Source organism: Silene latifolia, chromosome Y (assembly GCF_048544455.1).
Source record: "Silene latifolia isolate original U9 population chromosome Y, ASM4854445v1, whole genome shotgun sequence".
NCBI classification, from domain to species: domain Eukaryota; kingdom Viridiplantae; phylum Streptophyta; class Magnoliopsida; order Caryophyllales; family Caryophyllaceae; genus Silene; species Silene latifolia.
This window is the reverse complement of record NC_133538.1, coordinates 308,222,184-308,294,272: the sequence shown is the minus strand read 5'-3', so window position 1 is coordinate 308,294,272 and position 72,089 is coordinate 308,222,184. Positions and strand designations below refer to the sequence as shown.

The 72,089-nt window shown below is 37.1% G+C and overlaps 3 protein-coding genes across 3 annotated transcripts; all 3 read right to left on the bottom strand.

Moving 5' to 3' along the window:
• Positions 1-33,216: 33,216 nt before the first annotated feature.
• LOC141631130 (uncharacterized) lies at positions 33,217-33,840 on the bottom strand. Its single transcript, XM_074443843.1, has one exon. It carries the CDS (start codon positions 33,838-33,840, stop codon positions 33,217-33,219), a length of 624 nt encoding a protein of 207 aa, XP_074299944.1.
• A 3,458-nt stretch (positions 33,841-37,298) lies between these two features.
• LOC141631129 (uncharacterized) lies at positions 37,299-38,925 on the bottom strand. The gene is made up of 3 exons (XM_074443842.1): positions 38,759-38,925; positions 38,307-38,682; positions 37,299-38,207 (listed from the first exon to the last, which is right to left on the bottom strand). Exons 1-3 carry the CDS (start codon positions 38,923-38,925, stop codon positions 37,299-37,301), a joined length of 1,452 nt encoding a protein of 483 aa, XP_074299943.1.
• Positions 38,926-44,425: 5,500 nt separating this feature from the next.
• LOC141631128 (uncharacterized) lies at positions 44,426-46,523 on the bottom strand. Its single transcript, XM_074443841.1, has 4 exons — positions 46,342-46,523; positions 46,084-46,213; positions 45,259-45,753; positions 44,426-45,160 (listed from the first exon to the last, which is right to left on the bottom strand). The coding sequence occupies exons 1-4, from the start codon at positions 46,521-46,523 to the stop codon at positions 44,426-44,428; spliced, it is 1,542 nt and encodes a 513-aa protein (XP_074299942.1).
• Positions 46,524-72,089: the final 25,566 nt, after the last annotated feature.

The window sequence follows — 72,089 nt, the reverse complement described above, 5'->3', positions numbered from 1 at the left end:
TTGCTATAAATCAAAATATCATCGAGATATAAAACCACGAACTTGTTAAGGAAAGGCCTTAACACTTCATTCATAAGCCTCATTAACGAGCTAGGAGCGTTACATAGACCAAACGTCATCACGAGCCATTCATATAACCCCTGTTTCGCGACAATGGTTTAAGATGATATTTAGCTTTTCCTTTAGTCACGACATAAACATTGCTCCTCCCATCATGTTCTACCTTTTGATCATATTGCCACGGCCTTCCCAGTAAAATATGAGAAGCATTCATCGTGATTACATCACATAGCACCTCATATTCATACGGTCCCAATTGTAACGATACTAAGGCATGTTTCTTAACTAAAATCCCATTAATCCCGTCAAGCCAATACAATTTATATGGTTTAAGGTGGTTTTTAGTTGGCAACTTCAGATTATCAACTAAGTCTTTAGATACGACATTTGTACAGGATCCGTTATCGACAATAAGAGTGAAAATATGAATGTTTACCTTACAACGAAAATGAAATAATCATTCCCTTTGCTCATCTTTAACGTGAGCAACCTCGGTGTGGAGGCTTCGAAGCACCAACACCTCCTTCTCCTCGTCGTTGTGGACATTCATTGGCAATGTGCCCATATCCTTGGCACTTAAAACATCGTCGCAATCTTGCATCCTTTGTTTCAACCATTGTACCCTTGCCCTTATCCTTTGGATCCTCCTTTCGTATATCCTTGCTACTGGTCGTGGTAGTTGCTGGTTTCTAGTAAGTGCTCGATTCCTCGAATAATCATGAGCATAGGATTTCTTGTCCTTATCTCACTTTTCGAATTTAAGAGCCAGCCTGCAAACATCGTTAAATCCATCATAATTATGGATTTCCACCCGTTGTGCTAGGCTCAAATTGAGGACACGAATAAAATGCGCTGTAATACTACGGTTTTATAAGTCTTTGGGTACTCTATCGAGTAGGGCTTACTCTGTCGAGTAAGTAGTTCTGACGCAAATCAGTATTCTGCCTGTAGGATACTCGATCGAGTAAGTTGGGTACTCGATCGAGTACGGGGCACTCGATCGAGTAAGTCACTTACTCGATCGAGTAAGTGTGTTTTACGGGTTTGTTTTGACGGGTTTTGCTAATAACGCAAGATTAATATAAAAGGCTTCCGTAATTTTCTTTAATCACTTTTCACCTTTCTAAACCTTACAAAAGAAAAAAGAAGTTACGTAGTTCTCTCTCGTCGCGTTGTTGGCAAATCCTAAGGGCTAGAATCATCGGATCGTTGTGTTCTTTACGCCGTTGAGACCGTCGTATTGTGAGTAAGGTCCTAGTACAATTTTTATGTTGTTTCATTGATTTTAGTTGAAACCCTAATTGGGTAATTTGGGGGTTTTGGGAGTATTGTGTTTATTAGATGTTGATTTTATGATTGTATGTTTGATAGGAGGTGATTGTATTGAAGAACGATTTTGATTAGCTGCTAGACCGTCTGTGGTGGTTGCATTCTAGGTAGGGTTTCCCTACTCAGTATTAGATACATGATGTGTGTGGTGATGGTGTTGTAGTTAGTGATTGTTGATTGATTCAGACGGTTGTGATTTCATATTGTTGATTGATTCAGATGGTCGTTGATGTTGTATTGTGGTTGTTGTTTATCAGTCTGTGTTCTTCGTGGTGCGTCCCTGGCTGAGTGGAGTCACTTGCGGGAGTGACTTCACGCCATTGATTCGCATTCTGTGGAACCCGCCACAGAAGGGATGTGCACATTAATGAACATGGGTTTATCGCTCCATGGAGATGAGCGGGGCTTAGGTGGGAACGGCTGCGGTCCCCCACTGGCGGCGAGGAGTATCTGTTGCGATGGCTACTCTGGCAGGGCTACACACTTTAGTGTGTAGTCAGTTATGAGGTGATTGGAGATGGAGACTGGTATTGTGTGTGACCTGTTTGTATGATTGTTTCAGTGTGGCTTTGATTGTGTAATTAGTACTGACCCCGTTTATTGTTTTAAAAACTGTGGTGATCCATTCGGAGATGGTGAGCAGTTATTAAGCAGGTTTGATATGAAGCGTATTGGATAGCTGAGATGAGTCATCACGTGGCAGTTAGAAGTCTTCCGCTGTGTCAGACGATGTTTTATTGCTTTGATAGTTTTAGCAGTAGACCGTCTGAGAACCTTGTATTTCAGTTTAACAATTTTGGTTTTGATCGTGTAATCACTATAAACTATATTGTTATTTAAATTATGTTTCTTCATTGTCATTCGGTTATCATTGCCTCGGGTAACCGAGATGGTGACGTTCTCATACCTTAAGTGGTCCTAGTAAGGCACGTGGAGTATGAGGGTGTCACAAAGTGGTATCAGAGCGACGATCCTGAAACCTGTAACTAATAAACCTAATGAATATAGGGAGTCAAATTAAAATGAACCCGGAGTAGAAGTTGTAGGAGCTAATGCAAAGGCTTGGGAAACGTCCTAAAGTCGCGAACTCGCTCTACAATTTTTGAACCGGTCACCATGGGATATGAGTCGGGATCGCTATGTATTTATCTTGTGAATTGTGTACCTATATAGTAATGTGTGGCATGAATCAGTGGATGTATGTATGTGGAGAATGGAGAATGTGTAGAGAAAGATGATAATGAGGTGATGTTATACATTATTGATTGAAAGCATGATAGTTGTGTAGAAGTTGTTTTACGATATGGCAATATAGAAATACGGAAAGAAAATTTGTTTGTTTGAATTACACATAGAGTTATGTATATATATATGTTGTTGGTAGTGTTGTACGAGTTTATATAGCTAAAAGTTTGAGTAAGAGCATGAATAATTGGTGGAAAAAGATGAATAATTGTTTCATGATAATATGATTTCTGATAAAGCGTGTTCTATGATGGAAGAGATTTTATAATGTTGTTATGCTTGTAACATGTGAATAGGAGACTTGATGTTTTATATTTCTGATTTTGTCTACGTAAAGTTATAGAATAAAAACATGTAGGTAATACATGCTTGATAAGTTGAATGATGTATGTGCATAATGGATGTTGTTGTTTGGCTTTTGAAGATAGTAATATGTGGTTAGGGATGCTGGTTTTATGAGTATTGAGTTGTTTTGTTTACCTTGTTGTCGTTTAAGTTGTTTGGAAGTAAAAATCAAGTAGTTGTGTTTTTTTCGATTATAGAGAGGTTGTCTTTAAACTGTTATAACTTGAGATGGTTAAATGATTTTAATGTGATTTCAATTGGAGGTGATAGCTTGTTCTTTTACGATTCTAACGATAGGTCACACTCCCAAAACGATCAAGAAACGAGTGAGTTATGACTCTTTTACGAAAACTGGACAGTGCTGAGAAATGCGTAGGGTACTCGATCGAGTGGCCCTCACTCGATCGAGTGCACCTCTTGGTACTCGATCGAGTAACCCTCACTCGATCGAGTAGCCCTGGTAATTTATTTTACGTGTCTCTGACCTTCACCTACTCAATCGAGTAAGTCTTTTACTCGATCGAGTGGCCTGTACTCGATCTAGTGACCCCTGTGTTAGGTCATATGCTCATCTTTTGATTTCGTTGCATATTATGTTTAATTCAAAGGTATTATTTTGCTTCTTTATGCATTGTTTTACATGTATGTTGGTCCTGATGCGTAAGTTACCCAATCTTATGGTGTAGTGAGCGGTAACTATGGTGAGTATGAGTTCGGTGGAGAGAACATGAGTTATATGTGGTTGTGATAGATAGTGGAAAAAAAAAGAATAAAAAAAACAGAAAAAGGAAGATCGGAATGGCTTATTAAGGCATATAGCATATTTTGTGAGACGAGATAAGTGATATGATTGTGTGTTGAGTAATGTAAAAGTAAGCGAAGGTGGGCAAGGGTTGATGTAAGTTTATGGAACGTGAGAATGAAAAGGTTGAAATGAGAGATGCAAATTGTACGTGGTAACTTTGGATGTTTCAGGATTATGAAGGGAGGTAGTTATGACTCGGTTGGTTAAAAATATATATAATGGAAAGGTCGTTATAGGTAAATGGAAAGATATGGTGTATAAAGAGCTTAGATTGAGTTATGCAGCGAAGTGGGTTTGCAGATAACGAGTGAGTTTGGGAATTTGTATTATCAAGAGTTGAAACTAATGTGTGATTTCCTTGGACAAGTAACGGTATGAAATGGTGATGGGTGATCAGTGTGAGTGACAACATGAGATGGTCTGGACTAATTGGTGATAACTGTGAGTGGTAGCATGATAAGAGAGGATCCAAGGTCAAAAGGAGTAAGAAGATATCGATAAGAAATAATGGGGTTTGAGTTTGGAGAAATGAGAAGGTAACCGGAGTACTAACGAGTTAGGAAGAAGTAATAAAGAGTTGAATGGTTAATTGATTTTGTCGGGTATAAAAGAAAAGAATGAGGGGGAGTAAAACTAGGAAAATGTCCACCGAGGTTATGTGATATAAAAGTAAGGAATCTTCGAGATGTGTATTGGAGCTTGTGTCCTCCACAGTTAGTGTGATAAAATATACAAATCTCTTATAGGTTCACAAGGGTATACTTATTATTTTATCAGTTGATTAACGATTACTTAATAACGGTTGGCTTGCTAGAAGTTTGACGTTATTATCATACTGATGGCGGTGATCAACTGGTCCCTAAAAGTCACACCTTAAGGATGTGTTTGAGAGATGTGATTGTATGAAAATATGATCACATTGATGCCTTATGACTAAAAGGTTAGTTCATGTATTTGACTAAACAGTTAGTCAATGTGATGATGAGACGATTATTTAATACAATTAAATAATACCAGCTGAGACAATTTAACTGTTAAATTCGTAAATTGAATATAAACTGTTATATTTAATTAATGTATATAATGTTAGCTTAAACGAATTAAGATGTTAATTCGTAATTAAACGTAACCAGTTATATTTAATTAGCGAATTATAAATATGTAATATTTATAGTTAATGTATATATTATGCGGAATTGTCATAATAAAATGTTGACAGACCGGTATTAATAAATCGACTACAATCTGTTGTGGGCAGACTTATTAATACACGTCGACATAAATATGACAATTGAAATAAAATACACATTATATACATTTAGAGAATAACCAAAAATAAGAAGATTTTTGTCTCCTTATTTTTGGGTTGGTGAAACCGAAATGAAAAGGAAAAAAAGGAAGAAAAAATCTTCCCCTTATTCCTCCATTTTGACGGGTTTAAAGAGGAAAAAGAGAGATTATTTTCTCTCATTCCAATATGACATAAAACTCTCTCATCAAAACACAAAAACCCTAAAATTAATCATCAATTTTTGGGGATCTCATTCTAGCAATTTGAGGGGCATTTCTCATAGCATCTTGGGTGCAACAATTAGGAGAATATCAATTCGATATTGTTCTTAGGCCTAATTTGCTAGGACCAAAGGTTGATTCTTAATCTCTACTATTTTGTTTATGCAATTTCATTTATGACTCGTTTTCATAATCATAATTTCGTTATAATCCGTATAATTTAAGAGGAAGTATATCGATATTTCCCACAAGTGGTATCAGAGCATAGACCACGAAATTATTTTTGTATGATTTTCATAAATGGATTGAAACATAAATTTTTGAGAAAGAAAAAAAAAAGGCAATCGGTTGAAATTTTTTTTTTTTGCCGAATCATATTTTTTATGCCGAGTTGTTCTTTTCGGTTTTGATGTTCTTGTTTCCATTTTGATTTATTCATATTGTGGTTTTAATTAGTTAAGATGATAATATGATAAATTTGTAGATGTTTTGATTTAATTAGAATTAAATTGAAATGTAAATGGAAATTCTTTTTTATTAATGATGATTATTTGTTTTTGCTATATAGATTTTGGCACACATGATTAATAAATTGTTTTTTAAGGTCATGTATCATTAATCTAAATGTTGATGATTATGCCAATCTTGTTCTAGTAGCAACATTAAACAAATTTGTTCATTATCAAAGGTTGTTTGTTTTTCTTTTTGGGCATGAATGCCGAGAGAAAGAAAAGAAAAAAAACTGTTTTTTTTTTTATAATTAGGGCTAAATGCCGAGACAAATAAATAAATAAAAAAATTTATGTTTTTTGGTTTTGTGGATTTGCTGAGAGAAAAAGGAAAAAAAATTCCGTTTTTCGTTTTTTTATTTTGGAAATGCCGAATTAAAAAAAAAAAAAAAAAAATTTTGGTTTTTCGGTTTTTGGCCGAGAGCTGTTAATAAAATTTTTTTTATTTTTGGCCAATAATCTTTATACATTATTTATAATGTATGATAGTTAGTTGTGAAAAAGTTCACAAATTATAGATACACAATTATTTTAAAGAGGTTTAAAATAATGTTGGATTAATTCATATTACAAGATTAATATGTATTAAGATTAGAATTATTGTGAGTAATTGAGGAATTGTCACATAATTTGATCATTTAAATAGTTGGTTTGGATAAATTACTCTACATAATTAAGGAATTATGCCTTGAATGATTAATTTATAGTTGATGCATTTTTATTTAAGTTGAATGTTTTGTTGAATGGTTTATTTACGTATTTTCGCAATCGGTTGTAATTTGTAATACCTAGTGTGGCCTTAGTTAATTATGTTTTCGTAATGATGGAAACGGAATTTTAATGTAATTTTGAGATCTCGAATCTCCTTTAATTTTCTTTAGTATTGTTTTTGAAATTAGAATGTAAATAGGTTTATTATGTAATTTTTAATTGTAATTTTAAAGAAGACTAAAGATGGAGATTGGATTTCTCACTCCCGCTCCATGGACCAAGATGGAACATCAAGACAAGCTTCTCGGGTCCAAGGATGGATTCCAAAGTTGTATTTATGTTCATTTTGGTAGATAGGCCACACTAGGACTTTATTTTGTTTTACGTTTTTTCATTCTTATTGCTTTCCATTCGCATGATAGTTAGTGCATCATATTCCGCCTAAACCAAACCACCTACTACTTATATGAATGAAAATTGACTCATATAGATTGTATGTTAGTTTTCATGGACATAAAGATGTCACAAATTTTTAAGCCATCACCTTAGTTTATTCATTCTCACATGCTAGATATTAGTTCACTTAAAATGAATTAAAATAAAGTTGATAGGATTTTCCTCTAAAACTGGAATTGAGACTAGTCTTTATAGGCCAAACAGCTATGAATCCCTTCTTCGTCGGTAGGCATATAGGACCTTACTCTCCATATGACCCCTTCTACGTTGGGTAAGTAGTTTGTGTTGACTTAGTTTACCTCAACATTATAATCCGAAGAGTTTCTCGTGATTATGATGGACTAAAGATAGAATTTACAGAAATTTATCGACCAAGAATTCTAAAAGTAGAATTAGCCAAAAGGTTGGCTTGTCAATTTACAGATAATTGAGTCTTGGGATCATTTATATAATTCTTGAGGGAGGTCAATTGTATAAATGCTTAAGTCTTCGCGTTATAACAGTATTGCTTTAGACTTCAATCATAACGATGAGTATGCTTATTATATTTTATTCTTCTTTTCGCAGTGTAGAATTCGTTTATATTGATAATACTGTTATAACAAATGGCTGGAAATAACGAAATCCCTATGCCAAGTGCCACACTTTGACGCGAGTCCTAGCTAAAAGCTTTCATGGACCACATGAATCAGTTCACACGACTGAAGAATGATGGGTCCAACTTTCCGGACTAGGAGACATCATTGCGGAATGCTGCCATTGCTGACGGTAAGGTCAAGTACTTAACTGAGCCAATACCGCCAAACCATGGCCCCAATGCAAGAGCTAACGAGTCAATTGCTTATAGTGACTTCGTTATGGAAGCGGGTGCGATAAAGAACGTACTCATTTTTGCAATGGAAACCAATTTGCAAAGACGCTTCATTGCCCAAGGTGCAAACAAGATTTTCACCACACTCACTAATGAGTTCTCAAAAGCAACGAGAATCGTTACTTATGAGCATACATGTCGCTTCTTTGATGCGAAACTCCAGAAGGGCCAACCGTTTAGCCCACACATTCTTAACATGATTGAGATTGTCGAGAAATTGGAGGCACTTGATTGCAAAATCAGTGAGAGCATAGTCATTGACTGTATGCTGCATTCACTTCATGATGGTTTTGCCCTCTTTAGGACAAATTACAACATGAATGACATGAAGAAAAGTCCTCATGAGCTACACTCACTTCTCGTACAGACCGAGAAGGATATGAAATTAAGTGGGAGCATGAAGCAAGATGTTCTCATGATTTCCAACAAGAATAAGGGTAAGGGCAAGGCTTACGGCGACCTAACTGTAGGAAAGCCGAAGTTTAAAAAGTCAGGAAACGGTAAGAGTGGGCCTGGCAAGACTAGTGGCTCACTAGGCAAGGCAAAGAGCGAGGACAGTAACGTTGAGTGCCACCATTGTCACAAGACTGGACATTGGAGGAGGAACTGTCCCGTGTACCGTGAGGACATAAAAGCAGGCCGCGTCACTCCTGTTGGTATGTCATCTTATATTCATATGATTGAGATTAACCATGGAAGTTTCGGAACTTGGGTACTTGATACTGGTTGTGGTTCTCATCTGTGTAATCATTTGCAGGGCCTAAAAAACATCACACCCCTCGCAAAGGGTGATGTGGACCTGCGAGTCGGGAATGGAGCACGAGTTGCTGCAGTCTCAAAAGGAACATACGTAATCCAGCTCCCTAGTGGGTTTGAGTTATATTTATATAACTGTTACTATGTACCTAGTTTATCTAAGAACATTATTTCTGTTTCCGTACTTGATAAAGGCGGTTTTTCATCTTCAATAAAGGATAATAGCTGTATTTTCTCTTTTAATGAAATGGTTTATGGGAAAGCAGTTTCCATGAATGGAATTTACATCTTAGATCAAACCACAGATATATTACATGTGAATAATAAGAAATTAAAGGTTGGTGACAAAGATCAAACTTATCAATGACATTGTCGAATGGGACACATAAATGAAAAACGTGTAAAGAAACTCATCGACAATGGGACTATTCCCGCATTCGATTTTTCTACATTTGGCACGTGTGAATCATGTCTTATCGGCAAAATGACTCGAATTTCCTTCAAAGGTGTTGGAATGCACGCTAGTGACCTATTAGGACTCATACATACTGATGTATGTGGACCTATGTCAATTACCGCTAGAGATGGCTATAGATATTTTATCACTTTCTCGGACGATTTGAATAGATACGGATATGTCTACTTAATGAAGCATAAAAGTGAGTCCTTTGAAAAATTCAAGAAATACCAGAATAAGGTTAAGAACCAACTGGGAATAAAGGTTAAAGCACTCCGTTCATATCGGGGTGGCGAATATCGTTCAAATGAGTTTGATCAACACCTTAAATACTGTGGAATTGTTTTACAGTTAACTCCACCTGGAAGACCTCAATTAAATGGTGTGTCCGAACGGAGAAATCAAACACTACTTGTTATGGTTAGATCCATGATGAGTCACACGGTAGTACCTGATTCATTATGGGGCTTTGCTCTTTTGTCAGCTGCTCTTATACTTAACCAAAGTCCGTCTAAAGTTGTCGACTAGACTCCATATGAAATGTGGAAGGGAACAGTACCCAACTTGTCCTTTATTCAGGTTAGGGGCTACGAGGCTTATGTCAAGTGGAGACACGAGGATAAGCTCGGCCCGCGATCGGTCAAGACATAATTTATTGGTTATCCAAAAGGAATGTTTGGTCATTACTTCTATTCGCCTACCGAACATCGAGTTTTTGTTGCGGCTAGTGCGACGTTCTTAGAGAAATAATTTCTCGAGAACAAGTCAAGTGATAGAACCTTCGAGCTGTCGGAGATTCCAGAACCAACAACCGAGGAACATATGGAGGAAGTTGTTCCTTCAACTGATGATACGGTTATTATTCCTCAGGAACCTAGGAGGTCGGATAGAGTCTCTAATCCTCCAGACAGATACATTGGTAGGGTCGAGGAGAATGACGTATTGCTCCTAGAGAATAATGAACCCGCTACCTATAAAGGTGCCATGGCCTGTTCCGACTCAAAGCTATGGCTTGAAGCCATGCAATCCAAGATGGAATCCATGTATGAGAATGACGTATGGGATCTTGTTGATTTACCTACCAAGGTACGACCACTACAGTGCAAATGGCTTTACAAAATAAAGTATTCTGTAGACGGGCAACCAGATACCTATAAAGCACGACTAGTGGCAAAAGGTTTTACTCAAGTGCACGGATTGCATTATGATGAAATTTTTGCACCCGTAGTTATGCTGCGTTCCATTCGGATATTCTTAGCGATTGCCACTTTTCATGACTATGAAATTTGGCAAATGGGTGTGAAAACCGCCTTCTTAAACGGTTATTTGGAAGAGGAGTTGTACATGGTGCAACCCGAAGGTTTCATAGATCCTGAAAATCCTAAGAAAGTATGCAAGCTTAAGCGTTCCATTTATGGACTTAAGCAAGCTTCTTGGAGTTGGAATCATCGTTTCGACAAGGTGATAAAAGAGTATGGTTTCACTCGATCGGTCGAGGAACCATGCTTATATATCAAGTCGAGTGGGAGCAAGATTGTTTTCTTGATATTGTATGTCGATGACATACTCTTGATTGGGAATGACATTCCTCTCTTATCTTTGGTAAAAGGATGGTTGAAGAACCATTTCCAGATGAAAGATCTGGGTGAGGCACAACGCATATTGGGAATCCGTATCTACCGAGATAGATCATGAGGGATGTTATCACTCAGTCAGGAGTCTTATTTGGATAAAATTCTTGAGATGTTCAGCATGACCAACTCCAAGAAGGGGAACCTTCCAATGACGTCTGGGATGCATTTGAGCAAGTCTCTGTCACCCACGACACCTGAAGAGGTTGAACGCATGAGTCGTGTTCCTTATGCATCTGCAATAGGATCAATCATATATGCCATGATATGCACACGTCCAGACGTGGCATATGCATTGAGTATGACGAGTCGGTACCAAGGCAATCCAGGTGAAACACACTGGATAGCTGTTAAAAACATCCTCAAGTACCTACGGAGGACTAAGGATTGGGTATTGACTTATGGAGGAGATACTAAGCTATGTGCAATCGGTTACGCAGATGCTAGTTTCCAAACAGATCGAGATAATTCGAAATCTCAGTCGGGATTCGTCTTTACTCTTAATGGTGTTGCAGTCAGCTGGAAGAGTTCCAAACAGAATGTTGTAGCAGATTCTACTATTGAATCCGAGTACTATGCCGCTTCAAAAGCAGCAAAGGAAGCTATATGGATGCGTCAATTCTTACAAGGACTATCCATAGTTCCTAGTTCGAATGACCCGATCACTATCTATTGTGACAATAGAGGTGCCATCTTCCAGACTAAGGAGCCTAAGTCTAGCAAAAAGTCTAGACATGTACATCGGAAGGCTCACCTGATCCGTGATTACGTGGAGCAAGAGAATAGTAGTGATTGACAAGATAGCTTCGGATGACAACATCGCGGATCCTCTCACTAAACCATTGTCATATGATAAGCATGAAGGGCACGTTATTTTCATGGGAATTAAGCGTGTTCCTGAGTTGTAGTAGTTGATTATGAATTCGATACATATTTCCTCTTCATATGCTATTTATAACTTCATCGTTTTATTATAATATTTTTTTTCATGTGGATTGTACGACAACAGTGAACGCCACAAAGTGAACTGAATTACATTATATTTATTTTGGTCCGTAATCGCCTACATGAGCTGATAACTCTGGCTATTATATTGTACAGTCGATTGATGGTGGGTTCAGTAAGCCATAAGTCAAACAGTTGGCTGATCGATCACAGATGCGAGTTATAACGATACCTCGTAGGACAATTTTTGTGACAACGTAATGAAGTCCTAAGTGTTTAAAAACATTTGGTGCCAGGTCGTGGATTGGACGTCCATTGTGTTCCTAGAGTCGATTCTTTTGACTATCGACTGTCTCTTGAGATTAAGGCAGTTTCTGGGTGACTTTGGTTTCTTTCTCTTGGTCGACCGTAACAGGAGGCTAAGTAGATTTTTTCTGGGTCATTTCATACTGTGCTTATATCTGCAGGATTCGAGTTAAAGAAAATATCCAACCTTTATCAGGTTTAGTTATTTCTTAGGGCCACTCGAGGAGTTGTAACTGAAATACATGGCCATGCTCGAATGATGATTCGTTTATCAGTTAAGTTACTCTCTAGTCGGGAAAACCACTCTTGATATTGATCACTTGTAAAATACGGCCTTTGTGAATACGGATTTTGCAAATTGTTTTACATTGAGTGGGAGAAATTTTAGGATATGAGAAACGGTTATCGCACATACACTTGTGAGGACAAGTGGGAGTTTTTTGGAGCTTGTGTCCTCCACGGTTAGTGTGATAACATATACAAATCTCTTATAGGTTCACAAGGGTATACTTAGTATTTTATCAGTTGATTAACGATTACTTAATAATGGTTGGCTTGCTAGAAGTTTGACGTTATTATCATACTGATAGCGGTGATCAACTGGTCCCTAAAAGTCACACCTAAAGGATGTGTTTGATAGATGTGATTGTATGAAAATATGATCACATTGATGCCTTATGACTAAAAGTTTAGTTCATGTATTTGACTAAACAGTTAGTCAATGTGATGATGAGACGATTATTTAATACAATTAAAGAATACCATCTCAGACGAATTAACTGTTAAATTCGTAAATTGAATATAAACTTTTATATTTAATTAATGTATATAATGTTAGCTTAAACGAATTAAGATGTTAATTCGTAATTAAACGTAACCAGTTATATTTAATTAGCGAATTATAAATATGTAATATTTATAGTTAATGTATATATCATGCGGAATTGTCATAATAAAATGTTGACAGATCGGTATTAATAAATCGACTACAATCTGTTGTGGGCAGACTTATTAATACATGTCGACATAAATATGACAATTGAAATAAAATACACATTATATACATTTAGAGAATAACCAAAAATAAGAAGATTTTTCTCTCCTTATTTTTGGGTTGGTGAAACCGAAATGAAAAGGAAAAAGAGGAAGAAAAAATCTTCCCCTTATTCCTCCATTTTGACGGTTTTAAAGAGGAAAAAGAGAGATTATTTTCTCTCATTCCAATTTGACCTAAAACTCTCTCATCAAAACACAAAAACCCTAAAATTAATCATCAATTTTTGGGGATCTCATTCTAGCAATTTGAGGGGCATTTCTCATAGCATCTTGGGTGCAACAATTAGGAGAATATCAATTCGATATTGTTCTTAGGCCTAATTTGCTAGGACCAAAGTTTGATTCTTAATCTCTACTATTTTTTTTATGCAATTTCATTTATGACTCGTTTTCATAATCATAATTTCGTTACAATTCGTATAATTTAAGAGGAAGTATACCGATATTTCCCACAATGTGTGATACTATCACGAGGATGCTTGTTAATGATTATATAGGAGTTTCAGAACCACATGATAATCATGCGTTTCGAGGAATTAAGGAAAGTAAGGGTTGGGTAAATTATTTGCATGATACGAGGTTTTGGTGGAGAGTTAGATGACGATACAATTACGAATAGTATTGGGAATGATGTTGAGGTAATTTTTTTGAGGGGTTTGATGTCGTGATTTAGGATGTTAGCCAAAGATAGGAAAGAAATCATAATGTTTATAGATGGGTGTAGGAGGTTTGATGTCCGAACGGTGGTAGTGTTGAGCTATTGTTGCTAGTGATTAAGAGTGATGATAGATAAGAAAGAAGACAGCTCTAAAGAGGTTGATTTTGTAGAGGCCGGATTAATATATACGTTGGGGAGGGAGTATAAGATGTGGTTATATGAGGCGGGTGCTTGTAGTTGAATATTAAGGGTATGGTTATACTTGGCATGAGGTGATGGTTATGCGAAAGGGGGAATATGTTATGAGGGGCATATGAGTTAAACTCGGGCGATAGATAACCTTTATCAAGTGGTAACTTACGTGATGAGGATTGACTAGTTGGATGTCATTATGGGTCTAAGATGTATATAAATGTTGGTGTGAGGTTCTGACCTCACGAGAAGCGGTATTGTGTGATAGTTTTAAAGTTGTTATCTGAATGCTCTGTAATATATGTTGGATACAGTAACTTAATGGAATGATGTTCAAAAGTGATACTTTGGGTGATTTGGCATGACTGGTTATACTTGTATGTGTATTCATGATATATGTTTATTCCGTAAAAAGGTAGGGATGGTATTCATGAGATTCTTGTCTGTTTATTCCGTATAATATATTGTGTTGTGATCTAGTAAAGCAGTCTTGAGTAAGTTTTATTGTCCGAAAAGTTATTCTGAGTCAGTGTTTATAGGAATTGTATGTAGTTGTGATGTCTATCTATGTGGTTATTGTGCCTCGGGTAGTGATCCGGGCACGGTACTTAGTGTTATGATGCGAGTATTTTGGCACTGCGGTGTGGCTGTTGGTGGCGGTGTTACGATGCCGTCACTGGTTGTGGTGGAGTAGGTGAGATGATTATGATACGAGTTCTCGAAAGTACATACCAGTTATACACAGATTGTTGTTTTGTTTGCTGTTGTTCCTTGTGAGTTTCGGTTGAACATATAAACTGTTGTTTTGTTTGTTTATGTTTCTTGCTAGTTTCAGCTTGGGAGTGAGGGTAGAGTATGATATGAAAGAGATTTGTGTATGTTTGTGTGATTGTCATGGCATAGTGATATTCTGTTGATGGGACACAGTGGTGAGAGGTTGTTACAGTAATTTTGATCTTGTTTTAAGATGAGGCATCGATAGACATAGTCGTGGTAAGAGATTTGTGGAACATGTATTGTACTGATCTGAAAGGTGCAGGTGATTCATAATCTTTTGTTGAGACAATGAGTGTAGGGTGTTAGGAGTTAGTTTCATGTAAGGTTTTGTATGAGTTTTGCGGTAAGGAAAGAAAAGAACTTGAGGATCTAGTGTGAGTGTACGTAACAAGTGTGGGTCATGAGTTATGCTTTCGGCGATAGGAGTTTTATAAAGTTTATATAGAGAGGTATGTCGTGTTGCGGTAATGTGGAAGAGTTGGAGTGTTGGTTATGATAAGGATTTTGTGGTATTGGTTAGATGAAGTGCAGAATGAATTGTGGTGTGAGAACTGTTTAAGTAAGAGAGCCTTAGAAATAGGAATGGTTATAGATGTTGAGGTCTTAGGCGATTATCCTTGACGTGTGGTGGTGATGAAGATAATGAGAAGATATAGCTAAGGATCTAGTACTAGTGAGTTACGAGGACGTAACATTTATCTTAAGAGGAGTAGGATGCGACAAAGAGAGTTTAATGGTTGTACAGGTTGTAGTAGATTTGGAAGTTTTAGTCTTGATGTAGAATAAAAGATTGATTTGTTTTGTGGTTGACTTTGTTAAAGGTCATGACCGTGCTTGTAGTGGTGTGATGTCTAGGAGTGCGAGAATATTTTGATAGTGTTGACAATTGGATAATGATGATTATGAGTTCAATAGTTTTGGCAGTTGTATGATGATGTTTATGAGTGTGAGTAAACTTCGAGGACGAGGTTCCTTTTAAGGGTGGTATAATGTAACATTCCGTTTGTTGTCTATGAGTATCTTGATATTGGATTTGCTAGTGGATAATATATTATGGAGCTAGCAGAGTTTGTGGACGGTAGTTGGTAGTGTATGGAGTTAGTGTCGCGAAAGATATAATGTAGTTGATACGATATCTTGAGACATGTGTTATAGGGTGAGGTTTTGTATTGAGTTTTTAGTTGTGTTGTTCTGTCTTAATCGAGTAGGTAGGTTTGTTTTTATGTATGGGTTGAACTTCGGGGACGAAGTTCTTTTTAAGGAGGGAAGACTGTAATACTACGGTTTTATGAGTCTTTGGGTACTCTATCGAGTAAGGCTTACTCTGTCGAGTAAGGAGTTTTGACGCAAATCAGTAGTCTGCCTGTAGGGTACTCGATCGAGTAAGTTGGGTACTCGATCGAGTAGGGGGCACTCGATCGAGTAAGTCACTTACTCGATCGAGTAAGTGTGTTTTACGGGTTTGTTTTGACGAGTTTTGCTAATAACGCGAGATTAATATAAAAGGCTTCCGTCATTTTCTTTAATCACTTTTCACCTTTCTAAACCTTTCAAAAGAAAAAGAAGTTAGGTAGTTCTCTCTCGTCGCGTTGTTGGCAAATCCTAAGGGCTAGAATAATCGGATCGTTGTGCTCTTTACGCCGTTGAGACCGTCGTATTGTGGGTAAGGTCCTAGTACAATTTTTATGTTGTTTCATTGATTTTAGTTGAAACCCTAATTGGGTAATTTGGGGTTTTTGGGAGTATTGTGTTTATTAGATGTTGATTGTATGATTTTATGTTTGATAGGAGGTTATTGTATTAAAGAACGATTTTAATTAGCTACTAGACCGTCTGTGGTGGTTGTATTCAAGGTAGAGTTTTCCTACTCAGTATTAGTTACATAATTCGTGTGGTGATGGTGTTGTAGTTAGTGATTGTTGATTGATTCAGACGGTTGTGATTTCATATTGTTGATTAATTCAGACGGTCGTTGATGTTGTATTGTGGTTGCTGTTTATCTGTCTGTGTTCTTCGGGGTGCGTCCCTGGCTGAGTGGAGTCACTTGCGGGAGTGACTTCACGCCCTTGACCGCCTTCTGTAGAACCCGCCACAGAAGGGATGTGCACATTAATGAACATGGGTTTATCGCTCGATGGAGATGAGCGGGGTTTAGGTGGGAACGGCTGCGGTCCTCCACTGGCGGCGAGGAGTATCTGTTGCGATGGGTACTCTGGCAGGGCTACACACTTTAGTGTGTAGTCAGTTATGAGGTGATTGGAGATGGAGACTGGTATTGTGTGTGACCTGTTTGTATGATTGTTTCAGTGTGGCTTTGATTGTGTAATTAGTACTGACCCAGTTTATTGTTTTAAAAACTGTGGTGATCCATTCGGGGATGGTGAGCAGTTATTGAGAAGGTTTGATATGAAGCGTATGGCATAGCTGGGATGAGTCATCACGTGGCAGTTAGAAGTCTTCCGCTGTGTCAGACGATGTTTTATAGCTTTGATAGTTTTAGCAGTAGACCGTCTGAGAACCTTGCATTTCAGTTTAACAATTTTGGTTTTGATCGTGTAATCACTATAAACTATATTGTTATTTAAATTATGTTTCTTCATTGTCATTCGGTTATCATTGCCTCGGGTAACCGAGATGGTGACGTTCTCATCCCTTAAGTGGTCCTGGTAAGGCACTTGGAGTATGAGGGTGTCACATGCGCGATTCTCAATTCTTCCTTTTTTTCAAAATCGCAAACAATGCTCAACTTCTCGAATTCTTTCACATAATCTGCAACACTCGAGCCTTCCTGCGTTAAAGATGTTAGCTTTAAGTAATTATTTTGCTCGTAGTCTCTAGGAAGAAACCTCTTCATAAGATGCTTCTTTAGTTTTTCCCAAGTTTCAATCTTAGGTGTTCTGTCTTTCTTGCGTTGCTTCTCCAGATTTTCGTACCATGTGAAAGTTCCTTAACTCATAATAGTCATCTAAAATATATGTAAAAACCATTTTAATTTAGATGACCAAGATCTATGTTGCATGCATTAGATATTTAGCCAAGAGAGGAGAGTAATAATGTTCCTTACATTAGTAGATCGGAAAATATGGGCACAACAAGATCTTCTATCTTTGTTGTTCATGAGCTTATAATAATAGGATGATCCTCAAAGAAATCTAAAGCCTTCAAAATAGAAGACCTCCAACCGATTGCACCCAAGAACAAGTGTAACACCCCCTTCTTAACCGGCCAAGGTGGTGAATCGGAGATACAATAAATAAACACTTATTATAAATGACAAGTTTAGTGATTAAAAACCTTTATCTAATGAATAAATTCAACTCATGGCTACTATACTCATCTAACTAACTACACTCGTCTCGTGACTCATCAAGCTCATCCCGTCTCCCGCGTACTATCCAAACAACCTGCACTTAGTCTGCTCCCCATATGACCAAAGGATACCATATGGATCAACACAGGCCACCCCAAAAGAGACAGGTGACAATGCACAGACACACAAATGTATGTTTAGATAAACAAATAAACTGCGACACGACTCAAGTGTGTGAATATGCAACATGACTACTAATATGAATGAGACGCTATCAAACAACCACCACACCGGTACCGGGACACGCCCAGACGTACTCACAAGCACCACGGTACCGGGACACGCACAGACATACCGACAACCATACTGGTACCGGGACACGCCCAGACATACCAACAACCACAAACAGGTACCGGGACACGCCCAGACGTAATGGGTCCAGAAGCCAACCGCATCCCCTGCCTGACGTCGTGTCTCAACCACACGCGTCCCTCCAAACTCAAGCCATTAATTTGCACATCCCTCTTGGAGTGGGAAGCTCCAAGAGGCGACTCAAGCGTAAGACGGTCTCCCAACCATCTTACGTCTCCAAACAATCAACAACAACAACAACGACAACAACAACAACAACAACAACAACAACAACAACAACAACAACAACAACAACAACAACAACAACAACAACAACAACAACAACAACAACAACAACAACAACAACAACAACAACAACAACAACAACAACAACAACAACAACAACAACAACAACCACAACAACAACAACAACCACAACAACAACAACAACAACAACAACAACAACAACAACAACAACAAAAACAACAACAACAACAACAACTCTAATATATATGATGACGACCAATACTTGAACCACAACCAACATATCATAATCATCCTCTTAATGCTGTCATTACCACTAAACATGCCACAATGGAAATGCCTTAATTATGCAAGACTAACTACAACATAAACATAAACAACTTCACATTATAGAAACCGAGTAGGATTAACCTACCTTTTAGCATACTCCATAAGCTAATCCAAGACAATAAGAATCCATCTCATAAAACTGTCTCATCCCACAATAATCGCATAACAACTATCATAATACATCCTAATATATTATAAAATATAAAACCCCTTATTATTACCCTCTAATTACCCATAAACACATACTAATTGCTAATTAATCAACTCAATTGAAAACCCCTAAAAGTCAGGGTTCATAAGATTAGAAAAGGGTAGATCTTAACTTACAAATCTAGAGGAAGGAAGGAGGAAGGTGAGCAATCCACTAAACCAAGCTCGAATCCCTTAATATGGTGTTTGTGAGGGTTTTAAAGAGAAGGGAAAGAGTTGGAGAGATAAGGAGGAAGGTGGAAATGATTTTAGGGGTAGGGGAGAAAGGGATTAAATCCCGTGTTCTGAAAACAGCGGCACTCGACCGAGTGCCGAGTCCACTCGGTCGAGTGTCGCTCACTCGGTGGAGTGCCGGTCTACTCGCTCTACCCGGTCGAGTGAACGCCATAGAAACTATGAGGTATTAAAGTCTTCCCTCCTTAAAAAGAACTTCGTCCCCGAAGTTCACCTCACTCTCTCATTTCCTCAAATCTCATGCAATCTCTAGCACCTCACATGTTTATCAACCGTATACGCTCTTTCTAACATCACACTCATCCCAGAGTTCTTCACTCATTTCTCACTACTTCTCACATTCTGTACTTTCTCTTTCCTAAATTTCCGAATTATTACATCCACTCCCCCTAAAAGAGAACTTCGACCCAAAGTTCAGCAAGCAAACCTCATAATGATCTCACACACTCGTTACTAAATTCCACGAATAACTATGTTCTAGGTTCAACACTTTCTCTTACCTATTGCAACTCCATTATCAAGTCCCATATAGTCTTATGCCATTGTTCTAATCCCACTCTAGAAGCTTCTTTAAGGGGCCCCTACCTACAAGCCTCCCAAAGGTCAAGTGCCAGGTCAAACCCACGATTCCCATTTATAATCCCATAACTAATTCCCAACTCAAGTTGGTTATAACTATACGTATCTATCACGGTGTATAGCTCGATTATTATTACATATCTATATCACGTCAACTCTCATGCTTTCACATGTATGCACATCAATCACAAATATGCGGACTACAAGAGACACTCAAATAATGCAATTTCTCGTTATGTGACTCAACCATATTCAACATTCCTATTTTCGGACATCATGCCACGCATATACCATGTCAAATCCACCATGTGATCACAAATGTGTTTCCATATCCGTTCCCTTTCCTCATCAATACTTCCGCTTGTACGGAAGCTTTCAATCACTATCATGCAATGACCACTATGTGACACATAACTTGCATTTTCATCTTACTTTTACACAATAAAATAAAATCACCTCAATTGACGCAAAATCAAACAAGATTATCATATCATTCTAGTTATCCAATTACACATGTCAACCAACAACTTTCAATTATATCTCACTCAAAAGCCACATTATATGGTCAAGCGTAAACAATTCACAAGGATAGCATCTATGTAAGGTCAACATGTTCATCCAAACGCAACTCAACTAACATAACCGCGAGATAAGAGTATACACCCAATATTTGGTCGAATATTGACAAAACAAGGGTCAAAGTAGACCACTCGGTCGAGTGTAGGGGGCCACTCGGTCGATTGCATGGTTTACTTGGTCGAGTGTCACCTGGGACAGAATGTTTTCATTCTCAACTCGATTCCAAACTTCCCTATTTCATCACATAAATGCTAATAGACTACGATGGTGACTAACACACCATTAAATAACCGAATTTAAGCATAACTCTTGGCCCTATGGCCATCATCATTACACAATTAAGATAGAACATCCGAGACACACTCCTGACACAAACATACTATTTCATAATTGTTTTCGCAACCGTTCTATTTTCTCCCTATACCCGACGATGGTATCACCATACCGTCATCAACAACCACAATAGTCACGTCGGTAGCCACAACACTTATACTATCTCATGGACACAACCCTAACCACTTATTTCTCTCAAGGAATAACAACAACAACAACATCACCCAAATGGACACTTCAAAACGATCACGATGTATACCATAGACGCTCTACCTGACCGTTGGGAGGCAACTATACAACACCTATGCTACCACTCATAGGGTCCGATTCCCACACAACCATTTTCACACTTCATGCGTATACACTTAAATTAAGCGATTACACTCTCTAACACGAATGATCAACTACATTAACAATATGATTGAGTCCTCAAGTGTTACACACCACACTCTTACTCTCATGACCGCAAAAATCAAACTTGGTAATACTAAATGTATCATCATATACCTACCTACCTACATGGCCCAAATCAACATAAAATTACCCAACTTACCTCAAGCCCAATAAAACATTTGTTTCACATCCATAACTCTCAAGATACCATATTCACGCATCACACATTATAAAATCTCTACTCATTATCCTCATGGCTCATCGACTCACACCCGTTTCACATCCTTTCCAACACAACCATATATACCTATGAGTCTTTACTCCCCATGACTATATAACCCACAAGGCAAGCTAAGCAATAACACATATATAAGCAAAACAATACATCATTAACAAAATTGCAACGCTATGGAACAAGGAAACTATGTTTCAAATGCAAAATTAAAATTCAATCATGTACGCTATGGTATATCAACGGGAAATTTTGGCAAGATTTCAAGGTAAAGTTCTCGATTCAAGACAATACGTAACGTTATTAACAAAATTGTAAGCTTGCGGCACAACAAAACCAAGTATTAGGTACGCAAAATCAAAATTTAAGCATCAACACTATAACTTCTACACATATCACCATTAACAAAGGTTAGGGCACCATGAGGCAATTAAGTCATGTTTCAAATATAAAACCAAAATTTAGTGGAGTACTCATGAAATCCCAAAAATTTGGCCCACTTTTAAAACAGAAGTCTCTGATTTAAACCGTGTTATTACAATGATACTCATAAGGATTATTGCATTAAAACACCGTTAAAGCAACTTTAAGATAAAGGAAAGAATTAAAATTTGGTCAAGATTTGAAGGTGGGATTACTAACTTAAGACAATACATAACATTACTAATGGTATTTGAAGTATTATTACTCAATTAATTCAAAAGACTTTAAAACAAAAAAATTCAAATTTTGAGACCACACCCAACATCATTAAGCCACATTTGAATCTTTACAACATAATTAAACAAAAATAAACGGAGTATACAAAACCACATCAAAATCATTCATTTTTTTAAATGAAAAAGAAGATCTTAAGGCAACATTTCAAGGTTGAATTTTGATTGGCGATAATACATGCCGTTACCAACGAAGAAAAATCAAGCCTTAAGCGCGATAAGATTCTTAAGCCTCATTAGTCAACTAAACTAAGTCTTTAAACACGAAAAATCAAAGCTTACGCATTAGCATTAAGGTTTCAAAATTTTGGAACAAAATTTTCAAGATAGTATTTCAAACATATGACAAGAGCAATATTAATCGAACTCTAGCCCTTGTTAAACAGTCAACCGTTCATGAAACACCAAATGAACTCATTGACTTGAGAACATATAACTTCGAGTTCTTAAAAAAAATTTGGGCAAAAATTCGACATGAAAATTTTATACTAGACATCATAAATGATGTAAAAAGATGATTAATATCATGACTCAAATAAAACATGCCATTAATTGACACAATTGGAGGAATTAGCGTAGATTTAAACAAAATAAAATTGGAACAAATTAACAGCAATGAGAAAACCATTCACATCATTTAATTAACAATAATTAAGAGAATAAGATGGGGTAGAAAATTCAAGTCCAAACAATAACATCAACAATGGAGCCTTGGAAAAAAAAGATATAAAATTATTTTGGGTACTTTTGTTACGAGAAATGATGAGGAGAATGCAAAAATAAGGTAATAACACAATTTTTGCGAAATTCACAACCCAGAAACTAGCACTCGGTCGAGTGCTGAGTCCACTCGGTCGAGTGCCACTCCACTTGGTCGAGTGACTCACTTCCGGAAACTTGAAAGTTTCTGGAAATTGGTCCACTCGGTCGAGTACAAGCTCGCATTCGGCTGGGTGCCTCTCTTTGGTTTGCAATTTCCGACTAAGAATTACTATGCTTATACTAGCTATTATTTTACTAAAAATTACTACTAATCACATCCTACTAATGGCATCAATGAAATTTAAAATATATGTACGGTATAAAATGTTAAAGAACAGGGCTAGTGCCCCTCACACAGTAGCTCGTAATAACCACTTCCAAAACATGTTATACACATTACTCTATTCATCCAATTTTTCACATTTTAACATGTACCGAATGGACAATTAAATCATGCAAGAATCCTATCAACCATGCAAATTACGACTTTAAAACACATCATATCCCAAACACGCAACACTCCTACAAATAAATGCATTTCATATGTGTAACACACCCATTTATTAAGGAGCCTTTAGCAAGACATTCCCAAATAAATAGGGCTGTTACTATCTCGGTTTCCCGAGGCGGTGAATAACAATGTCCAACTCACCAAAGTAATTTAAATTAAAACTTAGCGTTTACATGTTTATTACAATTTAACCAACTAAAACTTAATATAAAATAATTACAACTCGCAGTGGAATAAATGAAGTGATTAAATAATTTATGTGGTCTAGACTTCTAGGTAGACTGGCCAAATCCTCACGCATTCCCATAAGCTCCCAAGTCAGCTAATCTTTAGTACCTGTCAAATCTGCTCCCCATTATGGTTCATCACAGGTGTTCACAAATATACTGTCAGCCACGAGGTTGAGTAGGAATAACTAACAATAGTAGATGACAATAACAATATGAATATACATGATATGACTTAATAGAACCATTCAGCCGAGTTCATCACTCGCAACACTATTCATCCCGCCAATCCCTGGCCGGGGCAGCCTCAACCCGAAGGTGAGAAAACACACTACATTACTATAAAGTAATGTCCGCCTCAACACACGGTTGATAAATATCCACCAGGCGGTCTGAAACCACTGGGGCTGCCTCGAGAATTCACGATTATAATCGTCTGCCACAATAAATCTGATAACCACTATACATTACTATAAGTAATGTCTGCCAGAATAAATCTGATAACTAATGCAAATGCCATTCTTATATGAATGCAACGATAAATAATAATAATCAGCCAGATATAATCCACAATAATCAACCACAACGATATAACAAGTATATTTCTAGCCACAATACTCATGTGAAATACAATAATAACAGCCAGTTGAGTAGTTATCCTACCTCGCAGCAAATCCAAATCAAGCAGCTTATCCAAATAATTAAAGCAGACGAACCCGATTATAAATTCTTCACAAACCGTTACCTAAAATATTAATAATTCATTCAATTATTATTTATCCAATTTAATTATTTATTTATTATTACGATATTCAAACCCGGTTCAATTACAAAACCCGAATGCAAACACGACACAATCACCCAAACTAATTATTTTATTAATTATAAATTAATTATAAAACTAATATGGAGTCGTTATATTAAAAACCCGACATCCCAAACCCGAGTCAACACCCAAATAAACCCGTCTTAAAATAAACAAGTCTAACCGATAAACTAATACCCAAAACCCACTAAACCACATGAAACAACCCCAACACTCCCGTATGCAAAACCGTGTACAGCGCCCACACACACCCCATTTTGCAGCCACCATACACGCCTTACCAGCTACCTAGAGGCACCACCCCATCAACCACCACTAGCCTGCACCGCCAAGACCCCCGACAACCTCCAACCACCAGCCCAACCGCCACCAGCACTCCAAAATCTCACGCCCTAACACTACCGTGACACAACTAATACCGAAAACCCGACATCACCCTCTCACTCAACCTCACCACCTCTGGCCACCACCGTTGTCACCACTGACCCACGGTGGTTCCAGGGATGGTCCCTCGTCTCCTCGACCCAACAACAACACCCCATAAACTACCCAACACAGGCAGAAACTCCAACCCGCAACACCTCCCGTGTTTCTCGCTATTCCGACCACCACCACCACTAACCACCAGCTTCAACCTCCCTGACACCTCCACCCTGGTCAACCCAAACACCCGGTCCTGTTCCCGCCATACCCAGGTCAAGCCTCGTCTAGTTTAGGGTTCGAATTAGGGTCGAAGTCCCCTGTTACCCTGTTTCACAATTCCGGTCAAAACACCATAAAGGTGGCGCCTTTAGCCACCACACGTCACCACAAAAGTCGGCCTACTCCCCTGGTCCTAACCCTACCAAGCCCAGGTCATGTGAGTCGTGTCTTATGGGTCGAATCCCCTTCTAACCCCTTCGACAAGCCCTACCCAGAAGCCACGAAAACCCGGCCTTAACAACCACCACGGCGGTCAACGACGGTCAACGATAGGTCCTGGTCAAACACTATTGATCCACCGTCATGGTGACGGTCTCAGTTCGTCAAACAGTGGTCTAGTTTACAAGTTATTACAAAGCAAAGGTGTATACATGAGACGGTCTTAGAATATTACCTTGAGACGATAAAAGACGATTAATTCCTTGCTATTCCCCTTCTAATTCTCCCTCTCTCTCTTATAATTTATTTTTCAGATTTGATGAATAATAAGGACCATTGCTTGATGTTTCATCTAATTATATTGGTAGGCTAAGGTTATAAGGAACCAATTAGGAAATATAAAATATATTATTATTAGTAGTAATTATTCGATCCCGACAACTACTCTATTAATTTATGCAACATACATGGGCGATCCAAGCCTTATAGCACACGGCCCAACTCCAATTCCGTCTTTCTTTATTTTATTATTATATTTATCCCGCCTTATTTTCAATTATAAATATAAACGCCTTTAATTATTTATTCGAATTTCGTAAATTAGTTATATAAACATCACTAAATTACGGGGTATTACAATATGTTATCACTTACCACACGACCTCTATATAATGCAACATGTGCAACAAAACTATAACCCAAGCAAAATTCATGCAACATTTCAATTTACGTTTCCCGACTCATAACCACCCACGTAGTGACCAACCGAAACAATAGGATCTAGTTTTGAAATGAAGGATCCTTCCCACCCAAAACTGACCTCTTATTGCACTCAAGTCGGGTTCATTTTATTAAACACTCCTAGATTCATTTTGGTCCATTGGTTTAGGTTCCAAAATCGTCGCTCTGATACAACTTTGTAACACCCTCTTCTTACCCGGCCAAGGTAATTGGGAGATGTTACCTTCTCGGTTTCCTAAGGCGGTGAATCGGAGATACAATAAAGAAACACTTATTATAAATGAAAAGTTTAGTGATTACAAACCATTAACTAATGAATAAATGCAACTCATGGCTACTATACTCATCTAACTAACTACACTCATCTCGTGACTCATCAAGCTCGTTCCGTCTCCAGCGTACTATCCAAACAACCTGTACTTAGCCTGCTCCCCATATGACCAAAGGATATCATATGGATCGACACATGCCACCCCAAAAGAGACAGGTGACAATGCACAGACACAAAAACGTCAGTTTCAATAAACAAATAAACTGCGACACGACGCAAGTGTGTGAATATGCAATATGACTACTAATATAAATGAGACTCTATCAAACAACCACCATACCGGTACTGGGACACGCCCAGACGTACCAACAACCACCACAGTACCGGGACACGCCCAGACATACCGACAACCACACTGGTACCGGGACACACCCAGACATACCAACAACCATAAACAGGTACCGGGACACGCCCAGACGTACTGGGTCCAGAAGCAAACCGGATCCCCTGCCAGACGTCGTTTCTCAACCACACACGTCCCCCCAAACTCAATCCATTAATGTGCACATCCCTCTTAGAGTGGGAAGCTCCAAGAGGTGACTCAAGTGTAAGACGGTCTCCCAACCGTCTTACCTCTCCAAATAATCAACAACCACACTGACAACCAGAAGAACAACAACGACAACAACAACAACAACAACAATAACAACAACAACAACAACAACAACAACAACAACAACAACAACAACAACAACAACAACAACAACAACAACAACAACAACAACAACAACAACAACAACAACGACAACAACTTCAATATATATGATGACGACCAATACATGAACCACAACCAACATATCATAATCATCCTCTTAATGAACTGATTACCACTAAATATGCCACAATGCAAATGCCTTAATTATGCAAGACTAACTACAAGATCAACATAAACAACTTCACATTATTGAAACCGAGTAGGATTAACCTACCTTTTAGCATACTCCATAAGCTAATCCAAGACAATAAGAATCCATCTCATAAATCCATCTAATCCTACAATAATCACATAACAACTATCATAATACATCCTAATCTATTATAAAATTAAAACCCCTTATTATTACCCTCTAATTACCCATAAACACATACTAATTTCTAATTAATCAACCCAATTGAAAAACCCCAAAAGTTAGGGTTCATAAGACTAGAAAAGGGTAGATCTTAACTTACAAATCAAGAGGAAGGAAGGAGAAAGGTAAGAAATCCACTAAACCAAGCTTGAATCCCCTAATATGGTGTTTGTGAGGGTTTTAGAGAGATGGGAGAGAGTTTGGAGAGATAAGGAAGAAGGTGGAAATGATTTTAGAGTTAGGGGGGAAAGGGATTAAATCCCGTGTTCTGAAAACAGTGGCACTCAACCGAGTGCCGAGTTCACTCGGTCGAGTATCGCTCACTCGGTCGAGTCTCGGTCCACTCGGTCTACCCGGTAAAGTGAACACCTTAGAAACTACGAGGTATTACAACAAGTTACCAAAATCCTAAAATATATTAACTAGATATATATTGGGATACCGTTGAATATTAGATTTAATATTTCTAACTATTAGAAAATATTAATAATATTTGAGAGGTATTTTATAGAGCTAAATTTTTCCACATGCAAAAGATGTGTTAAAATAAAACGAGTAACAATTTCTCATTTAACGGGGGTGGTGGCCGGTTGGTTTAATAGAGGAGAGAGGGATAATTAGTGTTATTATCATGCTTGTAACATGTGCATAGGTAAGAACAAAAGGGGTGGTGTGCTCAAGGTTTAGATTAAAGTAAAAGTAAGCACTAATCATGCCTACGCTAGGCCTAGTCACACGCCCTACTTGGACAATAATGGATCCATTTTGATTTTATAATTTGTCTCACAAATTTAATATCAATCATCCATTTTATCATCTTATATGATAAAATTGTTTCCAAATTGTTTTGTCTTACAACACTATATATATGTACATATACATATAATATGCACTATCACTAATCTCATTAGTCAAGTGTTGTAGTTTTAGTAAATTAACAATTAATTACTAAAACCCATCACAATAATTTATTATTCAATTATCACATAATTGAATAATGAATTCCTTCAGCCCGAGTTCGTAACTCGATCTCTCTAAATTAATTCAATTGACTAACTCTTAGTCAGTTTATCAAGGGACCAACTAAACTGTATCTCATACAATTAATTAGATGTTTATTGGGGTTCGTTCCTTTAGGTGTGACCGAAAGGGATCAGTTGATCACCTCCGTCATACGACAATAACGTCAAACTCTAGTCAGCCAATCGTTATTGATTTACGTTAATCATCTCACATGGATTACATAAATATAAATATCCCTATTATATTCCTGTAATGAGATTTAATTTTTAAATGCACTATTGTGGAGGACACTAACTCCAACAATCTCCCACTTGTCCGATACAAGGTCTGTGTTACCAATTCTCTTGTCCGATTTAATCTCCCACTCAATGCAAGGTGTCTTTCAGGTCGCATTTGCACATGAACGTATCGTGAGTTGTTTTCTCGATCGGGAGAATGACTGCAAGATCGGAAAAATCTCCCATAGATTACTTCCAAGCGTGGCCACGCATTTCCAGTCACAACTCCTCGAGTGCCCCGAGATATGGAAACCCAACGTGGGTTGACAATTCATGTATGCCCTATCTATCTTCGCTCAATGCAGATCACCATGACCCAGTAGATATCCTTTGGCCTCCTTTCACGACACGACCCAGGACGAAAACCAAGGTCACTCGGAAACTACACTAACTCAGATAATAGTCTCCAGTCAAAAGAATCGACTCATAGGAATATCATAGAAGTCCCTGCCACGACCAGGCGTCTGAAATAAAACTAAGGGACTCTATAAATGGTCACTGTCCGGCAAAGTGTCATACAGTCTGCCTATGTAATCGATCAGTCATCTATATGACCTCATGGTATTAAACCAACCATCGATCAACTTAAATTATAGTCACTCCGAGACGTCACCTCATAAAGTGACTAAGGACAAAATACAAAGTTCATCTTGTTCACTTGAATAGTGTTCAAGTTCTCACACAACCTATTCAGATAACAGAGTATTGAAATTTAATCTTATTAAAAGAAAGAATTCATAAATGAAAACTTAAACAATGAATGTGATCATCATATACTCCCTCCATACCAGACCAATGGTAACATTGACCGTTTTGCCACTATTCATGGTCGTAGGGAATCTTCGATATTATTCTTAATCTATAAGACAAAATATAGTCATGTGAGATCTTCTTTGATTTATCGTCATGAATTCTATAAGAATATCAAACTTTTATAATTTTTAATAATGTGTAACAAAAGATATTTACGTTGCAAAACGTGTCTCGACAAGTGTGAAAAAGTCAATGTTACCATTGGTGTGGTATGGAGGGAGTATATAAAATTGATACAATATCCAATTATTACATATCCATAATCTAAAGAAAATCCGATACTCGTCTCAATCCCATTGCGACGATATGACCATCATTCTTAGCCTTCGATAATGGCTTGGTTAAAGGATTAAGAAGAAATCGTCTGTCCCAACCTTACAAATGTCAATTTCTTTCCTTTCCACGTAATCTCTTATTACATGATATTTCCTTTCTATGTGGCTGGATTTATTACTAGATTTGGCCTCTTTAGCTTGAAAGATAGCCCCACTATTATCACAATACAGAGTGATAGGGTCTTCGGCGGTAGGGACTACTCCTAGTCCTTCCATGAATTGCCGAATCCAAACACCTTCCTTTGTAGCTTCCGACGCTGCTAGGTACTCAGCTTCTGTTGTAGAATCCGCAGTGACGCTTTGCTTGAAGCTCTTCCAGCAAATTGCTTCTCCATTTAACATAAATACATAGCCGGATTGGGATTTTAAATCATCCCAATCGGTTTGGAAACTAGCGTCCGTGTAACCTCTTACAAACAACTCAGTTTCTCCTCCAACCACTAAGAACGAATCCTTAGTCCCCTCGAGTACTTAAGGATGTTCTTTACGGCTATCCCGTGACACTCACCTGGCTTGGCTTGGTAACGAATCGTCATGCTCAAAGCATATGCGACGTCAGGATGAGTGCAAATCATAGCATACATGATAGACCCAACAGCGGAACCATAAGGGATGGTCTTCATTCATTCAATTTCCTTAGGTGTAGAGCTAGACTGTGACTTGCTCAAAGTGATCACTTGACCCATAGGAAGAAATCCTCTCTTGGAGTCCTTCATATTGAACTGATCAAGAATCTTATCAGTATAAGCTTCTTGACTCAATTCTAGTATCCCTATAGATCCGGATACCCAAAATGCGTTGTGCCTCTCCGAAATCCTTCATCTGGAAATAATTTCATAGCCACTCCTTAATAGAAGTGAGCGTCAGTACATCATTCCCGATGAGCAATATGTCATCCACATATAAGATAATGAAAACAGCTTTACTCCGACTAAACTTCATGTATAAACAAGGTTCCTTAACGCTTCGTGTAAAACCATATTTTCTAATAACATGATCAAAGCGATGGTTCCAACTCCTAGATGCTTGCTTAAAACCATAGATGGATCTCTTAAGCTTACACACCTTCTTAGGGTTAGATGTATCTATAAAACCTTCAGGTTGTGTCATGTGCACTTCCTCTTCTAGAATCCCATTCAAGAAGGCGGTTTTGACATCCATTTGCCAAATCTCATAATCATGAAATGCGGCAACCGCTAAGATTACCCTGATGGACCGAAGCATAGCGACTGGAGCGAAGGTTTCGTCATAGTGAAGACCATGAACTTGAGTGAAACCTTTTGCCACCAATCTAGCTTTGTAAACATCTATATGTTTATCCATGCCGAGTTTGATATTAAAGATCCATTTACACTAAAGGGGTCGCACTCCCTCAGTTAATTTCACCAAGTCCCATACTTAGTTTTCAGACATGGAATCTATTTCGGATTGCATGGTTTCAAGCCAATACGCGGAGTCGGGACCAGAGACGACCAATTTATAGGTAGTAGGTTCGTCAGTTTCTAAAAGTAATAAATCATTGTTTTCCTCTTCGATGTTTCCGAGGTAATGGTCAGGTGGGTGACTGATTCTACCGGACTTCTTAGGATCGATTACCGTCTCAGAAGAGAAGGGAATGTTATCCTCCATATTCTCCTCCACCTCATTCTCGGTTTGTGGCTCTTGAACTTCGTCAAGTTCAAATTTTCTTCCACTCTGTCTTTTAGAAATAAAGTCTTTTTCTAGAAAGACAGCATCACGAGCCACAAACAATTTGTTCTCATGACGGTTGTAGAAGTAATAACCATTCGTTTCCTTAGGGTATCCTAAAAAAAGATATTTGTCAGACCTTGGTGCGAGTTTGTCATCAGACTTGTTCTGGACATAAAAATCCTCTTGAATGACAAATAGGGGACCTTCCCCTTCCATATCTCATATGGTGTCTTGTTGGCCGCTTTAGTCGGCCTTTGATTTAGTGAGAATACTGCAGACAAGAGGACAAAACCCCAAAATGAATTAGGAAGCTCAGTTTGACTCATCATAGACCGAACCATATATAATAAACTTCTGTTTCTCCTTTCGGCCACGTTATTTAATTGTGGTGTGCCAGGAGGAGTGCATTGTGATAAAATGCCGCAATCATTTAGGTGAGAATCAAATCCTTTGTTTAAGTATTCACCACCATGATCGTATCTTTGGGTTTTAATCTTCTTATCCAATTGGTTCTCTACTTCATGTTGAAACTCTTTGAACTTCTTAAAGACTTCACTTTTGTGCTTCACTAAGTAGACATACCCATATCTACTTAAATCATCAGTAAAAGTGATGAAGTAGTGATAACCTCCACTAGCGGTAATGGTTAATGGACCACACACATTGGTATGTATGAGGGCCAAAACCTCACTAGCTCGTGTCCCTTTTTCCCGTAAAAGGAGCAAGAATCATCTTGCCTAAGAGACAAGACTCGCATACAAGATAAGATTCGTAGTCAATTGGTTTGAAAACTTTGGATGAAACAAGTCTCTTAATGCGTCTTTCGTTTATATGACCTAAACAGCAATGCCAAAGGTAGGATTCATTAGAATCACCCATTTTGAGCTTCTTGCTCACGACATAATAAGCTTCGTTAACATCATTAAGAACATAAATACATCTAATATAAATGGCCTTGCCATAAACCAAATCATTTAATAAAAAAGTAAAACTATTGTCCTTGATCACAAAATAAAAACCTTCCGCGTCTAACATGGATATGGAGATAATTTTCTTGGTTAAAGTTGGTACAAAATAAAAATTATTCAAAAACAACTCTAAACCACTAGCTAAGGTGAGTACATAAGTCCCCACGGAAACGGCCGCTACTCTAGCTCCATTCCCCCATGCGAAGATCTACATCACTCTTGGCTAGTGCTCGCACGTCTCTTAGGCCCTATAAATGTTTACAAAGGTAAGATCCACATCCGGTATCTAATACCCAAGTGGAAGTGCAAGCATAATTAACGTCTATCATATAGATAGAGGAGATCATACCTATGGGTGTTACACGCCCTTCCTTGATGTCCTCCAAGTATTTGGGGCAATTTATCCTCCAATGCCCTTTGCCATTACAATGATAGCATTCTGCATCGGATGGTGTGCCAAGTTTTGACTTGGGCTTGCCATTCACAATGGCTTTGCCCTTTCCCTTGTTTAGTTTCTTACCTTGTTTCTTGAATTGGGATTTTTCCTTCCCTTTCCCCTTTCTAGCTCCAAGAGACACGTTCTTTAATCTCATTGAAAGAACATCCTTTTGGTCTCTCCCACTAGCTTACATATCCCTCTCCGCTTCGGTGAGTAGTGCATGAAGTTCATGGTAACTCTTATCCATGTTATTCATGTTGTAGTTCACCCTAAAGTGGGCGAACTTGTTGGAAAGCGAGTGGAGAATGCGATCCACCGCAAAAGTTTTTGGAATGTTACACCCTAGATGCTCTAGGGTGTCGATATGTTCGACCATCTTAAGGACATGAGGACCCACCTTTTGGCCCTTCTCAAGCTTATCTTCGAAAAAGCGTACCGCCGCTTCGTATTGGCGGATTTTAGGTGTTTGTGAAAACATTGTATTCATGCGGGTGAATATCTCGTATGCATTTATAGAAATGCATTGAAGCTTGAGTTTTGAGGACATCGACCATATCAAAACATTCTTAACATCGTTTGACATCCTCATGTACTCGTCATAGGCGGTCCGTACCACCGTAGTAGCCCTTGGACCGGGCTCGGTGGGAGGGGGATCGGTCAAGTGAACGATCACGTTATTGGATAACGCGGCGCTCTTAATAGTGGATTCCCATTCAACAAAATTGCTTCCGTCATCTTTTAAAGTACATTTGTCCATTACGGACCTTAGCCAAGAATCTTTTCCTAGTGGAGTAGTGGAAGAAGATACCATTGTGAATTATGAAGCTACAACAAAATAAGGATATATTTAAACATTCATTGTTATAATTATATACTTGTAAAACAATTTTTATCAAGTTTTAGCATTTATATAATGATCTCTCACAAAATTATATAAATGATTCTGAGGACCACTTTCTTAGATAAAAATGAACATGTTATGCCACCTTTTATGTAAAATAACTGTAAGTCAACGTTTGACTAATTCTACTTTTATAACTCTCGGTTGACGAATTTCAATTAAATCCATCCTCTAGCCCGGAAACAACTCTTATCCCATTGAGTCCATCCCAATTTTCGCACATGATCTCATCACCCTACTTACCCGAGGTAAAAAGAGTCCACGTTGTGGTTGCCCCAATGAACACGGGATTCAAAGGTGTTACTAGTTGGTAAGGCTAATCTCAATTATTTTACATGTGAGAGATCTTGTCAGTTTAGTTATAAATTCCCTATAAGTGAACTAAGTCGACGAATGTAAATAACCGTGAATCGACAATCGAGTAATAAAAATGCATGTGAGTGGCGAGTTTGGCATGAGCGAAAATTAAAAGCAAGCAAGCAAATAAGAAATCCTAGTATGGCCACCTAGTTAAATAAGAATAACTACATTATTACAAGTTCGGAAACCAACTCCTTGGTCTTTTGCATCTTCATTGGAACATCTTCCAAAATGGCTTCATCTTGTGGGATTTGGAACTCCTTTCCAAAAATAACACCGTTTCGAGGAAGCTCCATCTTATGGAAACGCCGATAATAAAACCTACTATAATCAAATTATATAGCAATTCCTATTATACATTAATTAAATGAAAATAAATAAAATCTATTAATTAATTACAAACCGACGATACGAGATCGTATTTAAATTACAAAAAAATTGTTATTCTCATTCATTACGAATAATAACGATTAAAATAACTAGGCCGTACTAGGTTCAAATTATAAGAATAATTTAAATAAATGAGACTCATTTATTCAACATAAATAAAATGCTTGAAATGCTATATAAAAATTCCAAAATCGCCCCTAGCACAATCATAAGTATCTAACTCGGTTTTGTGGACTTAATTGATTTTTAACCGTTTAAAAATCAATAATCAATGCTTAAAACATGTTTAAGCTCAAACTAATTGTCTAAAATGTTTTATAACTCAACCATTAGTCCCCACTAATTTGTTGATAAATAATTAGTTTGAATTGATATTATTTGCTAATTATATCGGTTTTAACATAACCTTTTATGAACTAATTCAAAATAATTATAACTATTACAAAATTTTGAAAATAATAATTTTGTATATTATGGAAAATATCCAGGGACCCAAAAGTTTAAAATTCTCCAAAAAGTTTGAATAAAAATTTTGAAAATTAAAATATCCATATTTATCGATTTATACAACAACAACAACAACAACAACATCAGAGCCTCAATCCCAAACTGATTTGGGGTCGGCTGACATGAATCATCCTTTAGAACCGTCCATGAGTGAACGTACACCTCAAAATGCGAATAGAAAAGGGGAAATGAAAAACAAAAGGGAGAGCAAAAATGTAATGCAAAGTCAAGGTAAACTTACAGTTTTTAAAATCGAATTCCAGATTTCTTTTATAAAAACTTAAAATTTAAATCGATTTATATATCCATATTTATTAAAATATCTATATTTACCGATTTATATCTTTATAAAAACCAATAAACATCAAAAAGAGGTGAAATAAATTTTTTAAATTTCACTTTTAACTTTAAAAACATATTTTTGAATATACAAAAATTGCTCATGCCCAGAAAGTGTCGTTCCATATTTAGAACAAAATAAACCCATTTTATTGACTTTTTAACCATAAAAAATCAATAACCATGCAAAACTCAATAACAAATCACAAAATTTTACATACACTATGTAAAACATTAATGTGGGATTATATAAAATTTTCATGGCCAAAATCAATATAAAACTCATTTTAGTTAACCTTTTAACCAAAATGCGGTAATATTGACTTGGTTTTATATAAAAATGATAATAATTAGCAAAATAACTCCATAAATTACCAAATTTGACCACAACCATTTTAAGGTCGGTATGTAGCATGAAATTAAAAATTTCACGCCAAAACATATTTTAGCATATTTTTCCGATTTTAGATATGTTATCCTTATAACTAGAATAAAAACTAAAATCATAATGTATGCAACAAGTCTGGCTCTGATACCACTTGAAAGTTCCTTAACTCATAATAGTCATCTATAATATATGTAAAAACCATTTTAATTTAGATGACCAAGATCTATGTTGCATGCATTAAATATTTAGCCAAGAGAGGAGAGTAATAATGTTCATTACATTAGTAGATCGGAAAATATGGGCACAACAAGATCTCCTATCTATGTTGTTCTTGAGCTTACAATAATAGGATGATCCTCCAAGAAATCTGATAAGGCTAAAGCCGTATCCCCTAAATCAAAGTAATCCTATAATACTACTAATAAAAAGATAGCTAGCGGTAAGTAGGGTATCGTATCCACAGGGAGGCGGTAATATTCTAGTCTGCTAATATCTAAGTCCGTCTTAAAGTAACAATTTTCTTGAAAGTTAGTTGATTTCTATAACTAATTGCAGAGTAAATAAAAGTGAATTCAATAATATTAAAAGGTCTAGGGATCGGGTTCACTAGGTAGTCATCCAAGGGTGAGATTTAATTTATTGATTCAGCAATTTATATTTTTGAAAGTCATATGATCGATCGATTCTAATATGTCTTTTTAGATATAAACTTAACATGCGATCGTTATTATTAAGTCAGTCTAATTCAATTATCGTCGCCTATACTAGTCTTAACCCAGTCGGTGAAAATCCTAGTTTGCAAGACTAATTAACCAATTCTGCTCAGTATTAATCAATTAGATTTAAGACAACAATTGAACAACAACTAAAAGCAGTTTAACAATTAACTCATTAGATAGACCCCTTCTAATCAACCTAGATCCCCTTTCACCCTAGATTATAAATTAGCTACTCATAAATCGAAATAAACAAGTACAAATAATAATTGAACACATAATTAAAATAAAGAGAAGGGAAGAAAAACTTAGTCTTAAATTAAACTAGTATTCGATAAGTAGCCGTCAACGTACGTACAAGTAAAGGAGGGAACAAAATCTGAAAACAAAAAACTAATCCCTAGCTAAAGTTACGTACGAAAGGTTAAGTATCCCTTCTTTATTTCCTTAACTAGTGTTAAACCCGTGAAAAAAATGCACGGGACGTAGTAACAATCGCTAAAATTAGATTCGTAAGCATATAAATGAGCATGATTAAATTTCCAAACTCGTGATAATTTAAAAAATCCACAATTGAATATTCGACGTATATGTTATTACGATTGTTACTACACTAATCACTACCATACGATACAAATTGTCCAACAAATGTAGAAGTAATATGAACTTTACAAATACTCAAAAATTTCTTGGTAAACTACGTTGGTTGTAATATTTGATGTACGCTTGTTACTGTCGCAGATTAATAGTTTAAGGCCTTGTTTGTTTGTAACCCTCGAGATCGCGACATAAAGTTGTCCATGACTGAAGACCATTCTTGGAAGATAAATGCTCACTTGAGATAAGGACTGGCCCTGGCTTTTGTTTATTGTCATGGCAAAACAAACAGCAATGGCAAATTGTCTTCTACTAAACCGGACTGGAAATTTACTGGAATCTGAAGGAGTGAGTGTAATACGGTCAATGTGCACTCTATCGCCTTTATGACTACCAGTCAACACTGTACAGCTAATTACGTGTCTCCCTAAATCTGTCACTATTAATCTGGTACCATTGCACAACCCACACGATTGATCAATGTTTCTAAGGAGCATAACCATAGCGCCGACTTTCAATCTCAATTCATGGTTTGGGAGGCCAGAACATTTAATACTGTTCAAGAATTCTATGGAGTAAAGGTCAGGCTCGCCCATAGTTCTATCATCTCTACTTACCTCATCAGAGCTTAAGTAAATTCTCTCTTCCTCATGGATAAGAGATAACACATAATCATTTACATCTTCAACTATTTCGTGAGTGGGTGCAAGAATTGCCCTTTCTTGAAGATAATTTGGGTCCCATAACCGATTTTGAAGATCAGGATAAGTGATATCTACTAAGGAGGCAATGGGATTAGTCACGTGTTGAATAAGTAAATCGTCGGGGAACTTTATGTCAACCTCAGCATCACCATCATTTGGATCCTCGACCAACCCATCTCCAATTTTCAGAATCCACTCCGAGAATTTCCTTATCTCATCTACATTAGTGTCTTCACTTCCGGCTTGTAAGCGCATATTTTTAGTCAATGTAAACACCTGAAATATAAGACATACACATCTTAAAACATTGAAAGAAAACATAAATTAATTGAATAGCGTTTTAATGCCCATTTGGAAACTAAGTTTTGAACATACCTCACATGAACTCCACAAATACGACGAACAAAGAGAAGCATGCACAACATCAGCCCTGCTCCCTTTGGAAACAACCGGTAATGTTTGGCGAAAATCGCCACCAAAAACTACCAATTTCCCGCCAAATGGTAGTGTTGCATTACGCGCATCTACAACACGCATGACGTCTTTCAAACTTCTATCAACAGCCTCGAAACCATGTTTATGAGTCATCGGCGCGTCGTCCCATATAATGAGCTTCGCTCTGATCAGCAATTCCGCTAAATCACTACCAGGTTTAATTCTGGGGCAAGTGGAGTTCTCGGTGAGATTGATTGGAATGTCAAGTCTCGCGTGCGCTGTTCTACCACCAGGTATTAACGTTGGTGCAATTCCGCTAGATGCAACATGCAAAACAATTTCACCCTTGCTTCTGAGGGCAGCACATAAAGTTCGCCAGATGAATGTTTTACCAGTCCCCCCTATAGCCATACACAAAAAACACCCCTCCTTGATTATATGCAATAGCTTCCATAATTTCATTATAGACCGTCGTCTGCTCATCAGTCATTGAAGATAGTTGAGACGCATGTTCTGCCTGGAGCGATTCTTTGTCATAAGACAACTCATCCATAACCATCGTGTTCGCGTGATGTGTTGTTGACGATGTATCGGGTAGGGGCATCCCTTCAAATCTTGCCAAACTACTCCCATTTAATTGGAGTGATGCTTCTATGTCGATCAAAGCATAATTTTTTAATTCCTCATCAGTTAGTTCCAAACCTATGATGATGTTTGTAGTGTCATCATAACGTATTGATAACTATTATATGTGAAAAGAATGTAAATTAGATGATCTAAATAGAAAGCAATATATTAAAGTAGCACCTCAGTTTTGAAGAATATTACGTTGCCTGTGAAGGATATCATCCGCTAGAAGACTCCACGTTGCCTCCCAGACTCTATTTGGCATGGACAACGTCCCAGATAACAATAAAATCCGCTAGTTTTCTAAGATAAAATCCAGAGGCCCATTCGCTTGCTTGCTCTATCGCATCAATGTACTCTTTGTCGTCACCGATCAAGGCATATGCATAACACGCTTCCCTATACGTGACATAGAGAGTGCCGTTAACCCTACTTATGTCCTCGTAACTTTTGGGTCCCTTTACATGGTTCTCATGAAACATAATTCACCGCAAGTCGGCAGCACATGTTGCAACCTGCCTATCTTAAAATTCTGTTTTCTAAGGGTCCACTCTCACTGATCTTAATTCCACACAAATTTAGTTGGGAATTGACAGTACAATAAGTCATTCGCTATCTTCAACTCTTACTCTTCACTACTGTTAACTTTCTGTAACACCCCCATTTATTCAGGAGCCTTTAGCTAGACATTCCAAAATAAATAGAACTGTTACCATCTCGGTTTCCCGAGGTAGTGAATAACAAAGTCCAACTCACCAAAGTACTTTAAATCAAAACTTAATATTTACATGTTTATTACAACTTAACCAACTAAAACTTAATATAAAATACAATACATCTCGCAGCGGAAATAAATAAAGTGATATAAATGTTCTATGTGATCTAGACTTCAACTATGGTCCAAGTTGAGCTCTCATCCCAGTGCTCCCGAGTCAGCTAATCTTTAGTACCTGTCAAATCTGCTCCCCATAAAACGGTTCACCGCAAGTGTTCACGAATACACAATCAACCGCGAGGTTGAGTAGAAATAAACTAAACAACAATAATAATCCAACCCAAAATAAATATTCATCAAGTTCTCATCACTTTATCCGTACAACTCACTTACATCACTGGCAGTAGCACAACCCCCTAAACACCGTGATATGCTCAACTCAATAACTGGCAGTAGTACTTTCGTACCATACTCAACTGGCAGTAGTACCCCCGTACTCTGCACAACTGGCAGTAGTAATCACTTACTATGCACAACTATCTGGCAGTAGCAATCACTTGCTATGCACAACGTGCAGTAATAATCACTTGTTATGCACAACTGGCAGTAACACACTCCGTGTTATGCTCAACTGAATAATCAACTCTCCATACCAAATATAACCCAACAACAAAACTCAATAAAAATCCCGTCATCAATCTCAACCAACATCTTAACATACTCCATTACTCTACTTTTAATAATGAATCACAATATTAACCTTAACCTCATAAATCGTCACATTTAAACATTCATTCACTTAACAATAAAATCGAGTTGAGTAGGAAATTCCTACCTTTTAGCAAATCCGCGCACAAAAGCTAATTAGTAACGATCTTCTACAAAGTTGGATCCTTAGTTAAGAACGATGACGATGGAAAAAGGCGATCTATAATGAAGACGAAAATAAGACGGTTAGGCTTGTGTTGAGGTCGTCGAGCAGGTGCTAGCTCGATCAAGCCGCTATCCTGTTGCCTACTTGCTTACTCTTTCTCGCTCCCCCTTGTTTTTTTCTATTTGTTTGATGTAGCTGCTAATGACGGAGGAAAGTTTACTCATAGGGTTTTTTAATGGTTTATGATTCCTATTTTTCGATAATATAGTATATATGGGGTACCATGGGGTACCATGGGAGTAATTATTAATTATTAAGTATAATAATAATATTAAATGGGTTTGGTTTCTCCCACTATTATAACAGTATTTATAGTATAAACAATATATAATTAATAATATTGTGGTCCCTATGATATCATTGTCGCATTAATATTTCATCGATACACTAACTAACTAGTAACAATTAGTAATATTATTATTAAATCCTGAAACAATTCCCGACTTGCTTACTTATTTAATTATTTAATTAACATCTTATTCGCAACTATTATTAGAAATGCCATTTAATTATTTATTTTAATTACATAAATTATTCTCATAAATTACCATTAAATTATGGGGTATTACAGTCTTCCCTCCTTAAAATGAACTTCGTCCCGAAATTCGCCCACACTTACCACAACAACATTTATAAACATCCACACAACTGAACCTCATTCCAATTTATGATCATTGGTACATAACCAATTTACTTAATTATTATCAAACCATATCGTACTTATCAAAAGATGTCTCCACAATAATTCAAAACATTTGTAGTATCACATTCCTAGCTTCCCCCTAAAAATAAACTTTGTCCTCGAAGTTCGGAATATCAAACAACAGGAATAAAAAAACCATTTATGGCAACCTCTCAAGAACACTTAGTACACATAAGACAACTATTATTTTTTTAACATAACATTGATTGATGAATAAATGAATAACAACAATATGTGAATTACATTGATAACAAACCGACATTGTATAGTATATTCGAACTAACATTATTTAAACTTACTACTTGCGCGTTTATTTCCTATTAACGAAGTCTAATTCAAACATGGATGCAATCAATGTGAACATATATATATATATAGGCTTAGGATAACACATTCCGCATATCACTAGACATGTTATTCTACTTCACATAATTTACAACATCAAATGCCAATGTGGAAGAAATAAGAACAATTCTTTAGAAATTTAAACACAACTTACATTTTCAAGGATAAGAAAAACATGTTATAAATTCCAAAAATCACTAATAAATAATAACATAACTACCTCTTGAGCACTTATACTTTTTAGAAAATACAGAGAGTTAGTAATTTATAAGAGAAAGAATAAAGTTAAAAACTCATAAGGCCAATTTATAATGCATTTTACAAATTATTTGGTCAAAACAGAAATTTTACAGCAACTTGTCAGAAACTTAGGTCAACTTGTAAAAATCACTATTAATTGTCAAAAATTTAAATTGCAACATGGCTTATCAATTTGAAAACTTACACGAGTCTATTAAACAGTGAAGTTGGAATTATAATAAATCATTAAGTATTTTTTAAATGACAATTTTTACAAAAACATGGGACGAAATTATAACTGTACAGGAATATTCTGGCCACTGTCCACTAAATTATTTAATTCTCCAAAACCGTATATTATATGAATATGAGACTAGTGGAAAATGAAAGCTAACTTACAAAGGTATTACACATAAAAATTCCGTACAAGGATAATAAACAGAAAGTAAATGGCAGCAAAAACAATCAAGAGTAAAATTTCGAGAAATCAACCAAAATCACATTCTTCACAATTTCACGCAATTCCTTTACACTTCACATATTAATCATACCCACACCTCCCACATATATGCTAGCATAATTTCTCATATCAACATGCTCATAACAATATGTAAAAGAAATCATATCACATCCCTTCACTGTAAAGACAAAGTTACGTCCCCGTAACCGCAATCGCAAATAAAGACAACATGCAAGCAAGGCAACAAAACTTCCAAGGCATATTAAGCAATATTCCTTTTAAATTACCCCGCACTCTCAAGTATCCTCTCAAGGTTCCCGGTTCAAAACTGAGAGGGCCATGGTACGAATTAAGGGCGCCTTCTTAACCGCACTAAGAGGGGCTCCTAACAGTTTCTACCCGGGGTTCATTTTATTGAGACACAACCTAAGTTCATTATTATTCAATGGTTAGGCCTGAGAATCGTTTTGCTCTGTTACCACTTTGTAACACCCCCATTTATTCAGGAGCCTTTAGCTAGATATTCCCAAATAAATATAACTGTTACCATCTCGGTTTCACGAGGTAGTGAATAACAAAGTCCAACTCACCAAAGTGCTTTAAATTAAAACTTAATATTTACACGCTTATTACAACTTAACCAACTAAAACATAATATAAAATACAATACATCTCGCAGCGGAAATAAATAAAGTGATATAATTATTCTATGTGATCTAGACTTCAACTATGGTCCAAGTCGAGCTCTCATCCCAATGCTCCCGAGTCAGCTAATCTTTAGTACCTGTCAAATCTCCTCCCCATAAAACGTTTCATCGCAGGTGTTCACGAATACACAGTCAACCGCGAGGTTGAGTAGAAATAAACTAAACAACAATAATAATCCAACCCAAAATATATATTCATCAAGTTCTCATCACTTCATCCGTACAACTCACTTACATCACTGGCAGTAGCACAACTCCCTGAACATGCTATGCTCAACTCAATAACTGGCAGTAGTACTTTCGTACCATGCTCAACTGGCAGTAGTACCCCCGTACTATATACAACTGGCAGTAGTAATCACTTACTATGCACAACTATCTGGCAGTAGCAATCACTTACTATGCGCAACTGGCAGTAACAATCGCTTGTTATGCACAACTGTCAGTAACACACTCCGTGTTATGCTCAATTGAATAATCAACTCTCCATACCAAATATAACCCAACAACAAAACTCAATAAAAATCCCGTCATCAATCTCAACCAACATCTTAACATACTCCATTACTCTACTTTCAATAATGAATCACAATATTAACCTTAACCTCATAAATCGTCACATTTAAACATTCATTCACTTAACAATAAAACCGAGTTGAGTAGGAAATTCCTACCTTTTTGCAAATCCGCGCACACAAGCTAATTAGTAACGATCTTCTACAAAGTTGGATCCTTAGTTAAGAATGATGACGATGGAAAAAGGCGATCTATACTGAAGACGAAAATAAGACGGTTAGGCTTGTGTTGAGGTCGCCGAGCAGGTGCTAGCTCGATTGCGCCGCTATCCTGTTGCCTACGTGCTTACTCTTTCTCGCTCCCCCTTGTTTTTTTCTATTTGTTTGATGAAGCTGCTAATGACGGAGGAAAGTTCACTAATAGGGTTTTTTGATGGATTATGATTCCTATTTTTCGATAATATAGTATATATGGGGTACCATGGGAGTAATTATTAATTATTAAATATATTAATAATATTAAAAGGGTTTGGTTTCTCCCACTATTATAACAGTATTTATAGTATATACAATATATAATTAATAATATTGTGGTCTCTATGATATCATTGTCGCATTAATATTTCATCGATACACTAACTAACTAGTAACAATTAGTAATATTATTATTAAATCCTTAAACAATTCCCGACTTGCTTACTTATTTAATTATTTAATTAACATCTTATTCGCAACTATTATTAGAAATGCCATTTAATTATTTATTTTAATTACATAAACTATTCTCATAAATTACCATTAAATTATGGGGTATTACACTTTCATCCAAGATAGAAACTTTGACACTCCCATCGATGATTTCTCTAAGACCTCGTCAATAGGATCTTCATCATCAAACACAACGCTCTGTTCGCCAGGAAGGTGAAACTGCAGCCTTTCGACTGCGGGAGTCCTGTAGTGAATGTCAAACGCGAATATCCTCCAAACAGCCTCACATGCTGAAAGGTACCTATAATCGTAGTATCGTTTAATCTCGTCCACTTGTTCAGGAAATTGGTCGTGGCGGCGTCGATAAGAGGACTGCATTGTCACTCGATCAGATCCCTTATTTATATACTTGAAAAGATACTTGATCGCTTTAGACTGGTTACACCACTCCACATTGATATGTGCACGATTTTTCAGCAATAAGTACGGGTTATATGGCACGACAGATCCATTGTCAAGTGTCACTTTGTCCTTATATATTGTTGGTCCTGTTTTACTTCTCTTATAAATAGGATAACCGTCTTCGCCGATAGTTATTCTTTCGGTACACTTTTTGGGGAAATGTTTTGAGCATGTAGACCCAACCATACACGGTGATCGTGGTTTTGTAGTTCCACACGGTCCGTGAATCATGTGTGTGCAAACGACGGCATGTAACACAGGATTCTCAACCGGATCGGGGATCTCCGCTGAAATGATTTTATCGATATCCGCAGCTTCAGGGAACTTGTCTTCTCGATGTAAGAACAAAAGGATATGAGCATGTGGAAGACCACGCTTCTGAAATTCAATAGTATATACAACTGTAATACAATTACGCAAACATATTAGATTATATATTACGGCTTGATAAAATATGTCCAAATATTAAACCTGACAGATGAAAGATTGCGCACTGCTCTAACCCTGCCAAAGATATGGCGCTCTTTTAAATCAATCATCAACTCTTCGAGCTTAATCTTGAATACGCGAGACAAAATATCAGGACGATCCTCGGGATTAAGTCCCCTATTTCGAACAAACCGGGTGATTTCCGGCCACTTGGGATTGCACGTAAACGTGATAAATAGATCAGGGTAACCGAACCACCTACAAATGGTCATAGTATCAAGGTAGTTTACTCTCATATATGGGCCACCTCCCACCAAAGAAGAAGGAACAATAAGACGACTACCGGCGGAAGACGGCTCAACGTCCCCTCGTTCAACAGCTCTTCTAAGATTATTGTAATTGTCCACGCGAAGAAGATCTTGGTTGTAGCGTATAAACTTTAGTCTATGAGATTCAACCGATGCAAATCCGTCAACTAAAAACTGGTGATAGGCTTTACCGGATTGTAACAGAGTTGGAAATTCAACTGACAGTGGTCTATCCTGAATACGGAATGCATACCACTCTCTAAGTGTTAATTTATCACGCGGATTTTCAGAATTGCTATTTCGAAGAGAATTTTCAGAGTGAGAAATTCCCAATCGGTAACCGTCTTCCCCGCACGGAAATAATAAAGGATACTAGAGGGCCATGAATAATGGGTGTAACTCAGAAATACGTTGTAAACTTCCGCATGACTTTTGTACAATAATATCTCGTTTATCCATGTTTGGACCTAAATCACCCTCGATCAATGCTGCTACCTCTGAAACCATTGGACGATTATACATTCTCCCATCTCTGTCTCTTCTACAGATGAGTCAGATACTCACGTCGACGTTTTCATCGGAAGACAATCTGTCCCTAGCCATCCTAAATGTCTTTGCAACAGGATTATGTGAGTCGACCATCTTTTGCAGTAATTCAATCAGCTCATCGTTAAATCGCTCCGGAGTATCGTGGCTGCATTCATAGGTAATTAATAATAAGTTGTGTTTATTTATATTGGGTAACTAAATACCAAAACATCGATCTTTACAAATAATGCGTTAAACTAATATTCTAACGTATTTGTCTTGTATATGACATACTTGATTGCTTTTTTCCGATTTTCAACTTCTTCTTCTGTGCCATATATGTATAACTGACAAAATTTAGGAGTTATTCCGGTTGACGGCAACAAACTTCCTATTCGGTGAATATTTTGGCCTCCCATCCTAAATGTGTAGGGACCTCGACCTTGATTGACGGAATGATCAATCTTCCCACCCATGGATGTGAAATAAAACATCCCGTTATAAGCCCGGATATTCTCAATAAAATGCTTACTAAATGGATGTTGTCTACTTAGTAGAGACTTTAGGAGTTGAGGCGGTTCTTTTAACCATGGAAGCTTAACTTTGCCATCAGAGCAACACAATGAGAACTTAGGGCATCGAGTACCCTTTTTTTTTTTCCTTTCTTGAAACCACATTTGCGCTCTACATTATGTGCACTCGTATTCTGGGTCACCAATATCCCAATATCCTTTGAGTACTGAAACATTAAATGTCACAACAATATGGAAAAGTTAAATAGTTTGATTTATATAGCTATTTAAATCAAGTTATAATACTTCGATCATTAGCAAAAAATAAAATGACCTCCGTCGTTCCCCTGGGAAGATTGATTTTTTTGACTTCGGGAACATTCTCCGTGTGAGCGAAATGAGCTCGTTTCACGTCCAGTGAATACTTCTTGGTTTTTAGAAACTAAACCACTAAAGTCATCATAAGATTCACCAAAGGCTGAACATAAATCTCTTACTAATCGCTCCACCACATCTGGTGGACTATCGATACCTAAGTAGTCATGTTATAAACAACGGAGTTAGGATAAAAGCACGTAATAACAATAACGATTGTTATATACAAATTATTAAGATAGTATTCAATAACAATTTAAAACAAAATAACCATCGTTAATGAATTGGGAGGATTAATTTTGTTGGCCGAAGGAATATTCTTCGCGTAAAGCAAATGACCACCTACCATGTCCGGTGACTGCTACTTGACTTTCTGGTATTGAAGGTCTACATTCGTCGTATAATTCGCCAAAGGTTGAACATAAGTCTCTTACTAATCATTCGACTACATCTGGTGGACTATCGATACCTGTGAAGTAATGCAATAAACACCAGTTTAGAGAGTAATAAAACTTATACTCGATTTGTTAAATATTTTATTTATAATAGACGGCATTTTATATACTTGTGGTGGTGGAAGTAAGTGGCGTGGTTGGACTAGAATATTGAGGATCTATTTGCACAGATACAGCTGATGTCACTCGTCTTGCTTGTCGTCTAGTCGAAGCTAATATATACGAAATGGCTATTAGATTAGTTATTTTTGTTATAGCCATTAAATAATTTTTTTCCATGTTAATAACTAATACACAATATGAAAGTTATTTAATATTTTAATTACGAATAATAATTGAAAATATAAATAAGACAAAAATAGTTGTATTTATGTAAATCATATATGTACGGGTCCGATATCTGATGGCATCCGAAAAATATTGAGCCATATTTTTTATAAGTATAAAACAAAGCCCAAGCCAATGCAATAATATAGGTGACAATGGCCCAACTATTATTTAGATCCATAACTGAAACCCTAATAACCCGTCCCTTATATACTCGAATAACCCACCAACCCTCTTATTACCACACTTCTAAATCTTCGGCCGTCACTCTCCCCTCTCACTTAACTCTTCATATGCAACTTATTCAAACTTTAGATCTAAACTTTGAATTACTCGTTTAGATCTGCCTTAACCCAGAAAAAAACACATCAATCTCCACACTTTTAATTTGAAGATCTGCGCCGTCTATGATCGTTCATGACTGATTATGAAATTTTTTTATGTTCGTTAGTTTCCCGTCGTTTATTGCCATTATCAGTTCGCTTAACTCGGTATGTAAACTTCATATTCGTTTAACTATTCAAGTTTATGTTGATTTCATGGTAATTATAATTTTTCTTGATACTTTTTCAAATTATTGCTTGATTTTTGTTGAAGGCTTTGGTAGATCTGACCATTTTTATCTTAAAACTCATATAGAATTTATAGTTTTTACTATCAATATTTTCGCTTAATTTAAGGTATGGTTTTATTGATTTAGCCATCATGGTTTAATTGATTGTGGATCTTGATTTTCCTAAAAAATTTGTTGCATCACTAGAAAATTTTGTGCATGTTTACTTTATGTGATTTATTTGTTATTTCATGTTCATTGTTAATTCGAAAATGATAATCATAATTTTTGTGTTCATTGTTAACAATTGAATTTCTGGGTTAATAATTGAATTTCTGAGTTAATAATTGAATTTTCTGGGTTAACAATCGAAAATTTCTGGGTTAATTGAATTTTCTGGGTTAACAATCGAAAATTTCTGGGTTAACAATTGAATTTCTGGGTTCATCTCAATATGATACATTAATTTCTGGGTTTGAAACCCAGAAATTCAACCCCAAATGATGAAATCACCAACCCGAGTCCCAACCCGAGTCAACCGAGTCCGAACCCGAGTCAACTGAGTCCGAACCCAATACCCAGATACCCAGATATGGAACTTAATACCCAGATATGCAACTCAAACTTTTAATGATCAAAACCATAATCCTAAATAATTCGAAAACAAACCCAATTCTGTGTAATTACTTTTAAATCTTTTGTTCTAACGACTATGTTTTGATTTCTCTTAGGTAGTTTCAAATGGTAAGCAATCAGAGTATGCCTACACTTATTGAGATAAGTACAATTACTGTCATTTACATTGAACAATTGTTGAATTTCATTTTTTTTATAGCTGATGTAATATTCTGATTCACCCATACTAAGCATTTTTATTTGAATGCCTCATCTACAGCATAAAGAGAATAGGGACTAATGATGATTTATTTGGGATATTTTCACAAAAGTTAAGTCACTAGTTTTCATCTTTTTTATCTATTTTTATTAAGTTTTTATTTGTATATATTATTGTTAATTGAAAAAAATTGCCAAACTAAGTGTTCTATTTTATTGAATTTTCAGGTTCTGCTTTATATTTTTTTTGTTATGTTTGGATGATGGCTGAACACAGAAGCTCTATGTCTGAGATATAATTTTCGAGGCATGGAAAGATAAGTATATAAAACTTCTTATGAATGCTTACTTGTTTCATTCCCGTTGTAGTTTTTCCGCTTCTATGTTGAGTTTGTGTTATTTCCTTTTTCCATTGCTTAAACTATTGCACATCTAATGCCTTTATCTTCCCGAATCCTTGCTTCTTCTTTTATTTGTTATTCTCTCTTTGCTGATTTCTTTTTTTCTTGTACTATTAATTAAGAGGATTACTTGAGCTTTTCTCGGAAATCTTTAAGGAGCTTAGGAAATTAGTGAATGATTGTGAAGTTGTGTTTTTGGTATATATATAAGTGGAAATAACCACTGTTAGTGGGGATATGTTAAAGGGGTAGTTAATGACTTTGTTCACCATGAGCAACTTAACTTCTTGTTAGTGGGATCATGTTAATGGAGGTAGTGAATAATTTCTTTTGCGCCCTTTTTTGAAATTTTGCTGGTGAAATTTTTAAAGATATTTAAATTTCATTTTGCAAAAGTTTTTTGTTAATTGAATAATATCATTTTTAACCCCACACTCCTATTTATTTTGTCACATGATATTTTTGTCATCTATTTTGGAACACGACTGCCTTTATTTTGTCACTGTTTCTGATTGTTTTTGGTCTCCTTTTTTTTATATTGACTAATTCACCAATTATAAGGAAAATAATTCTGAAATAAACTTGGGCCGTCCTTCTTTGAAAAGATAAATTACAACTATAGTTCCGTCTTAAAAAAACAGCCATGCTTGAAAATTGAGAAATAATATCCGAACTACTGCCGAATTACGTCAAACTAACTTGAATGTTGAAAAAAATATCCAAACTACTGCTGAATTACGTCGGACTAATAAAAAATAATGCACTTTAATGCTTCTTATGCCATTCAAATCTTTGTTGATTTCCCTTTTTTTGCTGATGCTTCGTCTTGCACATCTCCGTCCTTGTCTGTCTCAAATAATGTCTCTTGCTTGACGGTGTCAATGACTCCGTGTTACTTCCAGTTTCATCTTCTGCTTCCTGCATTTGTTTCTGTTTGCATAAGTAAGTTCTAATAGATAATAATAATTTGTGTTAATTTTGCGTTTAATTACTATATTTGGATTGAATTTCACACCAGCAAAGAATCTGATTGTGTTTCACTTGTGACGACACTTTCCTGTGGCCAATTATTACATATACTTTAAATAATGATTGTTTTAAATCAAGGAATTGTTAAGGAAAATCTGTCAAAGATAGTATAGAAGTGTTTTTTTACCTGTGTCATATTTATTTTTGAAATCTTTTCCACAGATTCATCGTTATGTGTTCCCTTGACAGCACTATCATCCTATAATGGTTCACAGATTTTTTACAATCGCTTAAAAGTGTGTATAATTAATTTTTTTCGATTAATCTTTGAAGGGATAATTATGTTTTACCTCTGCAATGCTGGCGACTAAGACTTCATTCTCGTATTGAATTTTCCCGTGCACATATCATGTTAATATTTTAACTTCTTTTTAAGTAGATTGTATTTCCTAAATGCAAAAAATTTTATATTCGCTACCAAAAGACAGCCCATTGAATCTGGTATTTCACTTGTGGCAGCACTCATTTCCTGGTTTTAAAATGCTAACATTGTTAGCTAAACAATTATTGATATTTGATAAAATTTAATAAACAATTTAAATTGCTTTATTACCTGTATCATTTTGTATTGTTCAGTCCATGCTTCTATATGTCTCAACTCATCACTGTAGTCCACAACCGTGTAGCAGCTTGAGCTTAATTCCATATTGTACCTTTTGTCAACTATTAACTTGAGTACATACTTCTTTCGTAACATTGAAGTTAGTTCTTGTGGTACTCCTCGGACATCTCCTACCTGTGTATATTTTATATTTAGAGAACTTTTGATGCTATGATTAAGATTATATGAAACACAAAGTATTAGTGTGTAATGTAATTTTGTGATCATACCTGGTGTAGTTTGTCTAAACATTCCAAAGCAGTTTTTGCAATCTTTTTTTTTTTATTTGTTTATCATACATGATTAAATTTGCATTTGCTCCATTATCATCATTAATTATAAATCTCACCTTAAATCTGCATGTATAAAATATGATTATGTTGTAAGATATTTATGTATACATATTGATATCGTAGAATCAAAATACATAATGATATCGTAGAATCAAATCGTAGAATCAAAATAAATGGGATTTTACCTTGTTGCTCTATTTTCGCTGCCCTCTTCATGTGCTGTACAATTTTCGTCCGAGCAGTACCATTTGCCATGTCTCTTCCCAACTGGACTTGTACACTTTTGGCATATATTACGGTACCATCCAAAAGTGTCGTCTATTTCATTCAAGTATGCTACTGTCACATATTTGCCAGCCTGTTTTGTACATTTGAGTAAGTTTTCAAAAACTAAAGAAACTAATTATAATGATTAATATATATTTGTGAATCATGTAAATGCTAACCAATTCAGTACACGTGATTTCGTGTAATGTCTTGCAACTTTCATCCAATATTGTCTTGTTCTTGCTTTCAACAACTCCTTTACTTCTACTAGGCCTTGCTCTTAATCTGCATTATTTGGTGTGTTAGATGAGGTAAACTTGTTTATGCAGTTTTTATGTTTAAAAAAAATCTTTTTTTTTGCATGTGCCCACCTTGTCCTAATATAATGTGCCTCTGACATTTCTGGATTAACATAAATCTTGCTCACATTGTCTACAGTTGATAGACGTATATGTCCTCCTATAATTCGAATGAAGTAAACAAATATTTAGCGTGAATTTTAATAAGCAAATATTATTATAATCTGGAAAATAGCGTTTGTTTTAATGAACTGGCATTGTAGACGTTACCTTTTGTGACTACCCTTTCCACGCATTGCAAAACAATAATTGGTTTCTCCGACTTGTAGCGAAGATTTGTTGCTATATGTTCACCGTCTTTTGTGTATGGTCCCCACATCCAAAATGATAATTGAGTATCGCTGCAATTTGCTAAGGATGGTTTTGATAAGTAATGTGACATTTTTTTGAAATCAACTTTGACATCGAAAATAACTGAGTCTTACTCTTGGTTTGCCAAGTCTAGTGCCATTCTTTTGGAGTTGTTATGTACGAAAACAGCTTTGTAGTCCTCTACTCCTCCTATGACATCTATAATAATATAAAATTTATTTAGTAAATTGCACATAAAATATAAATTTCACTGTGATAAACATCTATATGAGATTAAACGACATTTAAAAAATTAAGTTGTTAATGATGATACCTATTAGTTGCCTTCCTTCTAGTTTGTTACTAATGATATCTTCAAAAGAGACAAACTTAAAACCATGCTTTGGAATTGAGCCACACTCTATTTCATCAATGGTTGTCCGTGTACCAAATCTGATCCGACACTTGTGTGTTGTTGCAAGGTTGAATCCGTGGTTACGGACTGTTTGGAATCTCCCTATTTTGTACGTCTTCTCTTCTTGAATTTTTCCCTCGTATTTCTTGATAAGTGATTTTGTGATTAATCCTTGAATAACATTTTTCTCTTCGTCAACCAATAAGAATTCAATTTTCTGAAAATTCCCTTTTCCATGATTGTTCCATTCGTCTTTTTTCCATTTCCTTATCACCCTTGCTTCTATGTATATATTAAAGTCTCCTTCTTGAATTTCAGCAATCGTTTTTTGGGTTGGTTGTTCCATTGTTGAATGTATTTTGTTAATGTGTTTGTTTTGAAATAAGTGGCTGGAAAATTCTGAAGATTATATGGAGGGAGTTTATTCTGGGTTTTAGGTAGTGTGGGGTAGTTAATTGGTAATGGGAGATTGTGGATTGTGGATTGTGGAGGTAGTAGTGGTAATTTGGTAGGATAAGTGGGACATTATTTGATAATCTGAATTTTAATTTAATTACTTAACTAATAATCTGTAATTTTAATTTTATTTTAATTACTTTAATTTCATTAATAATTAATGTTAATCATCAATATCATTATTGTGTATGTTTTTTCAATGAACTACAGTATTAATATGAATATTCTGAATATTCTGATTCTTATTGTGTTACAGTTGTGGACATAATCTATAATTTTAATTTAGTTACTTAGTTTACTTAAATTTAATTAATAATTAATGTTGATGATTAATATCATTATTGTGTGTATTTTCACAGAATTACAGTATTAATATTAATATATTACGATTTTTATTGTGTTACAGTTGTGGACATTATGAGATTTTATAAACGTTCATATCGATGATGAATGGGGGAAATTCTGAGATTTTATAAAAGATGGAAGCCTGGAGGTAGGTATGATTACTATTGGCAGCTAACTAAAATGTCACCCCACAAAAAGTGGTATGTCGGCATTTAGTTATTGTTACCAAGTTTTCATTAAATCTCGATGATGAGTGGTATGATACCGATCTGAGAGATCTTTCATATTTTTTCATTTTTGTTTAAATTATTTGTTTTCTTTTTATTATTTTTTACATTAATGTTTTTTTTTCTCGTTTTGATGTAAAGCTAAACAAATTGGAATCAAAGGTCGTCCACATTTGATGAATGTAGCGGATTGTAGTTTGTATATCTGCCTCTAATACTTTATGATTTTTCGATTTTATTTATTTAATTTGTAATATTTTATTTTGTAGTAATGTAATTTTATTTAATTTTTAGATTTTAGAGTCTATCGTTTTTGTATTAGCAGCCAGAATCATTAGACGTTATTTCGACCGATCAGCACCAAATATATGAATTTCTCAATTTCTGAGACCGATTAATTCATGAAATTTTGGTAGGGGTCGACATAACTTATAATTTCTATTCTTTTGTCAAGCTATCATAGAAAATTTTTGTAATTTTGTTCTGTAAATTGATTTAATCGATTTTGGATATAGATATTTTTTCGTCAAAGAATATTTACACGGAATAAATAACAACTAAACAACTTTGTTCATGACGGAAATTAACAGCAAAAGATTAGCAAATATGGAGAGAGAGTAATTAATTCCCAAAACTTTAGTAGGGGCCCACCAATGCTGATTTTAAGCAACCAATAGAAATCCAGGAAGGAACCCAGCTTTTACACTAGTTAGATTAAAAAGTCAGCAATTATCCGTAATAAGCCCGTAAGTGCTTCGGTGAGCCTAACGTGTATCAACATTAGTAATAGCGTACAAAATGACAATGTAACGTTGGCCAAGATTTTCTTTGACTTTGGGTCCCGGAAACCATTTTTCTACATTGAGATTTCTAGAGTTGACCTAATGTCTTACATCCACTTCACCGCCCAATTTGCTATTCGGTTCAGATCCTATAAGTTCAGTTCAGTTCAGATTCTATAAATTCAGTTCAGATCCTATAAGTTCAGTTCAGTTCAGATTCTGTAAGTTCAGTTCAGATCCTGTAAGTTCAGTTCAGTTCAGATTCTATAAGTTCAGTTAAGTTCATATCCTATAAGTTAAGTTCAAATCTTATAAGTTCAGATCCTATAAATTCAGTTTAAAAAAGTTATATACAGAGTATTATTTTTAAAAACTGATGCAAACACATTTGACATTATTAACTATTCGATACATATATACACTATTATTTTTAAAACAAAATTATCACTCTTCTAATTATTTTTTATCGTAATCGTAATGTAACCGTAGTATAATGTATGAACAAATCAATGTATATAAAGCGGAAAAATGTTATTATCTTACCTTGTGTTTTAGACTATATTTTCAATCAGTTTTCTCTCTTAGTTGCCCACTAATTTCTTGTAATTTTTTGTGTTTAATCTCAATAAAAGTTTGCGTTTTTTATAATAATAATAATAACAACAACAACAACAACAACAACAACAACAACAACAACAACAACAACAACAACAACAACAACAACAACAACAACAACAACAACAACAACAACAACAAAAACAACAACAACAACAACAACAACAATAATAATAGGGAGAGACGATTTCTTCCATACGGTTTCATCAACTGCCGTCACCCATTGTTGCCACCCTACCCACCGCCTTCATCTCACGTCACCGGCGCCGACATCAGGATCGTCGGAGTCTGTTGTGGGGGTGAAGTCTGAGGGGTGGAGTCGTCTGATAGGGTTTCAGGTGTTATGATTAGGGCATCGGATTGTCGTCTTTCTGTCGTCGTTGGCTGCCAACCGCCGCCTCCAGTCGACCTTTAGACCTCACGTCGCCGGTTAGGGGTGGTGTTTGTTGGTTGTTTCGAACGGCGGCTGTAGTTGTTGGACGGTTTCGTTGGTTGTTTTGTTAGGGCAGTGTTGTCGCATCTGGGTTCATTGTCGCCTGCCTGCGGTGACTGCACCTTCGCCACCACCCTTTGACCACTAGACCTCACGTCGCTGGTCCTTGCTGTGGTGGCCGATTACTCTGCCTTAGCGTCAACCTCTAGTGAGTTTTCTTCTTTGCGTGTTGCTGCATTTTCATTTTTTTTATTTTTTGGCTGCGGTTTCTGTTGCGATGGCTACTGCGGTTTCTGCTAGGAGTTGTTTTTGAGGTGCTGGTTGGCTACTGTTACACTGTTCGGCCGCGTATAGTTGTTGCCTGCTGTCTAGTCGTGTAGGTGGGGGCTGTGGTGGGTGTTACGGGCTGCTTTGTCGTGGTTTTGTGCTGCTGTTTGTCGATCACCACCGGAGTGGGTGGCGTGTTGGTGGTCAGTAGTGCTTTCTTCTAGGCCGCTGGTTAGCTTGTTTCTTTGGCTTCCTTGTCCTTTTTCTGCCTCTATCTCCTTGTGCGGTTACCTGTGTGGTGGTTTCGTTCGGGTGGTTGTTTGGTGGCTATATTGTTTTTTGTGCAGGTGGGGTGTGGGGGTTTTCTTCTTCCTTCATGCCCGAACTTGTGAGATGTCATTGTCCTTTTTCGGGTATTCATGCGTGTCGGGATGGTTTCGGTAAGGGCCTGACTAAAGCGGCTTGGCAGAAACATTTACATGATCGACATTGTCATGATGGTGCGTTGGACCTTACGCGTCAGACTCTTACTAAAAGTTTTATTGTTTATTCCAATGCCGAGAGTTCTTTGAGACGGATGGGGCTCTGGTTGTGTGGGGTGTGTTTTAAAACCCGTACTTTTAGAGCTAGATGTCGGCATAGTCGGGGTGATATTGTGATGCATCCGGAGTGTGTTGATGGCCTCTACACCTTCCATATTCATGGTATACCGAGACCTTTGGCTCCTTCTACTTCGGTTTCTTCTGATGATAGTGTCGAACTTGTTCAGTGGTCTATATCTTTGTTGGATCGGTTATTGGCTTTGGGTCTTCGCACCGTGAAATCCATTCCTCCTAAGTGTCGTCTTGGGTTTGCTCGGGCTTTGAAAGGGGCCTTGGATGAGGTGTTTAAATCCCCTAGTGATCTTTCCCGCTGGGTTCGTTTGCTTGCCCTACCTCTTTGTTTGCTTAGGACTTTCGCTCCTCGGAGTAATCATGAGTGTCAGACTGCTATTCGTCATTAGCATCAGGAGGAGAGTATTACCAGGGCTATCTTTGCTTGGGGGGCACCTGGGGGGGTTTGCAGTTGTTGCAGGAGTGTTTTGATGAGGGTCCTTCTTCATTTACTGTGGATGAGCATCTAGATTTGAGTGAGCTTAACCTCCGCCAATGTCGGCGGAAGATTTGTGATGGCAACTATACTGCTGCTGTCCGGGTGCTTTCTTCCTCTGGAGTTGCCCCCTACTCCGATGCCACTCTTGTGGCCCTGCGTGAGAAGCATCCTGTCGCCCCGCCTCCTTCTTTGACTCCTTTGTCTGAGGATCATCATCCTCTGGTTGCCTCTTCGGCGGTGGTCTTGGATATGATTAGGAGTTTCCCACGTGGTACTTCTTGTGGGAGGGATGGTTTTCGTGCCCAGTACCTTATGGACTGTTTGAGTGGCGCTGCTGTGGCTATCTCTGACGATTTGATCACTTCTATTACTAGGGTGGTTAATCTTTTTCTTGAGGGCCGGTGTCCTCTTCCTCTGGGTGAGTACATTGCCAACGCCCCTCTCACGCCGCTCGTTAAACCGGGTGGTGGGGTTCGTCCTATTGCTGTTGGTACGGTCTGGAGACGGCTTGTCTCTAAGGTTGGTGCTTCTATGGTTGGTCCATCTTTATCTTCTTATTTTGATGGGCTTCAGTACGGGGTGGGTGTGTCCGGTGGAGGAGAGGCTATCTTGCATGCCTTGAACCGGCTCGTTGAGGCTCGGGGGGCTCAGGTGGGGCTTTCTATGTTGCTGGTTGATTTCCAGAATGTGTTCAACCTATCGTTCGACCATGCTTCAGGAGGTCCGCCGTCGTTGCCCGGCTCTGTCCCGTTGGGTGGAGTTTTGTTATTCCAGCCCGACACACCTTTTTTATGGGGAGCACTGCTTGTGGTCTTGTCAGGGTGTTCAACAGGGTGATCCGTTGGGCCCTTTGCTTTTCGCTTTGGTTTTGCATCCTTTAGTTTGCAAGATCCGTGCACTTTTGACCTCACTTTGCAGGCGTGGTACTTAGATGATGGCACCATCGTGGGTGATACTTTGGAGGTGGGGAAGGTCTTGGATTTGATTATGGTGGATGGCCCTCGTTTTGGTTTGCATCTTAATGTCTCCAAGACGGAGGTCTTTTGGCCTGTTGAGGATCCTCGGAGTCGACTTCCTGGGATTTTCCCCCATTCTATTTCTCGGCCATTGCGTGGTGTTATAGTTTTGGGTGGACCTGTCAGTGCTTGTTCTGATTTTAGCAGTGAGATTGTGGCGAAGAGAGTAACCAAGGCCATTGAGCTAATGGATTTGGTTGCGAGGATTGAGGACCCGTAATGAGAGTTGCTTCTTCTTCGAGCTTGTACTGGTATTTCCAAGCTCTACTTCTCACTTCGTACTTGCTCCCCTAGTGTTTTTGGGTCTGTCCATCTTCCTTTTGATGCCGCTCTTCGTTCTAGCTTGGAACGTATTATCACCGCGTCGGGCCCGGGTTTTTGGGATTGGCAGTGGTGCCTTGCTACATTCCCTATTCAGCTTGGTGGTCTTGGTGTCTATGCGGCGGGAGATGTTTTATTTTATGCTTTTATTGCGTCCCATTTGCAGTCTGGTTTGCAGGCTAAGCTCCTCGGCCCTTCTGGTATTGTAGCTGCTGGCCCTGCTTTTGATGATGTCGCGCAGGTGTTTACTGCGACTACAGGATCTGGTATTTTAGGTAACCCTAGTGAAATTGCTGCCCCCAAACTTATGAAAAAATTGGCAGATATTTATTTCGCAACGGTTGCTGCTGCCTCAGAGTCGGTTTTCTCTTTGACACCACACCAGCTTGCTCTATGGCAGTCTCAGCAGGGTTCTCACTCCTCTGATTGGTTACGTGCGGTTCCTATCTTGGGGTTGGGTCAGACTATGAACGGGATGACTTACCGTAGTGTGTTGGGGTATCGTCTGGGTGTTCCGTTATTCACGGTATCTAGGCCCTGTCCGGCTTTCTCTCGGGTTTTTGCTGAGGATTTTTTGGGGACCACGCTGTTTCTTGTACCTGTACTATGGGCGTTAAACATCAGCATAACCTTATCCGGGACACTCTTTTTGACATCTGCTATAGATCTGGGATTACTGCGGGAAAGGAGGTCGATATCGGTTTGGTTGATGGACATGGTGGCTCTCTTCGTCCTGCGGATTTATTGCTTTATTCTTGGGACATGGGGCGTGATGTGTGCGTCGACTTGACAGGTTCTTCTCCTTTGACTCGGGATCGGGATGACGGATTTTGTGCCTGGCGGGTTGTCGCCGATCTTTGCTCAAAAGTGTGCTAAGTATGGGGATTTGTGCGCGGTAGAGGGTTATGGTTTCCTTCCTTTCTCTTTCTCTTCGCTTGGGGAGCGGGGTTCGGATGCTGTTGCCTTGCTCAAGCGGATCCAGAAATTCTCGGTATCTCAGGATGTTGGGGCTCGGGTTGCCGCTTACATTTTTACTAGACTTAGCTTTGCTATTGCTAAGGGTGTGGGAGCCCAGATTGTCTCTCGGCTCCCCACCAATTTCATGTGAACTTTTCTTTTTCTTTTAATGAAAGCTGCGCGCATTCTTATTATAAAAAAATAAATAAATAAATAAATAATAATAATTAAGTTAAATTAATTTAAGTTAATTTAAATTTGGATCGTGTAAGGTCAATTCATATCCTATAAGTTCAGTTCAGATCCTATAAGTTCAGTTCAGTTCAGATCCTATATGTTCAGTTCAGTTCAAATCCTATAAGTTTATTTCAGATCCAATAAGTTCAGTTCAGTTCAGATCCTATAAGTTCAGTTTAGTTCAGATCCTATAAGTTCAGTTCATATCCTATAAGTTAAGTTCAGTTCTGTTCAGTTCAGATCCTATAAGTTCAGTTCAGTTAAGATAAGATCCGTTTCAGTCCAAAAGAACAGAGCCTTCTTTCTTCTTTTTTTCTTTTTCTCAAATTTTCATTTTTATTTCATTTTTTTTCATTTTTCTTCTTTTTTTTATATATTTTCTTCATTCATTTTTTTTCTTCTTTTTTCGATTTTTTCAAATACAACAACCCTTCTCATATAACAAGTATTCACCAAATCACCATCAATTACTTCCCCATGCTTTTCTTGTATCATACCTCTATTTAAACCGAGAAAAACAAACACTTCACTAGCCTTTACTTGGGTAGGATATGTAGGGAAACGGCTTGTAATGTAGGGTAACAAACAAACAAGGCTAAGGCTCAAAGGGGTTGCAAATTGGAAATATTAAATTCGGGACGACTATTTGGCTAATGTAGTTCATAAACAAATGAATGCCTCTATCGTTCATGTAATCCTAAAGGCAAGTACTAATCCTATAACCACTCATGAAAGAATTAGATTGGAATGGATGTCCCAATCTTGTTTGGCTTATGTGATCTCACGGCTTTTTGGTCACACGGTTATGTGTCACAAGTCTAGTCAAACCATCTTACCACTAACAATTTCACAAGATAAGCACAAAACAATTATTTCGTTGGACTATCAAGGGCGAAAACATCTCACAGCATCATGTGATCAAAATAGAAAACAATTTGCAAGCAAACCATTTAAAATTAGTAGTAACTTAATTAAATTATGCTCATTATCCAACAAGTATTCGCCACAAGATACACTCTGGTGACAACACAAGTATTTGCCTCAAGATACACTCTGGTGACAACAAAATTTTAAAATTTTTAGCATAATCACCGTATTTAGGAAATGATAGCCCAACAACAATATTTTCCCTCCCCCATGCTTGAAAAATGCAATGTCCTCATTGTATGCAAATATTAAATAAGAAGACAAAAATAGAAGGAGAAGAAAATCGGGTAGGAGCGACAACAATGGGAGCCCTCACAAATGCAGACTCGGAGAGTATTGACCTTATTACTGCACAGAGCACAGTAGTAACCTTGAAGCTTATGGGTAGCAGCATCTTCAACTAGTTCACCCAGAAACTTAGCCAAAAAGCAGCATATTTGGCTAAGTACTCGACATAGCAGGAGTCGAGCGCGATGAACTCGTATTCCGCACAAATGGAATCAGTGTTCGCAGGAAATTACCCTCCAGTGCCACATAACAGACTCAGTACCATAAGTATCTCTTCTCGCCTCACAATTCGCAAAGCAATTTAGCAGGAAATTCGCACCGTAATTTAGCTCGGACCCACAGTGAACCCATCAAATTACACCATTATAAAGCCTAACCGCAGAACTAGTGGCTTATCTCATAGTCGGACTCGATATAGCAGGAATCGAGCCCAACAAACCCTTCTGCGACAGCAAAGAAATTTCAACTCCTCGCAACTACCAAATACCATACCCTCAAGGTAATACAAGAAGTCGGCAATTTTGTGAAATATCAGAGATTAACCCATTAAAACGGAAACAATGGAACCCATATTCGCCATAAATCAGTGGTCCAGCGCAACAAGAATTAAAACCACACAAGAACTCGACAATAGCAGGAGCCGAGTCAAACTAAACTCGGAAGTCACACACATCAGCCCGTCCTCACAGGGAATCAGCAGCAGAAATCAATCCGAACCAAATCGCATAAGTATGACATCAACTAAATACGTACCTCATAGTAGCTGCAACCCAAACTCAAGCCATCCAAATAAATCAATCAGATTCCGAATCAAAATCGATCTAGTTGAACCCAGAAAATTTCGCCCAAATCTTCTTCAAATCATCCCCTAATTTGATCTGGTAAAGACCAGAAATCCGAACCATTTGGCAACAAGGAAATAGGTACGAGGTTAAGGTTTTTGGAATTATAGATTAGATGGTGGTTGGGTGAGGATAGTTGGGTCAGTGAGCGATGACCGGCAGATCAGAGTAAGGCAGTGGAGTCAGTAGAGTGTGGTTGAAGGGGAGGTGAGTGAGGGATAGTGGTGTGAGGGAGATGGTGGTTGAAGGACCTGCGTCGCAGTAGGGGACGTAAGAGGAAGCAGAACAGCATAACACGAGGAGGTCATTATCACAGTGGCAAGGTCGCATCAGTGAGCTACGCAATAGATGGTGGTTGATTCCGGTGGACCGGAGTTTGGTTGTGCCCAGGGACGGAACCAGGAATCGTATCTATCTAGGGCTAAATAAGTTCTTTTTTAGGTTAGAAATATATTAGAAGGGTGCCTTTTTCCTGATATTAATATACATAGTATATTTTACGTTTCACTTTTATAATATTTTTGGCCAAGCATGAGATATAAAATATTTTAATTGGTATTTTATCAACTCTGTAATACTCGATTATTCATACCCCTAATTGGAATATTTTTTAATTATTAAAGTTATTTCTGCTACTAATATTTACTTAATTGAGTTTGTAAGATAATTTTAGTGAACTCCATTTTTATGATGTACATAATTACACAAAATATTATGTAATTTGATTGTAACTCAATTGTTGTACAAAAAATGGTGTACTAATATGAGTTGTTAAGAAGAAAAAATATGAAAACAAAAAGGGAATAAGATAATGTATATATAGGGAATAAGATAATGTATATATATATGAGATGTTAAGAAGAAAAAATATGAAAACAAAAAGCGAATAAGAAAAAATCAAAAAAATAGCAGGCATTGTTTGCAGTGAGAGTCGAGCTTGGGTCTTTAGAACTTGGAAGTAAATTGCAAACCACTATGGCACAGACATACAACTGATACTTTACAACTTTGGCAAGTATATGAACAATGTTTCCAGGAATCTACTAGGGCTATATGCCTAGTAAATTCGGGTTGAATCCGCCCATGGTTGCGCCGTGAAGATGGAGAATGGTTGGCTGAGTTTGAGCCTTGAGGTAGTGGGAAGTGGGAGAGGAGTTTTTATTTTCCTATGTAAAAGAACGTTTTCTAATTTCTCTTTAATTCCTAAACCCGAATCCTTTGCCTGTGATATGTGTGGTACCCGCCAGTGGATACCATTCTACCCACGTTAGAAATTCTCGCTCACTTAATCTTCAATCTCATTTTTAAGCCTGCAAATAAAAAGGCACGCACTAATATCAATAATTGTAAAACCTAGAATTAAATTAAATCAAAATATATATGGAGATTAATATTGTTTATAGTCTTGAACATGACTACAATTTCTCCAGAGCGGAAGCAGTCAAAGCTCTTAGAAGTCGATGAAAGATCTTGCCATGAAACTCGGATAAATGACAATAGAATACATTAGTAACATATGAGAAGTCATAGACAATCAAGATATAAACATCTATCAAGTATATCTTCGGATTTCTATGTTTAGTTCTAGCTTCTTCGTCATCTTTAGGCCAATTAAAAAATAATATGGGAGCATAATTGATGGAAGGTACACGAGGTTCTTTTGAATGAAAAAGCTCAATGTGTTCATTATTTTTCACCCGAACATATGCTCCATCTTTTTCATCTTCTAGCTCATGGCTTGGAGCGTATTTGTACCCATTACCTAAAACAGCCGCTTCTATAACATCCACTTAAGCTTCTCAAGAATCACCTGCAAAAACCTCTAAACATGGTTCACAATCCAATTGGCTTAAAACAAGGAACTCGGAAGAAAACTCTTTCAACAAATCATCTATTAGATCCTTTTCAGTAAGGGTATATGAGTAACTAACACTGAAAAATATGAGAACGGTGTCAAGAAACAGTAGTTCTCTGAGATAAAAGACAAACTAAGTAAAAACAAACAGAAAATTGTTGCCTCCCCGACAACGGCGCCAAATTTGATAAGGCAAAAGTCGTATCCCCTAAATCAAAATAATCCTATAATACTACTAACAAATAGATAGCTAGCGGTAAGTAGGGTATCGTATCCACAGAGAGGCGGTAGTAATCTAGTTTGTTAATATCTAAGTCCGTCTTAAAGTAACAATTTTCTTGAAGGTTGGTTGATTTCTATAACTAATTGCAGAGTAAATAAAAGTGAATTCAATAATATTAAAAGGTCTAGGGATCGGGTTCGTAGTCATCCAAGGGTGAGATTTAATTCATTGATTGAACAATTTATATTGTTGAAAGTCATACGATCGGTCGATTCTAATATTTTTTTTTAGATATAAACTTAACATGCGATCGCTATTATTAAGTCAGTCTAATTCAATTATCGTGGCATATACTAGTCTTAATATGGTCGGTGAAAAATCTAGTTTGCAAGACTAATTAACCAATTCTGTTCATTAATTAATCAATTAGATTTAAGACAACAATTGAACAACTAAAAGCAGTTTAATAATTAACTCATTAGTTAGACCCCTTCTAATAAATCTAGATCCCCTTTTCGCCCTAGATTATAAATTAGCTACTCATAAATCGAAATAAACAAGTACAAATAATAATTGAACATATAATTAAAATAAAGAGAAGGGAAGAAAAACTTAGTCTTGAATTAAAATTGAAAGAAGGGAGTATTCGATAAGTAGCCATCAACATACATACAAGTAAAGGAGGGAACAAAAACTGAAAAATAAAAACTAATCCCTAGCTAAAGTTACGTACGAAAGGTTAAGTATCCCTTCTTTATTTCCTTAATTAAAAAGTCAGCAATTATCCGTAATAAGCCCGTAAGTCCTTCGGTGGGCCTAACATGTATCAACATTAGTAATAGCGGACACGATGACAATGTAACTTTGGCCAAGATTTTCTTTGACTTTGGGTTGCCGGTTGGTGTAAGAGAGGAGAGAGGGATAATTAGTGTTATTAGCATGCTTGTAAATATGCACAAATACTATCTTACAACCAGTTGTATATTAGCATTGTACAACCGTTTCAAAGTTGTTGAGTTCTTTACACAAAGTTGTCGAGCTATTTTATAAGTTATTGAGCTAATTTAAAAAGTTATTGAGTTTAATAATTATTCCTCTTAAGCTCAATAACTTTGTATTGTAACTCGACAATTTTGTTAGTAAAGCTCGACAACTTTATAACAAAACTCGACAACATTAAAAAGGTTGTACATAAACTACATACAACCAGTTGTATAATCTACTAATTGTGTAAACATGTGCATAGGTAAGAACAAAAGGGGTGGTGTGCTTTAGGTTTAGATTAGAGTAAAAGTAAACACTAATCATGCCTACACTAAGCCTAGTCACACGCCCCACTTGGACAATAATGGATCCATTTTTATTTTAAGATTTGTCTCACAAATTTAATATCAATCATCCATTTTATCATCTTATATGATAAAATTGTTTCCCAATTGTTTTGTCTTACAACACTATATATATGTACATATACATATAATATGCACTATCACTAATCTCATTAGTCAAGTGGTGCAATTTTAGTAAATTTACAATTAACTACTAAAACACGTCTCAATAATTTATTATTCAATTATCACATAATTGAATAATAAATTCCGTCGGCCCGAGTTCATAACGATCTCTCTAAATTAACTCAATTGACTAACTCTTAGTTAGTTTATCAAGGGACCAACTAAACTGTATCTCATACAATTAATTAGATGTTTATTGGGGTTCGTTCCTTTAGGTGTGACCGAAAGCGATCAGTTGATCACCGCCGTCATACGACAATAACGTCAAACTCTAGTCAGCCAACCGTTATTGATTTACGTTAATCAACTAACATGGATTACATAAATATAAGTATCCCTATTATATTCCTGTAATGAGATTTAATTTATAAACGCACTATTGTGGAGAACACTAACTCCAACACCATAAAGACGCGTACTTGGTTAATTTTAATGGAGCAACCTTTCATTGCTTATGCTCATCGTAGTCTTTGTATTCGAAAATCCTCTCTGCTTGACGAATCCAATCCAGAAACTTTTTAGCATCTAGAGCTCCATTAAACTCGTGTATGTCGAGTTTAAGGCCTCTGTCATCATCGTTCTTGTTTTTCTTTTTCTCCTTCGGCCATTCTTCTTCCTCAAATTTGGCTTGGCTGTCCGAATCAGCCTCGTTCTGCTTCTTCTTTTTCTTATTCAAAACGGTGGCTATGTTCTTCACAATATACGAGATTTGGCCGATCTCTGCTCACACCGCATCCATATCGTCCTCCCATGGTTTTTCTGTATTGTCGCTTTTTTCGGCTTCATCTCCTATGGCCATGACTTCCCAAGAATGATTTATTAGAGAATAAATCAAAAACCTCGCCCTGGTAACCACTTGATGTAGAATTAGGTCGTTTAGAATGAACGAATTTGAAATTAGTAAACTTACATTGGAATTTGTATGTGTGATTAAAGATACAACGTGAAGTTGATGTTGTATATGAGAGAATAACGTGTGAATTGTAACAAGAACGGGATAGATTAGCGAATCTTGTTCTAACCTCGCAAGGTTATAGCTTGATTTGCTATAACTCAACCTCGCAAAGAAGAGTCCTAATCTAACTCGCAAGATTAACACAAGTTTTACGAACTGTAAACTTTATTATAATTATGAAAATAATTTGAAAATTAAGGTCATAAATTGGCCTTATTTATAATCCTACTCGATGTCACAAATCTGACTCGAGATCTAATTCCTCAACTTGTCTTCCAAGCTATCTAACTCTTTCCTAAACTAACTAGGAAACTTATTAACAAATAAAATCAGATTTGTAGAAGCTAAATAAAACTAGGATTAGGAAATACAAACTTTCCTAATTTTATTCAAAAACAGTAAAATAAACTAATTGCTAATCCAACACGATTTAGGAAATCGTGTTTCCTTACACGGCTGGACTTCCGTGCTCCTACACGGCCTAGGGAAGCGTGTTCCCAGATCTGCCACCTTCATTGCTCTCCCATTTCAACATCGTCACATAACTTGAACGCATTTTGAAACCTTATGTAATTTGAGTTACATTTCGACTAATGAGCACATCATTTTCGCTATCTTTTAATGCTCCTGCATCAAATCATCCCTAGACTGTTCACATCACCTCGCTCCTCTTGATGACAGAGAGATCAATGTGCTTGAATTAGACGATATCCAAAGATGAATGCTCATGCTTTCTATCGCTATCAACAATAAATTTTCTAAGTTAGAAGGAGCTATCGACGGTATAAACACTCGACTTTCCAACATTGAAAATAAGTTTGTTATCTTTGAAAACCAATTTGTTGAAATGGGTAAGAAGCTTGATGCCCAACCTCTCAAGCAGAAAGGTATCAAAATCAACAAAGGCAAACTCATGGAGCCATCGTCGAAAAAGTCTGAACAACTTCCTAGATTGTTCACCAATCTAGAGATACCTTATGCCTTGGCCTTGAACAAATTATCCTCTCTGGGACTCCTTCGACCTATTGGTCCAACCTTGGATCCACTACCTGAAAAGAAGACCTGATTTTAGGATGGAAATTCATATTTTCAATATCATCAAGGCAAAGGGCATGATACCGAAGATTGCTGTAAACTCAAGCATGTCATACAAGACGGGATTAGGGATTTTAGGATTTCCGTCTCACTCCTAACTAGTTCGGATACAGAAACTAAGCGACCTTATAGGGATTTCAATCTTGCAGATGATCAAGAAGATGAACAATCCACCAATCATTTAGTGCAAAGAAGGAAAATAGACTCACAAATGCCCGACCAGTCAAAGGCGGCAATATTGGTTGAAGGCGTTATTGATTGTCTGCACCCAGTTACACCTCTCGCTTGAAATGTGGCATCAAGACCGTGGAGGACTTGTCAACATAGATTTTTCGCATTGATGAAATCATCCAAGGGGGTTCACCGTCCACATCTAAACCCAACAAACAGACAATCCACATTAACGACGTAAAGGTTATAGAACCTTCGCCAGAAAGAGGAACCTAGCTTCCAAGATCATTCTCCAATTTAGGTATGCCTTATACGATCGCCTTTAAAAGACTCTTTGCCAAAGGACTGGTCCAGCCAATCAGTCCAAACCATATCCTGAGTACGAGAGGAGAGGTCGGTTCAGGGACGGATCTCAATATTGTTTATTCCATAAGGGTAATGAATACGACACTGAAACATGTTCCAAACTCAAATATACGATTCATTATATGCTCAGTTGCGGCAAGATATCTTTATCGTCCCTCGGTCCATTATGAAAGAAGAATGACTCTCATGGGTGTAACACCCCCATTTATTTAGGAGCCTTTAGCAAGACATTCCTAATAAATAGGACTGTTACCATCTCGGTTGCCCGAGGTAAATGATACAAATTAAAACGAACCAAAGCACTTTAATAACTTTAACTGAAATAATGGTTTTATTACATTGTCAACCGATTAAATTTAAACCTTAACATTACAATATACTACGCAGCGGAAATTACAAAAATAAAGTTATATAAGTCAACTAAGTGATCTAGATAGAAACTATGGTCCAAGTCGTGCTCACGTCCCAATGCTCCCAAGTCAGCTAATCTTTAGTACCTGTCAAATCTGTTCCCCATTATGGTTCATCACAGGTGTTCACGAATACACTGTCAACCATGAGGTTGAGTAGGAATAACCAACAACAAGTCAAGGTGAAATGATGTGATATATAATACAAATACAATGGAGCTCATCACCCGAAACACCCGTTCATCCCGCCAATCCCTGGCCCGGGGTATTCATCATTCCAACCGAAGTTGAAGTATCCACCATCCCAACCGAAGTTGAGGTATCCACACAATTGCCATGTTCAATAATAATAGTAATCATCTCAGAACAAGTCTGAGGTATCCAATAATTACGATACGAGTAAACCAATAACCAAATTATAAACCAAAGTCATATAATCCACATTCGATAATTCACCCGACGACAATTAACCACACAGTACCACAATTTCTCTTATAAAATAAATAGCAAGACAAGTTGAGTAGTTATCCTACCTTGTCAGCAAATTCCAATAACGCAATCCGAATAAATAGAAATCCGATTAACAAAGCTCCTTACAACTCCGTCACCTTGAGACAAGTAATAATTATAATTACTAATCATTCTAATTACGTGAAATATAAAGAATTGAACTAATTTTATATCTTACTTATTCATTAATTATAATAATTATATTATTACGTAAATTAGCAATATATATATTATTAATAATTAATAAACTAATTATTTAGTTCTCTTAAATCCACCATTAACAATTTTATTAAACCTACTTACCACTCATGATCATCATTCATCAAACATCCCCCCATAACACGATTTGAACCGTATTCTACTACCCACCAACACGTCCCCCTCTACACCATTCCACACGGCAACCACAAGCATTCTGACGCCACTGTGAACCACCACTACACCAACCATCAAGCCACGCACCAACAACCTGCAGCAACACTCTACACGGCTCCCCTATTCCCGCCTAGCAACAACAACAACAACAACAACAACAACAACAACAACAACAAACACCACCAATACCGAAAACCCGACATCGACAACACCTACTCGACACACCCATGAAAACCCGACCACAAATGCCACCTAATCTGCCACATATAACCACCATCCAACTATTCACTCAGCCCTCGACAAAATCCACCCAACACACCCTAAGAGAGGCCAGAACAACCATCACAAACTCCCCTGAAAACAGGCTCCATAACACGGGTTGCTCCCCTGTTTTTCGAGACCTGACCACCGTGGTTAAAACACCACACCACGACCAACACCAACCCCCAAACCTCCACTGACTACCACAATGGACATCCCTGGTCCATGGCGGTTCCGACGGTACAAACCACCCTCAGTCACGGTCACAAACGCGGCTATGGTATTCGTTTTAAGACGGTCACGCCCAACCAAACACCCTCCCCTGTTTTCACGCAGTTGCGGTCACTACCTACGCCAACCACCATCCCCGACCACCCTATAGCCACCAATATACTAGCCATACCACCAAGAGTCCAACGATACCAGGTTCGAGTCACAATAGAGGGTCCAATTTGGTTTTAACCGAATATCAACAACCAACAATCATAAAATACGTGTTACAACCACCCGCATAAACTCCCTTCAAACGCCCCTCTCCCGTCGGTCAATGGTGGTCAACGGTGGGTCTGGTCAATCCCCGGTGGTCCACGTCCACGCTCATGGTCTTAGTTAGTCATACGGTCATCTAGTTTACGAGTTATAACAAGGCAAAGTGTATACATGAGACGGTCTTACCTTGAGTTATTAAGCGATGTAAATTCCGTCTTTATTCCTTCTATGTCTCCTCCTATTCTCTCAAATTTTCAGTTTTGCATATGATAAACTAGGGCAAGGTATTTATCTCTATTTATAGGGTAGGTTTAGATCTATAAGAGAGCAATTAGGAAACTATGTAATTAACTTGTTACTATTATTATTATGAATATTATTATTATTAGAATTACTATTATTATTATTATAACATAATTATCGTTTATTACCATTATATGAATTATCGTATATTATTATTACCCAATTGCCATCCCGACTCGCAATTAATAAATATTAACAATTAATTATTCACAATTAATAAATATTAACCTTATACCCTAATTAATTATTCAAATTACATAAATTATTCTTGTAAACGCTTACGAAAATACTGGGTATTACAGTCTTCTCCCCTTAAAATTAACTTCGTTCCGAAGTTCACCCAAAATGCTACAAAAGCTCATTAAACCATCAACACATCTGAATGTAATTTCAACTCACTACCATTGCAACACAATTAACTTTCTTAATCATTATCAAACTATACCATTCTTATCAAAATGTAGAACCAAATTAACTCAAAATGCGAAAATGTATCACAAAATGAACTTAAAACATGAGGTGTCACATTCTATCCTCCTAAAAATAAACTTCGTCCCGAAGTTTGGAAACTACTATTACTTTATTAAAACTACTAACAACTTAATACTTATATAAATGACAAGAGTCTAATCCTCTCAAATAAATATTAGTTACCCTTCTCCCCATTCCCTTGCACTCTACTAGCTGTTCCAAATGCTTTTCCACCATTACTCTGGTCACCTCCATTGCCTTGCCTATTGTTAAAACTTCTCTGGTTACTTCACTGTCCCGAATTCCTGTTACTTCCCTTATTTGAGATTGGGGTTTGGTAAAGCCCTTTGTTTCCCAGTCCATAGCCTCTATTTCCGTTTCCATAACTGTTATTTTGATTACTCCTAAATAGCCTGCAAGACACGGCCTTATGACCCATCTTTCCACACCCGAAACATCTACTTAAACTTGGCGCACTAAAAATGTATTGGCCTCCCCCACTGCTGTAATTTCCCCCAAAGGACACTCCTCCTGATGCATAGGACTGAGATTGGTTTATATTCTGCTTCTTGTCTTCTCCCGCACTCCCACTCGTAGTCTCTGACTTTCTTTTCTCACCCTTCTCTTTCTTCTCCTTCTTCTCTTCCTGTAACATATCTGCAATTCTCTCAGCGTGCCCAGATCGCTGATAAACATCATCCATGGTACTTGGCTGACCAGCTGCAAACCTCTTCTTAATAGTTATTGTTAACCCCTACTCAAACCTTAAAGCTAGTATCTCTTCACTAAAGTTCAAATCAGACACATATTCTGCCAACTCCATAAACCTATTGTGATAGCTTTCTACCGTCATCTCATCAGTCATCTTGAAAGAATCAAATTCAGCTCTCATGTTACTCCTAATATGTTCTGGCACAAATATAGCTCTCATAGTCTCCTTAAAACTCTTCCAAGTGATAAACGGTTCATCACTCTCCCTCCAAGCTTCCCTTAAGACATCCTTACTATGATTCGACCACAAACCCGCTTTTCCCCTCAAATAGTAAGCAGCTTGATCTACTTTCAACTCCGCAGGACATCCTAGCAACTCAAAAAGGTTGTCAAACTCCCTATACCAATCCCCAAGTAAAGATGGTTCACCTAATCCGTCATATTTCGTCGGGTTATGTCTTGCAATATTAGCACTCATCTTTGCTGGATCCTGAACTGACCCCTTAGCCTTCACTGCCGCAGTCAAAGCCTCATTCATAGATATCAAACGGTCAATCTCCTCGTGGGACATGGTAGAGGGTGTAGGTGTAGATCTCTTTGGAGGCATGGTTCTATAAAAGTAAAGTAAGACAACATAAGTTTCTACCCAAGGAATGATGGCTCAACATTTTTAAATATTTTATACTTACAAAACAAGGTGTGGTCACTTCTATCCTTTCTTACCCCTTATTAGATCCTCCTATGATCACTCCTACCCCTCAATTATCACAGGTTAAGGACTTAAAAGACATTTATATTAATCTTTTGGAAAGACTC

What these genes read in the sequence shown, in the direction of transcription:
- LOC141631128 (XM_074443841.1), bottom strand. Translation starts at nt 46,523, where the DNA reads ATGGGTGGGAAGATTGATCATTCCGTCAATCAAGGTCGAGGTCCCTAC. An exon ending in CTTCCGATGAAAACGTCGAC is followed by an intron (nt 45,754 to 46,083) that starts GTGAGTATCTGA and finishes TTCCGTATTCAG; the next exon opens with GATAGACCACTGTCAGTTGA. An exon ending in CAGTGCGCAATCTTTCATCT is followed by an intron (nt 45,161 to 45,258) that starts GTCAGGTTTAAT and finishes ATTGAATTTCAG; the next exon opens with AAGCGTGGTCTTCCACATGC.
- LOC141631130 (XM_074443843.1), bottom strand. Translation starts at nt 33,840, where the DNA reads ATGGTATCTTCTTCCACTACTCCACTAGGAAAAGATTCTTGGCTAAGG.
- LOC141631129 (XM_074443842.1), bottom strand. Translation starts at nt 38,925, where the DNA reads ATGGTTATGGATGAGTTGTCTTATGACAAAGAATCGCTCCAGGCAGAA. An exon ending in TATGGCTATAGGGGGGACTG is followed by an intron (nt 38,683 to 38,758) that starts GTAAAACATTCA and finishes TGTTGCATCTAG; the next exon opens with CGGAATTGCACCAACGTTAA. An exon ending in ATTTGTGGAGTTCATGTGAG is followed by an intron (nt 38,208 to 38,306) that starts GTATGTTCAAAA and finishes CTTATATTTCAG; the next exon opens with GTGTTTACATTGACTAAAAA.